At 39.8% G+C, this 58423-nt stretch overlaps 5 protein-coding genes across 6 annotated transcripts; 4 read left to right on the top strand and 1 right to left on the bottom strand.

Annotated features, from left to right (window-relative positions):
• Nucleotides 1–8037: 8037 nt before the first annotated feature.
• Nucleotides 8038–14994, top strand: zfand5a (zinc finger, AN1-type domain 5a). 2 transcript variants are annotated; one of them, XM_079251076.1, is made up of 6 exons: nt 8038–8253; nt 11331–11492; nt 12038–12140; nt 12232–12317; nt 12773–12898; nt 13046–14994. In XM_079251076.1, the coding sequence occupies exons 2-6, from the start codon at nt 11333–11335 to the stop codon at nt 13192–13194; spliced, it is 624 nt and encodes a 207-aa protein (XP_079107202.1). In that variant the 5' UTR covers nt 8038–8253; nt 11331–11332; the 3' UTR covers nt 13195–14994. The 2 variants fall into 2 exon arrangements, with proteins under 2 accessions (XP_079107202.1, XP_079107203.1); XM_079251077.1 differs by having other exon boundaries at nt 8038–8327.
• A 4678-nt stretch (nt 14995–19672) lies between these two features.
• On the top strand, nt 19673–33572 carry snrnp200 (small nuclear ribonucleoprotein 200 (U5)). The gene is made up of 44 exons (XM_079251064.1): nt 19673–19925; nt 20133–20296; nt 20748–20919; nt 21016–21208; nt 21328–21383; nt 21545–21640; nt 21730–21882; nt 21974–22073; nt 22160–22296; nt 23694–23771; nt 23922–24095; nt 24207–24344; nt 24434–24589; nt 24698–24868; nt 24943–25136; nt 25266–25389; nt 25567–25716; nt 25807–26049; nt 26142–26330; nt 26425–26622; nt 26734–26886; nt 26995–27075; nt 27298–27381; nt 27870–27976; nt 28055–28173; nt 28274–28428; nt 28515–28704; nt 28797–28970; nt 29116–29276; nt 29400–29627; nt 29711–29902; nt 30013–30191; nt 30309–30460; nt 30560–30668; nt 30777–30885; nt 30976–31165; nt 31258–31422; nt 31515–31636; nt 31743–31886; nt 31995–32171; nt 32254–32414; nt 32542–32623; nt 32703–32795; nt 32888–33572. The coding sequence occupies exons 1-44, from the start codon at nt 19881–19883 to the stop codon at nt 33035–33037; spliced, it is 6408 nt and encodes a 2135-aa protein (XP_079107190.1). The 5' UTR covers nt 19673–19880; the 3' UTR covers nt 33038–33572.
• Nucleotides 33573–33610: 38 nt separating this feature from the next.
• On the bottom strand, nt 33611–36027 carry ciao1 (cytosolic iron-sulfur assembly component 1). Its single transcript, XM_079251071.1, has 7 exons — nt 35677–36027; nt 35147–35295; nt 34940–35051; nt 34741–34829; nt 34461–34659; nt 34295–34364; nt 33611–34068 (listed from the first exon to the last, which is right to left on the bottom strand). The coding sequence occupies exons 1-7, from the start codon at nt 35813–35815 to the stop codon at nt 33834–33836; spliced, it is 993 nt and encodes a 330-aa protein (XP_079107197.1). The 5' UTR covers nt 35816–36027; the 3' UTR covers nt 33611–33833.
• Nucleotides 36028–36319: 292 nt separating this feature from the next.
• On the top strand, nt 36320–38815 carry tmem127 (transmembrane protein 127). Its single transcript, XM_079251074.1, has 3 exons — nt 36320–37046; nt 37148–37312; nt 37420–38815. Exons 1-3 carry the CDS (start codon nt 36809–36811, stop codon nt 37728–37730), a joined length of 714 nt encoding a protein of 237 aa, XP_079107200.1. The 5' UTR covers nt 36320–36808; the 3' UTR covers nt 37731–38815.
• Nucleotides 38816–39429: 614 nt separating this feature from the next.
• On the top strand, nt 39430–42286 carry gatd3l (glutamine amidotransferase class 1 domain containing 3, like; the record flags this gene model as incomplete). Its single annotated transcript, XM_079251075.1, has 7 exons — nt 39430–39546; nt 39628–39680; nt 39756–39869; nt 40009–40140; nt 40238–40330; nt 41872–42037; nt 42152–42286. 7 exons carry the CDS (start codon nt 39430–39432, stop codon nt 42284–42286), a joined length of 810 nt encoding a protein of 269 aa, XP_079107201.1.
• Between the last annotated feature and the right edge of the window lie 16137 nt (nt 42287–58423).

The following is a 58423-nucleotide window of genomic DNA, read 5'->3' as shown; positions in this document are numbered from 1 at the left end:
GTCCATGCACTGCCATGTGAGTCAGAGTTGTGTTGGGAGGTGTATGTGAATGTTGGTTGAAGGACTGGTACATGATGAGTGAGTTGTATGAGAAGTTTACTTTTTTCTCGCCACCCATCGACCCGAAACAGGGACAATGATAGCCTGGAAACTTTAGAGCCACACAATTTCACTGGCAATCAATTATTCAAAACCGTTATGACTGCCTTTATGCTGCTGCTTGTGCATTTGTGAAAGATGAAGGGTGTGTGCACTTCTAATTATGTGGGTATAAAACAAAAACATGAAAGTGTTGAGGGCAGCAGGTCAAGATAAGGATCATGGCTCTTTGTGACATTGTTTTCATTGTATTATGATTATTGGCAAGGATTCACAGAGGAATGACTGTGAAAAAAACACTTGTGCATATGTCAGTGAAAGTCTATAGTTCATTTTTCCATTTTGACATGAGGGCTACGCCACATTTTACTGGAATTTGATAACTTTCCTATTTAATAGAAATTCACAAGCCAACAACAAATTTCAAAAAAGCTTATGGCAGTCAGAAAAAGAAAGAAAAAAAAACTAAATAAATGTCAGGACACACTTGGTGGAAGAAATCAAACCTAACAAAATAAATTTGCAACTGCTTCTGGTCTAACACATGAAGTGTCCCAGAGCATGCAGCAGGACTGTGTAATTGTTTAGCTGTAAATATGTACATTATCTCTTAAAATTGAAGAAATGTGTGTGCACAAATAAATAAATAAATAAAACAAGACCAAAAACAATATGAAAGGGCCTCATTTAACACAATATTAAAGAAACAAAGAAAAATACATGGTTTTGTGGGAAATATCAATGTATGAGCTTGTCTAAGAAATTTTACTGTTACAACAGAACATCGGATATTTTTTATTTTATCTGATTTCTTTTCAAATTTCCCATATAATAAAACCTAAAAATTTTGCAAAATCCCAAATTTCTTGAAAAATTGAAGTCGATTTGAAGCAAGGAAGAGGAAATAAAAATGACAGCAGCTGATCTGGAATCTGGATTCTGTGATTGGAGCGTTTTCCAAAGTGAAAAAGAATGGAAACAAAGAAATGATCATTACAAAAAGAAAAATGTTTGCCTGCAGATAAAATGTCACAATCTAAAACATGACAGTGAATGATTAAAATATCGATCAATGTGCTATACAAACAAAAAAACAGTATGTAACAGTGATGCAATGAATTGAGCTCAGTCCTTACGACCCTGTAGGTGGTGGTGTTGCTCCATAGTTATATGAGTGTACAAATACACCAGCAAGAGACGCCTTTGCGTTCTTTAAGATGTTTTTGTCATTTATCTTTGTATGACTTGTTTATCATCATATGTCTGTTTATGAGGTCCCATGAGGGGAAAGTCAACAACCATTTTAGACATTACACATAATGTATGTTTCCAGCACCGTGTTTACATGGTGATATCGGTTTGCCTTTGCTAAAGTTAGCCTTAGCTCATCAGGGCCACTTAAGCAGAGAGTACTTTCAAACAACCTGTGAGATTGATCTCACTGTAAATGGAAACATCCCTGCTGTACAGCCTACTGTGTCTATTTGAAACCTTATTGAGAAACGTAAAGCAACAGAAATTAAGTTAAACTTAAACTGGACAAAGTGCATTATAGTTTTCTTAAATAGCTGAGCCATACAAATGTGTGTTGTTTTTTTCAGTTGAGTTGATGGTTTAGTTTGCTGCATTTTCTAGAAACCAGTTGGTCAAGATAATCCACAAAATTCTGTGTGACCAGTTTCACCTAAAACTACTATCTATTGAAGAAAGAGCCCCTGTGCATAATAAATTAAGCTATTGCTTCAGTTGGTAACCTTTCAGAAATTGGATTGTGATGCCTTTTTAAAGGTAAGTAAATACACCAAGAGTATAAGGCATTGAGGGGTGGGGGTTATAATGTGATATAAACTCAGTTATAGCAGTATTACATAAGCTATAAATGATTACTATCATTTCACAAAATCAGAATAAATCATGGGAAGTCCATCTCAGGATCAACACTCTATCAGATTAAATAACCAGTCAATAATAAATAATAATGCTTTAGATTTAAGTGGTATGTTTTTAAACAGTCGTTACAAGGTGCTGAACATTAGTTCAAATTACCCCTTTGAGCACAGTATCTGTTATTTAAGAGTCTGCTCAAAAATTGCACACTCAAAATGAAGTAAGTGTATTTCTCTTAACAAGGTCTCTTCAAATACTCCTGGAGCCACCGTAAGAGGAACATTTATTTATTAGAATGTGTAAATATCAGTATATGTATTACTCGTGAATAATAAATGTACAAATCATTGTACAATATGCAAACATTATCTCTGAAAAGTGCAAGTCTAAAAAAGCGAAGCAGTACAAAACTAGGACGGGTTTTTAACAGAGTTCAGATGAGGTTTTCAAATTGGTCATTTTTGCACAGTTTTCCCAGCTGTTCTCAATGCTCCCCAGTTGGAGGACTTAAAGACTTAAAAGATTAACATCAAGAAAAGCCACTTGACACAAAACAAGATAACAAAACTGAATGGCAGCATTCCAGTCAATAGATTTTTAAAAAAGTTGACCTGTCAACAGTTTAAACTGGAGAAAACCCCAAATAGATAATATGCAAAATGCACACTGAAGAATTCAACTAATAAGCAAATTATTCTTTCAGTCAGGTGCCAAGGCTTACTGTGACTCACCTATTCATTACTGTGATAAAAGAGGAGACAGCATACATTTGCATACAGCAAATCATCTGTCTCTCCCCAGGCTCCCCGTTTCCTGATGCAGGCCAGAGAGGCAGGAAAAGCCGGATAGACTGAGAGGAAGCCTGTCTTGTGAGGTTTATAGGCACCAGACTGTAACTTGCTCAAAATAAATTCCAGGGGTTGATAAAGTATCATTTATCAGGGTTATCTTGAAATAAAATCTGTGACATTAAGGAAAAGTCTTCTAACAAAGGAAATTAATCCACTGCAGGTGGCTAGATTACATTGATTCATCTTAACAGTCAAAAGACAAATGCACAAACGTTGCCTGCCTGCTTGTCTTTCTCTGCCAACAACTAAAACACCTGTGAACTTTGTTAGCATTAACGGTTCATCTGTGAGATGTCTGTTGACAACAACTGTAAAGCAGCAGGGAGTTTTGGCCTTCAGGGTAAAACTTAACTTGTTTTTGTCAGAGAAAAGAAAAAGGTGAGAGGAGAGTGCAGGGTAATCCAGGTGTGATGCAAGAACATTCCAATCCTGAGGGATTGAAAGGAGTCAATTATTGAGATACTTGTCACCAAATCACCATCAATGATGTGTAGTTTGAATACCCTGCAGGTTTTTTTTTCCCCTCAGAAACTAATCAATAATCTGAGATAACTTCAACAGACAGATTTTTTAATGACAATAAAGATGGATATTGCTTCTGAAGCTTCACCTGCATCGAAAGCACAAAAATGTTTTATGTTTTTTTTTTTTTTTTAGATAGCCCCTACACAGCTGGATCTAGCTCTATCTTGATTTTTCCAATCACCAAATTCCTTCTTTCTGCCTCTGGATATTTCTGTGGAAAATACAAAACCAAAAAAAAGGAGAAAGTTGTAAGGAATTTGAAATCTAAATCAAAGGCAAGTGTGAAAATTACATAAAAAGTTTATTTAAAAAAAAAAAAAAAAAAAAAAAAAAAAAAAGCAAGTGTTGCTCAATTCTGTACCAGGCATTTGTTGCCTAGCCACAGTGTGTAGGTGTGAGTAAGACACAAAAAGAGCATGGTGAGTATGCGTGAGTAAAGACAACATCATCAAACAGGGAGGCAGTGCTTTTCAGGCTATGGGTGTTTTTAAGGGCAGGACTTGGCCCCTGCAATTGACAGATTAGTGCAGGAGAGGCGTGGCTTGTCCCTGCAGTCAGAGAAGCACGTGGCTATGCCCGTCTGCACGAGGAAGCAGCAACAAAGCCCAGCCAGTCTGGGTAACAGAACAGAACACAGGACATCTGCTGTACACACATGTACATGCTCTCACTTTCACACGCACACTCACGCACAGGCGTTAACATTTGATCCCTGTGCAGGCACATAGTCACTCACAGTGTTATATTTATCAGCTGGAATAGAACAAATCCACACAGAGCAGCTTGTAAATGAATAAAAGCAACACATTGTTTTATTCCACCATGAAGATATTGTGGTACGAATATGCACTACCTCCCAGCTGGGCTCCCTCAGAACCTTTCCACGAGCACCACATGTGCACACATGCAAACACACGCCATAAATCCAACAATTATCCAGGTACACGTGCAAGCTGAGACTTTTGTTTGAATAAAGCATGGATAAAGGGAAGAGTTTAGATGGAATGAACTAAGGAAGTAGTGAAGGCTCCTCCCTGTTCAGAAGTAACAAGAAACACATTCATGAGAGGTGAAAGGAGTTGTGTTGCTGCACTAGTAGGAGAAAGTGCAGATTGAATTAACTTGGCTGGATTCTTTGTTAATTTTCTTTATTTTTCCCTTTGATATATATATATATATATATATATATATATATATATATATATATATATATATATATATATATATATATATATATATATATATTATATATACATAAATATATATGAGGAGTTATGTTTTGGTGTTTGTTTGTTTTTTCACAACTTGTTTTTCTTCAGTATTTCACTCAAAAAAATGTGCACAATTCACACTAACATGCTCTTCATGAGTTGTGCGAGTAAGAGCCCGCTCACATATACTGTTGTTCCCATTATAGCAGCTGGCTGTAGACAGAGCAGGGAGGGAAACCAAGTTCTGAGGAAATGGTTTTACTCAACTTCAGTGCCGAGCTTATCAAGCCTCACACACAGCTTCTGTAAATGGATAAGCTGCCATCTCTACCACTCGCTCTTTTATCAACAGTGTCTCACTTTACCAAAGCCAGACACAGGCAAGCTGTGCCTCTGTTTGTGCATGCGTGTGTGTGTGTGTGTGTGTGTGTGTGTGTGTGTGTGTGTGTCTCGTTGGACAATATCTGCCTGGTAACTACAGACAGACTGCTCCAGATTCACAGAAGTAATCCCCATACCCTCTTACACATGCACATACACACAGACTAAAACACATGCCCCCACACAAAAAAGGAGGCTGTAAATTGTGCCATCTGTTGTCATAGCAACATTGTCACTTTCAGCCTCTCACGTGTATCAATCATGGCTGGGAGAAAAGAAATGGATGAACCCCTACATTTTACAAACGCACACATATAGTCCAAGCTTTGACAACGAGGGGGATGGGTAATGATACCCAATACTCGACACCTCCCACTCTCTCCTCAGCTGCCCCACCACCCCCCTAAAATCCATGAACCTTCACATACTAACCACACACATGCTCTGTCTTTTCTGCTCTATGCAGGCCTGTGTTAACACAACATTGAGACACAAAGAGCTCAGTGTAAAACACAGTGAAGGTTTCCTTGCCTTCCCTCTCCTTTACTTGCTCACATTAGAAAATGCTTTTGAGCCTATGTCTGTACAATAAAGTAAGTGTTGCTACTGTTGTGTTTGATATATACATAGAGAGCAGTTTACGTCAAAACAAAACAAACCCTGTGATTGTACAAACACAATTACATTTTTTTTCCTTGCAGAGTAACATGTTAGGTGTGACTACAGGCTTTTTTATTTTACTCAGCTGACATGATTTGATTACTGTCCTCTCAATCAGAGAATGACCATTCTTTCCTATAATTGTATGCAAATGTAATCAAGGCTGGTCTTGGTGAAACTAGATAGTCAGGCTGAAAGAAGTTAACATTGACATAATGTGATACAGTATGTGCTGATCAGGCACTTGAAGTAAGACTGTCTCTCTTCCAAAGAGCCTTTTTGAAGCTGTAATATTTCAGAGTAGTGCTATTTAATCAATAATCAATTGGTCTTTTCAAATTATCAATGAATACCACCGTGAGATTCCTAATGCTTTCAAAATATTTTTATTTTTTGGTTTTTCCCTTAAAAAAACATTTGAAAATCGATCAGTAAATCAAAACCTGTGGAAATAGCCAAAAATTACTTAAAAGTAGTTGGTTTGTGCATAGGCTGTTTTGGGAAGATAGTCAGAGAAACTGAAAGCTGGTTATTCGGGCTAAAGTTTCAGGCAGTGAAAACATCACATCAAGTTGTTCATTCTCTTTCTGTTTGTCCCAATATACGAAACCAGTGTTGTCTGTGTAAGCAAAGCACTGTGTATGTGTTACTGTGTATGTGTCTGAGAGACCAGATTCCCCCTTGAAAAAGTACGGTGAAGTCCACAGCAGCATAGCAACTCCCAGTTTCACTTTCATTTAACATTTTTGAATAATTTCTGCATGAAACAGAATGAATCTACAGCCTGAAGATTGTCGAATCCTTCCATGTTTACCCAAATCCTCTATCTTACACAAGGTTCCTTAATATGCACACAACACAGGTGTTGTTTTCTTCTCAACGCTGCCTGTAGCGCCTGGGGAGGGGTATGACACAATGTTTAAAAGGAAGCAGAATCTGTTGAGACTTGTTCAACTTTACAGCTCACAAAACATACTGCAAGTGACTGGTGAGCACATGTTTTCATAGGGGCTATGATCCAGTGCCTGTAGGTGTTCAAAACAGAAGTTAATATGAAATCCTCCCAAAGAAAAAAAGGCAAAAGTGATTTATGTTATGATCTGGGTGTCACAGGTAATATGTGTATACATCTGCTGTGGTAAGATGTACACACAAGATTCAGATATACCAAGACATTAAGTCCAAAGTCCTTGTTAATCATATCTACTATGATATTTTGCCTGGCCAGCAAAGGGGGGAAGGAAAACTATAAACTGTATGAAATTTTTCTTTCCCACTATTTTATTTTTCTCTCATATTCTACTAAATGAAATCCTCTCCCAGTGTCACAGCACAATTTTGCTTTAAAGGTCGGGTCCAGTTAGAACATGTTAGGCATAATTTGTTTGTTGCTAAAAGTTTAATTTTGAACCTCTCGTCATAAATTCCATAAACAATGTTGAGGGCTCCCCCTGACTGCAGTCAGTGGTGGCTACAGAGTGTTTTTTATCAACACAGTACTATTTCACAACTGTTTTCTGATCTGTACATGCTGTGATCTTTTAGTGCTACTCAGCACTTATCTTTTGTAACCTCCCACATGATATGTTTACCCTCCCAACATCAGCATTTTACCATGTTTGTGTATACTTTCTTTTCTGTGCTCCTGCATGTCTATCTTTGCCTGGCCCAGTTTGAGTTAGATGTGAAGAGATTTTTCCATTTTGAGGAATTTTTGCCATTCCTTTATTGAACAAATCTTCCAAGATCTGTTTGCACCTCAGTATCTCAAGTTAACATTTGAGTTAAAATTGATTTTTCAGTACAGCTTATAAGATGGAGTTGAATATGTACTGTGGTTGTGATAAATTAGGACAGGAGTAGAAGTTCATAAGGCTCTTCCTTGGGTCTGTGTATCCGAGTAAAGGTAAACTCATTTTTACTATTAATATGTAACAACTGCCCTCGAATTAGCTGGTATCCGTTTTTTGTGGTATTTTCCAACCCCTGAGGTTTGTTTGTTGTGTCCTCTTGAAAAAAATATTTACTCCCAGGTTGTTGTGGGTGTGGAACAGCAAGTGATCCAGAGTCTCCCATAACAAAAAGTGTCCATATTACTTGAGCTATATATATTGATGTGCTTGTGTGTGTTATGTTGTTCGTTTTCCGTATTCAGCGTTATTCATTACATTATTCATTCATTCTTCATTTAGGTGGATTACTAGTAAATGGATTCGTGTCCTTGTAGGTGGATGACGAATACAGATGTAATAACGCAATCCTGGAATGGCGCATGCGCTCCTCCAACCCAACCTGTCTGGCAGAGACGTACAGAGCCTTGGGGGCTCCGCGGGCAGCCAATGGTGACACGTTGTTTTACCCGTGACATCATCCGCCACTCCTCTTACTAAAGAAGGAAACAAACATCCATCCAGAAGGGACGGGAGACGGAGAGAGGAAGGAGGAAAGGCAGGAGGCCGAGGGAGGGACTGCTAAACCCATTTAAATCCGCCTGACAGAGAGGAGGACGACGACTCGGAGACGCTGCTAGAAAAAAAGGACATTATTGGGACCTGAAACCTTCGAGCTTTTCCTTCTCTCATCAAATAAACCAGCCACTTTTTAAGCCGACTCGCGAGAAACTCATCGATTATTAGCAGGTGATGATCTTGGATTATTGCTTCTTTTGATTTAACAAAGAAGAAGACTTTTTAAACGATGTGAAGTTATTGAGGTAAACAGCAAAGCATTAGGTGTGTTTTTCTGAGAAGATGGTCGGTCATGGCGACCTTTAACGGAAGATTGAAAGGTCAGGTGGTATATACGCTACTTGTATGATAAACGAGCTTTGTGTCTTTCCTCCTTTCAGCTGCCAACACCTCCCTGTCCTCTACCTTACTTGAAATATTACAAACCCTCGAAACTTGACTCCGTCTAATTCAGGAGAAAAACAAGGGAGGGAGCTATGAACTGCTGGTTGCTTACTGTTTTTCTGTTTTCCCCGAGCTGGGGGATGGGGAACCAAAGCCTGTTAATTCCTGTCTAGAAATAGAAAATTCATAAGCCGAATAGACTAATAGACCGAGAGTTGCTCCCAAATTACTATAAATCATTTGCTTAAATGTTACATGGTCTATATATATATTTAAAAATGTGCTGGCTGTAGTTTCAGCATGGGGTTAGACGAGGTTTACTCGTTGTTGAGGACTTTGTGGTTTCACCAAGCCGTTTTTAACTGCTTAAGTGAGATTATATAACCATGGTTGTTCACATTACCTAGTCGAGACTGCACCGAAAATGGGCATTAGTAAGAAAGCTGCGATAAATGCCAGATAGAAAGCAATGTCTAAACAGGAAGCAGGGAGATCGCAGACAAAGGAAGAAAGGAGAAACAAAGGGAGCAGAGACCACACTGTCTAGACTGTAGGTTATTTCACAAAACAAGCCATGTTACCTTCCTGTCAGCTTCTGGTTGTTCCTTTTTTAAACGATGTTGTTTTTTAAGAGCTACCATTTATTGCTCGTCAAAAAAGATACATGTAAATAAGTGTGGGCTTTTTCTGTAGTGCCCTTCAGTGACTCAGGAGTTTTGAGCTCAGCAGGCCCTGAAATATGAGCTAAGCTTGACGCTGATAAACAGGTCTTCCCCTTTTGTTTGCAACAGATTACCTCACATCTGTATTTTTCAATGTCTTGCTGTCCATGGAAGGAAACCAATGAATAGCATTTAAAGCTAGTCAAGGTAACATATTAAATTGCTGTAAGACTTTGGGTTTATGTGAAAGGAAATTGTGGTGATTATAGCAGGTAATCTTCTCCGAGCTGGAAACCCCCTGACTTGCCTTGTTAGTCTGGGTTTACAACACACAGTTTACTTCATTATTGTCATATACAAAGCCTCCTAAGGCACACATTGTAGTTGGATTAAATACATTCAGCTTCCTACTTGTTTTTAAGGGATCTTTGTAAATATTTAGGTAACAAGCCGTTGTTGCCCTGACAGCTGGACTAACTAAAACAGCTGATCCTTGCTGTTTATTGTTCCTCTGTTACTTCTTGTTAGCTGGTGTGGTTATGTTCATTGTGATGTACTTCATGCTTCTTTTGTTTCCATTGTGATTTTTAGTTAAAATGTGCAGCTCAATATACATCTAATTTTCTTCACGATCAACACATCAAGTAAAATTCCCTTTGAAAAACTTGGAAGTTACCAGTCTCAGGCCCCGTCCTCCTGTCTGGTATTTTTCTGCAGTCAGCAGTTGAACATGTGACAGAAATAGCAGCAGTCTTTGTAGGTTTTTACAAAGAAACACTTTGTTGCCACAATGGCGATAGCGTGCAGAGAAAAAGAGAAGGAAACAGGAGTTTGGAGTTAGCTCAACATTTTATGGCACTTGTTAGTAGAGAAACCTCAAGTGAACTGACAGGACACTCTGAAACACCTGCCAGCCTCTCATAGAACATTAAGCTCGCCTGCCATGTTTGTGTCCATGACCAGAATATAGACGAGCTTCACACCAACAAGCAGGCAGCTGCCGTTTTGCAGTTTAACAGGGGCAAAGGTTGTTTACAAGGAAAAATGATACTGTTGCTGTGAATGCTGGTAGTTGTCAGATGTGATCAGATGAGTTGTAAAAAGGCCAGGCCAGGGCTGGCGGACAGGATGCCGCTTACCCAACTAATCTACGTCTTCCTGTCTGCCTGATTGTCATTAATCTAGGTGTTTTTGATCTGTTGCCTCCAAGTCAGTGTCTCCCATTACGCAACGTCCTGATGCATGACGATACAGCAAGACAGCGTCATAGTACTACGTGTTCTGCCAAATTACTCACATACAGTCTAGTTTTCTGGATGTCATTGTGGTGAGTTATGACACAGGAAGTATAGCGATATCTTGTATGACAGGAGGAACGGGGTATGGACAATACTTACTCAAACTTTTAACTCACATTGTTTATCTTCATTTATTATTTCTTCCTGTCAAGAACAGAATATTATTCTATGTGTTGAAAATGTTTTTTTTTTATTAGGTTGCTGCTAATGTCTCAGTGCTTAGATTTCTTGAAATGGAGGTACTTCATGACCAGATACATTAACCCAAAAACTGTTTCAAATCCTGGCTAATTATGTTCATAAATAAGTTAAGTCTGCAGATATAAGGAAATAACTGACTTAAAGTTGATAAGAAATAAATAACTAACAAGGTCTGGTAAGACAAGAACTTTCTGAAGTAGTTATACAATTAAATACAAAAGTGGAATTTGGGTTTAGTTGTGGGAATGAATATTACAAATGCTCAAAGAGCTGTCCCAAAGGTTGAAAGGGTGAAAACATGGAGGATGGACACGGTAAACAAGGCTGTCAGGCAGAATGGAGTCCAGCTTTGCCAAAGGTGCTGAACAAAGTACTGTGAGTGTTGTTTGTTCCATGGACCTCCTGTGGAGAAGTGCTCATTACTGTATTTAGGCAAGGGCAATTGGAAACAGACAGAGGACTTTTTTTTTTTTTTTTTTTTTTTTTTTGTTTGGGTGTTTTGTGTTTTGAATTATTATTATTATTTTCATGTGACTTCTGTTATATGTCGACCTTGCTGTGGACTCTTGTGTGACGTTAACATGTTTATCAGAACATTTTAGCCTCCATGTCTGCTCTGTATTGACATGTGGATGTTGAAACAAATGTCTCTGTGTTCCAGTCTGTCTAATAAGCATTCTCACTCTGTCTCTCGTTCTGTTAGCAATGGCTCAAGAGACAAACCAGAGCCCAGTCCCCATGCTTTGTGCCACAGGCTGCGGTTTCTATGGCAACCCAAGAACCAATGGCATGTGCTCTGTATGCTACAAAGAACACCTGACACGGCAGCAGAGCAGTGACCGCATGAGCCCCCTCAGCCCAATGGGTAAGACCGCACACAAAAACTAAGATTATACTCCTACTTTGACAACACAAAACATGATGCAGTTTAGATTTTAAAGCAAACTAACAAAAAGTACTGCTGTTTAAGAACAGCCAACAGTGTAAAATGGCTTAAGAAAAGGTATAGTTATTTCCATCCAAATCTATCCAGTCCTAAGCCAGTTTATATCGCCTTTGTATTTTGGGCAGGAAAAAGCTTTTTTTCAATACAGTGTTTTATGCTGCTGTTCACACCCACTGGCTACTCCTCAGGTTTAATATTAGATTAGATTAGATGCTTTTGTAAAAAGCAGCACTTGTTTTTTTCATGTTTTTTTTTTTTTGTTTGTTTTTTTTTTTTAAGAAAGGAAAATTCATCACAAAGAGTTTGTTTAGTTTGAAAATATTTTACTGTAAATGACTGAATGTTTTGGGTTTTTTTTTTACACATTATTTAAGGTTTATATGTTATTTATTTTTTTCAGAACCAATGTAATTGACTGAGTTTATACACTTTAATAAATTATAAATGCCATTGTCCTCATTTAGGATCAACTGCTAGTCCTACCTCAGAGGCCTCAGCCATCCAGAGACTAGAAGCCAGTCTAGCTAAGGTTGATGCCTCCCCCACCTCTTCACCAGATATGTCTAGGTCAGTATTGTTCATCACTTACTATTGAGGCTAATTGGTGAGCTTTCCTTTGTTTTGAGTTGTTGACTAAGCTTCCTATTTGTACTTGCAGAACTGTTCAAGGGTCTCTTCCTGTGACTCAACAAATGACAGAGATGAGCATCTCGAGAGAGGACAAGCCTGAAACCCTAGAGCCTGGTAAAACATACATAAATACCCTTACATAATAGACATATTGTAGAAGCAAACACATACAGCTGAAAGCTCACAGACATCTTTGGGTGAGCTTAGCTTTGTGGGACCCACTGCAGCCTCAGTTTATTTTTGATGCTTTGCTGCATACCTGAAACTCAACGGTTGGTTTTACTTACAGCCTCCAAGAAAGAGAGGGTGCCTAAAAATAAACCTGTTTAAAAATACCTCTACACCAGAGGAGACTCTCAGATTTGATCCTACCTTCTTGAGTAGTGTACTGTTTTCTGCCAAGAGAAAAAGGCATACTTTAGAGATAAAAATATAGATATACAAATTGCTGTAATGTTGAAGAGCACTGCTATTTTATGCTCTTATGTAAATTGCAATTTTCTCATGATGGTAAATTAAAGATTGTGTGGCTAATTTGTCATTTCTGATCTTCTCTTTTTGATGTGCAGTTGTAAGCCAGCCTGCTTCTAGCCCTACTCCTGTAGCCTCTTCCAGTGTTGAAGAAACCAAGGGTGACACTCCGAAACCCAAGAAGAACAGGTGCTTCATGTGCCGCAAAAGGGTGGGCCTTACAGGTGAGCAGAGCAGCCTAGAGTAATCTGATGCAAACATTATGCATGATAATTTTACTGGATATAATTTGAAAAAGATGTTACTTTCTTTCTGCCTTTTGAGTTCATCTCACCTGTTCTGCCTTTGACCCTTGAACTTTGTGCTTCTAGGGTTTGACTGTCGCTGTGGTAACCTGTTCTGTGGCATCCACCGATACTCTGACAAGCACAACTGCCCCTATGATTATAAGGCCGAAGCTGCTGCCAAGATCCGTAAAGAGAACCCAGTGGTTGTGGCTGACAAGATCCAGAGAATATAAAGTTAACAATATGGCAGTGTTGGCAATGATGAAACATCTTGACAAAGACTGGAGTATGAGTGTTAACCTTTGGAATGGGCACCGACATGAGTGGCTAACTGAGGATCGAAAAGACTTGATTTACAAAATTGCAACCTCAAAAAACAAGAAGAAAAAAAAAAAAAAACCAAGAAAAAATATGGAACGATCCGTCTGAGGAAGATGCATGAATGATCACTTTTTTTCTGATTCATTAGTTTGTTTTATCCTATTTTCTGTGGTGTGACTTTGCCGCTGTTGAGTCCTTTCTTTCTTTCTTTTTTTTTTTTCTTTTTTTTCTTTTTTCTTAAACAATATATATTGTCTTATTAAGTGCAGACCAGGCTAAATGTCCAGGATATGTTGTGCTCCCCTCACCCATACCCGGCGCCATTTCGTGCCAAACTGCCACTTTACTTAGACTGTGTCAAAAACAGAGGTCTTTGAAAGCATTCAGAGTTGAGAGAAAAACTGTTCAGACAAGGTGTTTCCCTCAACCTTACGTCGTCTTCAATGCTTTGTTGCTACTGGAGTCATTGTCCCATCCCATGCCCCCCCCCCCCCCCCATCCTTGCTAAAGAGTCTTTGTTACTTTGTCTTTCCTAGCTTTACCTACCTCACAGCTGCTGTGTCAAGCAGTGTTGTCTTCCCTTTTAGTTTATTGTCAGCTTTGACCCCAGTAGAACAGTGGATCATCATGACAGTCGAACTCGGTGACCCTCTGATCAGCTTGCCTCTATAGACATTGATTGTTCGGTTGTCATGAGACCATTTCCATTAAACTCAAAGGTATCCTGCTAGTGTAAGACAAATTACTTCACCGTTCGCTAAATTTAAGCATTTGTAATAGATGTAACTTTTCAACAGGGTTCCCCTAACTGGTTCGAGTTGACTTTGTAATCTGATACCTGGTGCAAGTTTGTGTGCACCAGTGTGTGATTTGAGAGGAAGGGCGGCACCCTTTCCTGGTGGGCCTGGTGGGTGAATTTATGCTAAAATGTTGTAGGGGCATAAATGAATGGAATAAGTGCATGAGTTACTCTTCATCTGCATTAGAGTTTCAGATATATCACTCAACTTAGGGTGTTGGATATTTTATTTGCTGAGACAATTATCTGATATGTTTTAACTTTAACTTTTTTTTTCTCTCTTCCATTGTACTGATGTTGGCGCATGAATTCAGTGCATTTATGAAGTTAGTTTTTTCTTTTGGTTTTTTTGTTGTTGTTTTTTAATGCGCTAACACAACATTCATGTGAGCACAGTGTGTGTGTTGATGTGTGAGTGTGTTTCCCTCTCCTCAAATCCTTTTTTTAGCTGTGGAACTACCCGGTTTATCAGCACATGTTTACAGTACAGGAGCATGCCAGAGCTAGACTTATGAAAAATAATAGAAATCAAGATTAGATGTAACTTCTCATCTGTCTAACAGCTATTGGTCTGTGTGTCTGCTACAGAGCACCACTGAAGAGCGCGTGTGCGTGTAATTGTGGGTGTGCACGTGCACATACCTATGCGAAAGTGTGTTTCCATGGCTGCCTGACACATGTATGTTTGTGATTTGTGTTACTTTCCCTGTGAGGATGTTTTTCATCTAAATGATAACTGTATGTATCTTTTGAGGTTGTTTTTTTTTTTTGACTTAGTTATATGCAAATTTGTACAAAAAAAGAGGAAAAAAAACAACAAACTGTGTTGATATTTATGTATTACATATAATCTTGCTATCCAGCATTACAACAGAATAGTATCATGTAAATAAAACTGTACAGAGAGACATAACCAAGCCTCACTCTGTTTTCTTGCACATAGTTGGTTTGTATTGTTGGAGTTTCAGTGTGTTTGCTCTCCAGAAGCAAAAAACCTTTAATGAAGTTGGTTATGTGGAAAAAATTATCTGCCCCTCAGGGAGTTTAGAGAAAGTGTTTCATAGTGCCACAACTCAGGTTTAAAGTGATTTCAGTACTGTATTTATACCTTGTAATGCCTTACCTTGACTAACCTGACTTCTGACTATAAACCTCATCAAGATGCTTGTCTGGGTCACACAGGAAGTATTAGTCCCTGGACCCTGAGAGAATGTGATCTTGTTCTACTTTATCTTGGCACATACACAGCACTCACCGTGTCTGTTGTGGAAACATTGTGTTTTCACACTCCTGTTGGGAGATCCAGCATGGTGTGTATTTGCTGATGGCGTCACAGCAACAGCTGCTCAGACAGCTGAGATGTGCTCGTGGTGTTCCTGTGACAAAAAGCTACAAAGATCACATTGTCTGGACACATGTCTTGCAGATAGTGGAGAATTTTCATTAAGCTGTGTTGTTAAATTAATATTTTAACCCATTTAATAATCATATATGGACACAAGCATGCATATTTCATGTCTGCAATAGTTGCATTTATTAGCTGATGCAGTCACAGACAAGAGAAGAACTGAAACACTGTATGACTGCTGCAGACATCATTTGTTTCTAGTATGTAGCACACAGTGTGTGCAGATTTCAACACACCTCTGCCTGTAATTTGTTGCCACAATGCACGACACCCGTTTATCTGTGCTGCTCTGTCTGGCAGGGTGGGCCCAAGTTTGTATGCAAATAGGCTGGAAGTTTCATGACTGCAGACAGTAAAGAGGAACTGGCTATTATCTCTTAAAAATAGTCATAACCACCTAATAACTTCACTATTTGCATTTTCCTCCTTTTCATGTGTGTTCTCCTTTGTCAGTCTAAAAAATGTACCACTTTACACTGTAAGTGTTGTTCCTACCTATAGTTTTATATCATGCCACTTTAAAAGAAAATCAATTTGCCTCAAAACTAAAAGATATAATTTACATATTAAAGGATGAGACACAGGAGCAATTACCAAAAGCTTTGAATGGTGAAAAATGAACACGCATATAAACAGGAAGCAGTTATACTTGATATGATTTAGGAAACAGAGACGGTCTTCCGTTCAAAGAGTTATGGTTTTGATTTTGACTGGTTCGTTCTATAAAGCCAATGCTGCCATCTGGATGTGAATGCTGGGGAACTACAACAACTATGACACAATTAAAAGGCACTCATCCCTATGCAATCTGAGTCATGCAGGGTCATGTGTATCAAGCCGTGATATCTGTATTTACAGTTGAAATGCAGTACATGCATTCAGAAAAGTGGAGAGGGAGGTTTTCATAATGTTGAGTATTAGTTTGCTGACATCCATTAAAATTTCTCAACTGAGTCCAGACTTTGACAACATATGTGTATAACTGAAAATACAACTGGTGCGTCAGATTGACAAGACAAAAGTGTAAAGTTTGACCGTAGCCAGGTAGTATGAAATATGTCATTAAAATACAGAATTTTACCAACTCCATCAGCAGCAGAAATACTGGCATTGGTTTAGAGATAGGGAGCTTCATTCCTGTCTTGGAGAATTGCTTGTCCAATAACTTTTCCAAATAATGACAAATTTATTATAATATGGTTGTAGGGAAGTGGAACATGTTTGATATCCAAAATTATCCTGATTAGTTAGGGCCTCTGGGTGGGCGATAGTGCTGGTTATGTTGAAAAATTGATCCAAAGTGAAATGCCACTAAGGGACTAGGAAAGTGTATCACTGCATCTTTGAGAAAAGAAAACTGGAACCTTAAAACAGCAAAATGTGAAAAGGTAATTGTTATAAGAATATTCTTCATGTAATATTGTACAGTATTTTTTTTAATATCTTTATAATACATTTTATTACAATCATACCATTATTTTTAACGTCATTACTGCATATGTGTAAACGGAGAGCGCAGACCTCTGTCAGGGAGCCCATTTCCATCTATGTTGTAAAGAATCCCTTTAAGAGATTCCTGTGTCCACAACTCCTTCCTGATCAATTCCAAAATTCAATTAAGTTGGACTAAGACCCATTCTCAGGGGGCGAAAAAAATCACAAAATTCAATCCATTAGTTTTGTGTAAAGTTGCCAACAAAAAGACAGATAGACAGATAAACAGATAAACAATGCAAACACATAAGTTCCTCATGTTGTTTTTGAAGTCCTGTCATCTGTTTTAATGCCTATTTGGGACTGTATTACTTTTGTATAAACAATGACCACCAGGGGGCATCACTTAGACAGCAGGATGTTCCGTTGGTTCCATTCATTTTCTGAACAATTTTATTCCAATTAAATATGTAGGGAAGCTAAAAACTAACCCAGTTGCTACTATGCCAGAAGCATGGCATACCCTGGATATGTGCCCAGTCTATTGCAGGGCTGGCTCTATGGGTTTTTTTTTATTGAAAATAAGCAAATTAGAGGAATGAGGTTTGTTTAACAGAGAAAAACTCTTCTTTGTACATGTGTGGTAGGTTCTTAAATGCTTCAAAAGTAACCAGTACAGCAAAAAATATTCAAATTAGCTCTGGCATTATATAAAACTATAGGTAGGTACAACACTTCCAGTGTAAAACGTTTGATGGCACATTTCTAGAATATTAAAACATGGTTGAATTTGCATTACAGAAAATATTAAGACGGTATAAATAAAACACCACACTACATCCTCCTGATATTTTCTTCAGTATTTTAATCTTCAGACTTTTCCTTTAGTTATAAAATGTAAAAGTATTAATTGATTTCAAAATGCTGAATAATCTGCTAACAGCTAGCACAGCATAAAAAGAAGCAGAATATTCTGTGCATAATGAACAGAAAATTACATACACAGTTGAATTCTTTTAAGGATGTTGAGTAGTTCTATTTAAATTACAGCAACCAAGCAATATGTTCGATGTGTTCATGGAAAAAACAAGCTAAATATAATCCACATTAAAAAGGTAAAACTAATGCAGTTTGATTACTTGTTTACTGTTCATTTGCACTCGCAGCTGAGGCTGTCCTCATACTAAGATAATGACAAACCTCAGTTTTTCCAAAGCTGGAATAATTTCTGCTGTAATATGCTGTAATCAAATGGATACTGAGCAGTTCTGATTGGGTAATGATTACTAATTTTACTCTTTCTGTTAAGGTCACTCTTCCTTACACAAATTCTTCCCTTTCAATTCCCTTTTTAGGTTATCACAGGGTTTTTGGGTTCTTTCGAAAATGTGATTCCTCAGGGTAAAGAAGTTTCATAACTTAAAAGCAACGGGTATTGACAATGGAGAGGTAAATTGGCCCTTTTGTTATATTTACCTTCTGCAGGTCAAGCTGGACTTTGTTGCACCAGCAATGGATACTCATATCAGACATGGGGTGTGACCTGGTGTTCAAGATCGGTGTGAAAGTGAAGGTAAAAGTAACTCAGACTAAGCAAGAGCGTCATGACAGCATTCTCATCTTTTTGTTTCATAGAGAATGGTCAGAAGTTTTTCATCTTGTAGATGTTCAACCTGATTTGTTTCTTGACTCTGACAGTAAGCATGTCACAATAATCCCAGCTCTTACAACAGTACCTATGTCTGAGGTAGATCTGATGTTTAAAGTTAGAGATTATATAATTTAAATCCAGATTAAATATTGGCATTAGACAGAAAACTGTGTTACTTTTTTGTTTTAAAAAATGTACATTGTGGGTTCCAGTTGTAATATCTATATAAACATTTTCAATAAATGCTCAATTAAACACCATTATCTTTTTACAAAAGCTGTTATAAAATATTCATGAGCATATTCCAAAGTGAAGCGGAAATAAGTCCAGTCATCAAAAAACTTAATAAATAAATAAATAAAAAAATTTAAAAAAATTAAAAATTGATGCAGTTAAGCTTATGTTCCCAATCTAACTTGTAGTAAAAAATTAATAAATAAATAAATAAATTTGCCAGACAGACATGGAACACTGATTTAAAGAAATATAAAAAGACAATATCGGACAAGGAGATTAAAATAAAGAGAATAAGGGACAGAACAAGAGATAAGACAAAAGTCAACATCAAATAGAGTCTAACTAGCTGGAGAGAGTTCAGATTAGAAAGTAGGATGCAAAATAAATGCCAATTTAACTGTTGTTATGGGACATGTCAGGAAAAAAGACAAAGGTGAAATTGTAACAAACAGGAAGAAATACAGCAGAAATTTAGTGAAATCCACACTACTACTAAAATTTGTTTTGTAAAATATAGAAAATGTTTATAAAATTGACACTCACCGGTATAAAGTGAGATATGGAAAGCAATTATTCTTTACATATCTATATGTAACAACCATAGACAATATATAAAAATATTTATACGATCTATAGTAACAACGGATGATGATCCTGACTTTTTTTTTTTACTATTTTATGATTACTATTATTATTTTGAGCCATGATTGATGGTCTGTCTCGTTTAAAACTAACTGTTTAGTAAATACCATTCATTTAAAGTGGGGTGGCGTTTTCAAAACCTCCAGGGGGCGCTACTTAGGTTTGTTTCTTTTATGTTCATCTTTTTGACACCGGAAAAGGAAGTGTGCTGCAGCTTGTTGTGCGCTCGTGCTGGCGCATTGTTACGTCGGGGAAACGGATTTTCTTGTAACTCATTTAGATTTTGAAATCAAGACTTATGCCAAAAATATAAATACTTTACCGATGTGCACAGTGTTTTAATAGAAAAAGACAGAGTGGGTTACCTCTGTGGCCCTTTTTTAGAGTCTACGGCCCGTTCACGTAGCGCAGAGAGAAACGCCGCACCATGGCGGATGTTACTGCTCGTAGCTTGCAGTATGAGTACAAAGCGGTAAGTGCTGTTTATGTGTGGAAATGCATTAATGACCTTCACGATATTGGCAGTCTGAATAATTTAAACTTTATAAAACGATGTTGAAGTCAACATTTGTTTAAGAAGATGCCCGACTAAAATAGCTGCTAGCTAGCATGTAGCTAACTGTAGCGACATACCATGTATTATGACAGATCTAATTTTGTTTTTATTTCGCATTTGTAGAACTCTAACTTGGTTTTGCAAGCTGATCGGTCACTGATCGACCGCACACGGAGAGATGAGCCCACTGGAGAGGTTTTGTCCCTGGTGGGGAAGCTGGAGGGGACCAAAATGGGTGACAAGGCTCAGAGGACCAAACCACAGAAACTTGAAGAGAGACGAGAGAAGTCAGTGCATCAGACAGATTTTGTGTTTGTCCAATTAAACATGCTGAATTTAATTTGAGTTAAAGGATTGCTGTGATGTTCTTTTTGCACAGGAATTACAGAAAAAGAAATTAAATCATGTTTCAGTTTTTTTTTTTTAACCAATTATAGCATAACTGCCTCATTGCAGTCATTATGTCACACCAGTGTTGCATAAATGTAAGAATACATTTCAGTTTCCTGGTGGATAAAACAAACAGAATGGTAGAGTTTGCATTTTAATAACAGTATCATGTTGTTTGTTTCTTTTTGTTTGATTTATTTATTTATTTAGAGGCGCTAAGCCTCTGGATCTGCTAACACAGAAATTTAATGTAATGCATGGTCCTTTTTAGTCATTTGAATTTTGTTGTTTTGGCAATTGTTGAGAATACTTAAATCTTTTTCCATTTATCTTGTACTGTCCAAACAGGAGACGAAAAAGAGACGATGACAGACACGACATCAACAAAATGAAAGGCTTTACCCTCCTGTCTGAGGGCATTGATGAAATGGTGGGCATTGTGTATAAGCCTAAAACCAAAGAAACCAGAGAGACCTATGAGGTGTTGCTGAGCTTCATCCATGCTGCTTTGGGAGATCAGGTTAGCAAACTTTACAGTATTTGTAATTAAAATGCAGCTTGTGTTGTGGATTGTTTGCCAACAATTGATATGTCACTTTACTCTTGTTTTCTCCAGCCACGAGATATTCTGTGTGGAGCAGCTGATGAAGTCTTAGCAGTCCTGAAGAATGACAAAATGAGGGATAAAGAAAGGCGTCGTGAAGTAGAGCAGCTTCTTGGACCGTCAGATGATACACGTTATCATGTGTTGGTCAATTTGGGAAAGAAGATCTCAGACTATGGGGGGGATAAGGACTTGCAGAATATGGGTAAGAGACTATGAAAATGCAAATGTTACCAAAAATAACCTGTTTTTGATAGTCTTGTGTTATTTGTTTAGTTTTTATGCAAATGTTTATGTGACACTCATCACATCATTCATCCACAGATGACAACATAGACGAAACGTATGGTGTCAACGTGCAATTTGAATCTGATGAGGAGGTGAGAGTCTGCTGGTTATAAAACACATTACATTTCATGAAAAATAGATATTAGCTTGGCTTGAATTGCAACATTTAGAGTTTGAAGTTTTTGAAACTTGACACTTGTTTGGATGCTTGGTTTATTTAGTTTGTGTCACTGATAATTATCTCATGCTATAGGTGGGGGATGAGGACCAGTATGGGGAAGTGAATGAAGACTCAGAAGATGACAGTGAAGGAGAGGAGGCGGTTGTAACCACCACACTGTCAGCCAATGTAAGGACAAAATTAACATCATGGTCAGCTCATTATTCTGTCATTTTTTTCTTCAGAATCAAAGCTCTAATGAAATACTCTCTACATAGCTCGGTGAAACAGGTGACGTGATGACAGTAAAGAAAAAAGATTTACACCCTCGGGACATTGATGCTTTTTGGCTCCAGCGTCAGCTCAGCCGTTTTTATGACGATGCCATTGTCTCTCAAAAAAAAGCTGATGAAGTCTTAGAGATCCTTAAGGTATGTGTGTCACCTTCGCTGCTTTTGTTTGGAGTAGATACATGTATATTTTTTAAATCCCTTGACCAAGGTTATTGTTGTTGCTCCACAGACTGCCAGTGATGACAGAGAATGTGAGAATCAGCTGGTGTTGCTGTTGGGCTTTAACACGTTCGATTTCATTAAAATCCTCCGTCAGCACCGTCGCATGAGTAAGTCACACTTGATGATTGACTGTTAATTTTTTTTAAAAATTTAACTAAGATGTTTTATTATTTTTGTTTTGCTTCTGACACAGTTCAGTATTGTACCATGCTGGCCAGCGCTCAGAGTGAGGCAGAAAAGGAGCGAATCATAGGAAAGATGGAGTCTGATCAAGAACTGTCAAAGATTCTCTACCAGCTACAGGAGACAGAGAAGGAGGACATAATCAGAGTAAGACATCTTGTTTGTGAAGTTCTGTCACCTGTATTGATGCCTATGTTGTTCCTGTAGATAATTATTGAATTAAACTAAATGAATGAATGAGATTATACATATTACAAGTGTAATGTTTTTCTCTGTATGTAACAGTAAGTTCTTAAATGCTGCACATAAAATAAACAGTAACAGAAGAAATATTCAAGTTGGCTCTGGCATTATAGGCCACTGTAGTTACAACAAAACATTTGATGTCATGCATCTAGATATTTTCGACAAGATGAGATTTGCAAAGTGTACATTATAAAGGCAGTATAATGAAAGAATCGCTTAAAAGAGGCATTCGCAATGGCACTGCTTGGGTTGCTTTAAATGAACCCTGGTCTGCTTCCTCAGATTGTATGGTATGTTTTGAGTGGTGTGGACCCTTATTTACATTCTGGTGCGTACCAAAGATGGAAACCCTGGTCTGCTTGAAAACCAAGGAATTCCATTCGTTTGCAAGTGAACCCTGGTGCAGTTCGCTCGCAGTGTGAAATCAAAAGGACCCAGAGAGACAAATTAGCCAAACATACTGGATAGCTCATTGCATCTTCTGCTGATCATACCGGACAGCTTCTGGTGAAACCGTATGGGGTTTGAACATCAATGTAAATACACAAATCCCAATACTGCATAAATTAATTGTTGCTCCATTCTTGGAGTTAAAGAGAGACAGTTTTAGTTTTGGCCAGTGATAAGACATATTTTCTTCTTTGTTGTCTTCTGTCAGTCGACATTTCTGAAAAGATTATTGAGGTGGCTTTGTCTGCTTGAGTAAAGCACAGTTAAAAGCAAAGCCAGCAACAGCGTGTGGAGTCCCCCAGACTATCCTGGTGTTAATGTAGCCTTTATTCAGTTGTCTTGCACCTCAGTTTTATAATACACAGGTATTTTAATATAATACAAGCAATTTTATGCTAATACTAGCAGCCAGTGGAGCAGATCGTTCAGTGTATAATAAACAGCACATTGATAAAGGCTGTAACACATATTTTGTAGCCTTAACACCCTCATCAATCTATGGCTTATCTGCTGCAATGTTCCATTTACATTACAGTAAGCAAGCAACAATATGTTGACTGAGTTCATAAAGTAAAACAAGCACAATATAAACAACATTAAAAGGCTAAACTAATACAGTTTGATCAAGTTTTGCACTTAAAAAACCGAACAGGAAACAGACTGTTGTCATATTAAGCTAATTTCAAGTGCTAGTTTTTCCAACAGCTGAACTTTGTTCGATTGGTATAAATTCTAGTGTCATGGGGATGCTGTGCAGTTCTGATCAAGCAGTCAGTTGTGATCATTTTTGCAGGTCACCTTTCATTTCATGAGCAACCTTTAAAGCCTTTATCTTTTATGTTACTTAGGAAGAGCGATCCCGCAGGGAGAGGGTGAGGAAGTCTCGTGTGGATGACTTGGAAGCAATGGACATTGACCATGGAGAGGTAAATAGTTTTTTTTTTGTGTGTGTTTATAACACACTTCAGCTGTTAAAATTCACAGAATTTAATGTTTTTCTCTGGAAAAGCCAAAAGTGTGCATATATATTCATTTGGAAATCCTGGTTTTTGCACCATTTTTTTTTCATTTTCCAGTCAGTGGTGCCTCGGCAGGTTCTGGATCTTGAAGACCTGGCTTTCACTCAGGGCAGCCATTTCATGGCCAACAAACGTTGCCAGCTGCCAGACGGCTCTTTTCGCAAACAGCGTAAAGGTTATGAAGAAGTCCACGTACCTGCCCTGAAACCCAAACCTTTTGCTGATGATGAGGTTTGTTATTAGATATCCAGTAGTAGAATATTTCTCATTGGCTCACTGTAAACCTAATAAATAATATGTTCTCAACATATTTCTGTCTTACACAAAATATTGTGTTATCAGGTTCTTGTTGCCATTGACAAGTTGCCCAAGTATGCCCAGGCTGGATTTGAGGGGTTCAAAAATCTAAATCGTATTCAGAGCAAGCTCTTCAAGACAGCAATGGAGACTGATGAGAACTTACTTGTGTGTGCACCTACGGTAAGAAACATGTAATGCAAAAAGCGTTGCCACTGTTGTCCTTATGTGTGTCATTACCTTTAAATGTGAGTCTTTGTTTTGCAAAACAGGGAGCTGGTAAGACCAACGTTGCCCTGATGGCGATGCTGAGAGAAATTGGGAAGCACATAAACATGGATGGAACAATCAATGTGGATGACTTCAAAATTATCTACATTGCACCCATGCGCTCACTTGTACAGGAGATGGTGGGAAGTTTTAGTAAGGTAAGCCATGTCTCTCTACTTAGGAACGTTGCTGAAACACTTAGAAGATAGTTAAAGGTGTTCCAGGTGCAGATTTACCAACTCTGGATTTGATTTTTCTTTTATCAGAGATTGGCAAGTTATGGCATCACAGTGTCTGAGTTGACAGGAGATCACCAGCTCTGCAAAGAGGAGATCAATGCAACTCAAATCATTGTCTGCACCCCCGAAAAATGGGACATCATCACTCGTAAAGGCGGAGAGCGCACTTACACCCAACTAGTGCGCCTCATTATCATTGTAAGTTAAATGGAGTACATGTTAAAATAAATTTGACATCAAACTCTGTGGATAACCAAGTAAATGTTGTTTAGGATGAAATCCACCTGCTACATGATGACCGTGGGCCGGTGCTGGAATCTCTGGTAGCAAGGACTATTCGTAATGTTGAGCTGACGCAGGAAGACGTGCGTCTCCTGGGCCTCAGTGCTACACTGCCCAACTATGAAGATGTCGCTACCTGCCTGCGCGTTGATCCTGCAAAGGGACTCTTCTATTTTGACAACAGGTATGTTGTAAGGAGATTGGCAAAAAAAAAAAAAAAAAAGTTACAGGTGGAGAAGTCTTCGAAGCCTTTTTTGTTGTATCTGTTTGTGTCGCCCTCTTGGGCTACTGAATCCTTTTATTTTGCTTGTAGTTTCCGCCCCGTGCCCCTGGAGCAGACATATGTTGGAATCACAGAGAAAAAGGCCATCAAGCGTTTCCAGATCATGAATGAGATTGTTTATGAAAAGATAATGGAGCATGCTGGGAAGAACCAGGTGAGTTCTGTCTGATTTGTGACCCGTAATTTAATGGAAAGCAAATTTTTGTCTGCACCGATGTAAAATCCTCTTATAGCAAATGTAGTCATTCTATAATACTTGTTGACCATAACTTAGATATGATGAAGTGTGTCCAAATCTGAGAAACTATTAACATTTACTTGTTCCCAACAGGTGCTAGTATTTGTCCACTCCAGGAAGGAAACAGGAAAAACTGCCAGGGCCATAAGGGACATGTGTCTGGAGAAGGACACTCTGGGCCTCTTCCTCAGAGAAGGTTCTGCGTCCACTGAAGTGTTGAGAACTGAGGCAGAGCAATGCAAGGTGAAATATCTTTATAAATGTTAGGAGTTTAAAAAAGTGGTTTTCATAGTTGAGCTCTTGTTTAGAGGGATGGATTGAACTCTTTTGCAGAACCTTGAGCTGAAGGATTTGCTCCCTTATGGCTTCGCCATCCATCATGCTGGCATGACCAGAGTGGACCGTACACTGGTGGAGGATTTGTTTGCTGATCGACACATCCAGGTTCTGGTGTCGACAGCTACTCTGGCTTGGGGTGTCAACTTGCCAGCACATACTGTCATCATCAAAGGAACCCAAGTTTACAGTCCAGAGAAAGGTAGATGGACTGAGCTGGGGGCATTGGACATCTTGCAGGTCAGTCTGACTACTTGTTAGCAACATTGAGGTGTTCTGTAATTTGCACCCCCACATTTGATATACCTCAAATAAATCATTTCTGATTATAGATGCTGGGTCGAGCTGGTCGTCCTCAGTATGATACTAAAGGAGAAGGAATCCTGATCACATCCCACGGAGAGCTGCAGTATTATCTGTCTCTGCTTAACCAGCAGCTGCCCATAGAGAGTCAGATGGTGGGCAAGCTACCAGACATGCTCAATGCAGAGATTGTGCTGGGCAATGTTCAGAACGTAAAGGTTAGTAGCGTTCATGTGCCAGCAAATGAAGCAGAACCAAGATTTTGTTTCTTTTTTCTCTATTTATTAATTTCTTTCTTTTCCTTCTTCACAGGATGCTGTAAACTGGCTCGGCTATACCTATTTGTATGTGCGCATGCTGCGCAATCCCACCCTGTATGGCGTCTCTCATGATGACCGGAGTTCAGACCCTCTGCTGGAGAGACGCAGGATCGACCTGGTCCACACAGCAGCTAGTGTGCTGGACAAGAACAGCCTCATCAAATATGACAAGAGGACCGGCAGCTTCCAGGTATCTGCCGGGAATATGTTCTATTTCTAGTTCTTGCAGATTCATTATAAGTTTACTTTAAAATGTTTATATTTAACTCTTTTTTTTTTTTTTTTTTTTGTCTTCCTGAAGGTTACTGACCTTGGACGTATTGCCAGTCACTTCTACATCACTCATGACTCAATTCAGACTTACAACCAGCTGTTGAAACCCACACTCAGCGAGATTGAACTCTTCAGAGTCTTTTCACTTTCCTCTGAGTTCAGGAACATCACTGTGCGAGAGGTAAGCTGACGTTAGACAAATGTTAGGTTTTAACTTTGGATTTAAATTTACCAGAAATACCATGAGCCTCTCCCATTTAAAATAATTCAGTGAAACTTTGTTATTTAGGAAGAAAAACTGGAGCTTCAGAAGCTACTGGAAAGAGTCCCAATTCCTGTGAAGGAGAGCATCGAGGAGCCCAGTGCCAAGGTAACTTTCAGAAAGGTTTCCCAGACTTAAATTATACAGGACATAAGCGTATAAGATTGTTTAAGATTGTAGAAAAAGCAACATATTTTCTAGTAAAATAAGTTGTTTTCATGTGTGCATGTTTGGTTTTCAGTTTTTAAAGTTCACAGTAATAACAATTATTTTAAAAAAAAAAGGAAATAGATACAATAATACTAAATGTGCTCTTTGTTCTCCTTTTAGATAAACGTGCTGCTCCAGGCCTACATCTCTCAGCTCAAACTTGAAGGCTTTGCTCTTATGGCAGACATGGTGTACGTTACACAGGTACAGCTAAATCTGCTTCTGTTTTTGTTTGGTTTTTTTTTTTAATTTAAAAGCAAAATTGTACAAGTCTATTTAAAATGTCATGGTTTTGGTAACGTTAACGATTTAGACCACAATAAACAAACTTTTTATTTTACTTTTAACAGTGTAGTCACTCGTGCAGCCAACTTGGGTTTTTTTTTTTTTTTTAATCTTTCTATATTTTTCCCAGATAGGTTTGAATTTTTCTTTTTCTTTTTTTTTTTATCATTGAGTTGTACAGACTATAGGTCACATTAGAAGTGGGAAAAGTTTTGAAATTATTCTTGTAGTTTCATGTTTAACCGAACAAAAAACACTATTTTAACAGATATATAATTTTTTTTTTTTTTTTTTCATATGTCTTTATATGCTGCATCAAATGTTTCCCCAGTAGTTTTAATAACCAAAAATGTGTGATCAAACATGAATGAATATAACCAGTAAACTTTTTTTTTTTTTTCCTCCAGAGTGCTGGACGTTTAATGCGGGCCATATTTGAGATTGTGTTAAACCGTGGCTGGGCTCAACTCACAGACAAGACCATGAATCTGTGCAAAATGATTGACAAGAGAATGTAAGCAGACTTTCCTGCTTATCACATGATCATGTGTCATGGCCATCTGCTGATTGTTTGTGTTGCTGTTCTCCTCAGGTGGCAGTCAATGTCTCCACTGCGGCAGTTCAAAAAGCTGCCAGAGGAAGTGATCAAAAAGATTGAGAAGAAAAACTTCCCCTTCGAGCGTCTTTATGACCTCAACCACAATGAGATAGGTCAGTTTTTTGTTTTTTTTTTTCTACTTTGCATAATCAGTCAAGTGTTTCTTCTGCCTGCAGAGTAGTGAGAAGCATGCAATGTGCTTTGCTCGTTCAGGTGAGCTGATCCGAATGCCGAAGATGGGGAAGACTATTCACAAATATGTCCACCAGTTCCCAAGACTGGACCTGGCTGTCCATATCCAGCCCATCACTCGCTCAACACTCAAAGTGGAACTCACGGTCACTCCTGATTTCCAGTGGGATGACAAGGTCAGTAACTGGATAAATGTTGTGGTGCTGCTGAAATGTGCCACTGTTTCCTAGCCTGCTAATACTTTTTACTTTTTCCTGCTTAGATTCACGGGTCTTCAGAAGCTTTTTGGATCCTGGTTGAAGATGTGGACAGTGAGGTCATCCTCCACCACGAGTATTTCCTCCTCAAAGCCAAGTATGCCCAGGATGAGCACCTGGTGACTTTCTTTGTCCCCGTGTTTGAGCCTCTGCCGCCACAGTACTTCATCCGCGTTGTCTCAGACCGATGGCTCTGTAAGCAACTTGAGTGGAACATGTTGCAGAATTCTCACGCTCGCTGCGAATGTACCTGAACTAATTGTTTTTCATTTTATGTTTTCTCTCAGCCTGTGAGACTCAGCTTCCAGTATCCTTCCGTCACCTCATCCTACCAGAGAAATACCCCCCGCCCACCGAGCTGCTGGACCTGCAGCCTCTGCCTGTCACTGCTCTCAGGAACTCTGCCTTTGAGGCACTTTACCAGAACAAGTTCACCATCTTCAACCCCATTCAGACACAAGGTCCGGAATGAAGAAAATGCTTTCGAGGCTTCATATTACATCTTCAGTGTTTTAAACATGTACATTCCCTTCAGAAGCTATCAGCTGTATTTTCTTTACTCAATGTCTCACTTGTTTCTTTTATATATCTTTTGTTTTGTTCCAGTCTTCAATGCCGTCTACAACAGTGATGACAATGTGTTTGTGGGCGCTCCCACTGGCAGTGGAAAGACCATCTGTGCAGAGTTTGCCATTCTGAGAATGCTGCTGCACAACGCAGAAGGCCGCTGCGTCTACATCACCCCGATGGAAGCACTGGCTGAGCAGGTATGAAGCTGAAACACTTCATACCTCAAAAACCAGCATATGTTGTTGCCATGATTGTATCGGGAAGGATACACAGGCCTTATTCTCTTTACCTCAATTCTTAGCATATTTCTTTTCCCTCAGGTGTTTGTGGACTGGCACCAGAAGTTCCAGGACGTCCTGAACAAGAAGGTGGTCCTGCTGACAGGAGAGACCAGCACAGATCTGAAGCTCTTGGGAAAAGGTGACATTATTGTCAGTACCCCTGATAAATGGGACATCCTGTCTCGTCGTTGGAAGCAGAGGAAGAATGTCCAGAACGTCAGTCTTTTCATTGTGGACGAGGCACATCTTATTGGAGGAGAAAATGGAGTAAGAACACAAAACTTCCTACTTCTGCGTTTTATTATAAGGTGGTAAATTTTGTGTTGACCTCAGTGTTTTGTTTTCATTAGCCTGTGTTGGAGGTCATCTGCTCCAGGATGAGATACATCTCCTCGCAGATTGAACGGCCCATCCGCATTGTGGCCCTCAGCTCATCTTTGTCCAATGCCAAAGATGTGGCCCACTGGCTGGGTTGCAGTACCACAGCTACTTTCAACTTCCACCCCAATGTCAGACCTGTACCTCTGGAGCTGCACATCCAGGTCTGTAAAGCATAAGCCAGTTTTAAAAGCTTTGTACACAAAGTTCCTGGCATTTAAATAAGTACAAATGTCATGTTTCTGGGTCCTGTTAACTGTTCTTGTCACTCTAGGGTTTCAATGTAAGTCACACTCAGACTCGCCTGCTGTCAATGGCCAAGCCAGTATATCACGCCATTATGAAGCACTCTCCCTCCAAGCCTGCAGTGGTGTTTGTCCCATCCCGCAGACAAACTCGTCTCACTGCCATTGACATCCTCACATTCTGTGCTGCTGATGTGGTTCCTCAGAGGTCAGTCACTGCTCTAAGGCTTGTCCATAAGTGATAGGGAAGCTTCCAGTCAATAAGGCAATTTATTCTTTCACGCTTATTACATTATCCTGGTAAATATTAAATTTGTTTCTTTAGGTTCTTGCATTGCACTGAGAAAGACCTGGCCCCATTCCTGGAGAAATTAAATGATCCAACACTGAAAGAGACTCTGGCCAACGGTGTAGGATACCTGCATGAAGGCCTGTCTGCAACTGAGCGCAAAATAGTGGAGCAGCTCTTCAACTCGGGTACGTGTAACCTCAGCTCTATACTCCTGATACAGCAGGAAGGTTTAGGACTGGATAATGGTTCAGTTAGGAAAACTCTTTCTGATACTTTGACTACAGGTGCAGTTCAAGTGGTGGTATCTTCACGTTCCCTCTGCTGGGGCATCAACATCTCTGCACACCTTGTCATTGTCATGGACACCCAGTACTACAATGGGAAAATCCACGCGTTAGTCTTTCACAAATGCAACCTTTAATATTCTGAATAAAATTTACTATTTTATTTATGTATATTGTTTTGATTACTTTGTTTTTCCCTTTTTTTTTTTCCCTTCAGATATGTGGACTATCCCATATATGACGTCCTCCAGATGGTGGGCAAGGCAAACAGACCCATACTAGATGATGAGGGACGCTGTGTCATTATGTGTCAGGGCTCAAAGAAGGTTGATAAATATTAGATGTTTCTGTCATGTCTTGCAAATGGTCTATACTTTGTAGAGCAAACATAACAATTATCTGTCTTTTCTTTAAAGGACTTCTTCAAGAAGTTCCTGTACGAGCCACTGCCAGTGGAGTCTCACTTGGATCACTGTCTCCACGACCACTTTAATGCTGAGATCGTCACCAAAACCGTAGAGAACAAGCAAGACGCAGTGGACTACCTGACATGGACATTCCTCTATCGTCGTATGACGCAAAACCCCAACTACTACAACCTTCAGGGTGAGGACAGGCTGTATTGTGTGTGTTTTGTAATAAGTGTGTAACTTGTAGATGTTGAATTTTATGTACTGTGGGTACTTTGATCCCATCAGGCATGTCCCATCGTCACCTGTCTGATCACCTCTCTGAGCTGGTGGAAAACACTTTGCATGACTTGGAGCAGTCCAAATGCATCAGCATCGAGGATGAGATGGATGTCGCGCCGCTCAATTTGGGCATGATTGCAGCCTACTACTACATCAACTACACCACCATCGGTTTGTACCAGTACTTGGCAGATTTTTCTGTTTGTTGGAGAGCTTTGTTTTTCTTTGATGTCACACTTTTTGTTTGCTCTTGTGTTGGACAGAGTTGTTCAGCATGTCCCTGAATGCAAAGACAAAGATCCGTGGGTTAATTGAGATCATCTCTAATGCTGCTGAGTACAAGAATATTCCCATTAGGCACCATGAGGATGCACTTCTAAGACAGGTAAATTGACTTTATGCCTCTTAAATTTTAACATTTAATGGGCCTTTAACAAGTCTGCAAGATTAAAAATGTTTTTTGTTTTTTTCTTCCTTTTTTTGCATCTCAGCTGGCGCAGAAAGTCCCTCACAAACTGAACAACCCTAAATTCAACGATCCCCATGTGAAGACGAACCTGCTGCTGCAAGCGCATCTCTCAAGGATGCAGCTGAGTGCTGAACTACAATCAGACACTGAAGAGATCCTGAGCAAGGTTTGGCTTGATGACTGACTTGTTTTTTTGTTTTGTTTTTTGCCCTCTGTATTCTGGACTTGTCTCTAGTATATATGTATAATATGTGAGGATGTTTGCCATTTGTAGGCGATCCGTCTAATCCAAGCCTGCGTGGATGTGCTGTCCAGTAATGGATGGCTGAGTCCTGCACTGGCTGCTATGGAGCTGGCCCAGATGGTCACCCAGGCCATGTGGTCCAAGGACTCCTACCTGAAACAGCTGCCTTTCTTCACCTCAGAGCACATCAAGCGTTGCACAGATAAGGTAAATGCTCATAAACTTTATCCAGCACCAACACAACAGAGCATGCAGGTTTAACCTGATTGTCATTTTCTGTTTTCACCAGGGTGTGGAGAGCATCTTTGACATCATGGAAATGGAGGATGAAGACAGAACTGCTTTGCTGCAGCTCTCAGATGCCCAAATGGCTGATGTGGCTCGGTTCTGTAATCGCTACCCCAACATCGAGCTGTCATACGAAGTGGCAGAAAAGGACAACATCAAGAGGTACGCTGATACTAAAAATTGGTTCTTTTTCTGAATTGTCATACTTGTGAATTTCACAAGAATTTCAGTGTTGTGAATAAGAATTATTATAAAGAGCCTTTGGACAACATTGCATTTCTCTTTACAGTGGCGGTCCAGTTCTGGTTCAGGTTCAGCTGGAGCGAGAGGAGGAAGTGACTGGTCCTGTCATTGCACCACTCTTTCCCCAGGTTAGCCTTATCATTCTGTGCATCTCCATCACCCCATTCCTCCAATCAGTTCTTGTGTAACTAATTTTCACTGTTGCAGAAACGAGAGGAGGGCTGGTGGGTGGTGATTGGAGATCCGAAGTCTAACAGCCTCATCTCCATCAAGAGACTGACCCTTCAGCAGAAAGCAAAGGTCAGACAGTTGCTACTGTAAACATTAAATGACCAGAAATGTCCTTTTAAATCACCAGATGTATAATTGTTTTTTACGTTCCTCCCATTTAGGTCAAGCTAGACTTTGTTGCCCCAGCGATGGGTGTTCACAACTACACTTTGTACTTCATGAGTGATGCTTACATGGGTTGTGACCAGGAGTACAAGTTCAGCGTGGATGTGAAAGAAGCTGACAGTGAAGGAGAAAGCGACTCAGACTAAGCAAGAACCTCATAACTGATTTCTCTGTTTTTTCTTATTAAAAGTGGGATCATAATTTTTTTTTTTTCCCTCTTCCTGTAGATATTTTACCGGATTTGTTTGACTGTAAGCACGTCACAATCATCTCCACTCCTGTAAAAGCACCAATAAAACGTCATTTTATTTCGTACTTATTTTAGTTTAATAAATCAGTCCAGAATAATAGCAGATAAGATGCTTACCATTGTAATAAATATTACAAAATATGTTTATCATTGGATTTAAGTACATCTACGGAAGGAGCTGAGTTTTAATTTTATGAAATCTAACACTCTACTTGGCCAGACAGAATTTCCTAGCTCATTGTGGATTAAAACCACTCATGAAGCTGACCTGCTGTATAAAGTGTGGAATGGTACAGTTTTAGTCCGGGTCGTGTGTTTGAGTACAACAGAAAATGATCCATTTTGCGTTTTTGAACTCTGATTTCCAAATTGGTCTGAATGTTTTTAGTATGATGTGCTGTCAGAAAGTTTGTCTTTTTCCAATTAAAAAAAGAAACCACACTCGGTTTTATGGTATTTATTCTTTTTATAAACATTTTTAATTGTTAAGCAGTTTCCAAAATGCATATTCAAAAAGCACAAGATGTACTGCAGCAGTTAACACAGCCATGACATGTTCACAATGTGCACAATGTAAAGTCAAGCAGAAATTACCACAGATATCAAATTGCTCTGAACTGTGGTTCGATGCTTATGTTTCCAGTGAGACTTGCAGTAACAAAAATTAAATCAGGCACAAATGGACCAAAGATTCAGTCCTCTTCTTGAAACCTCCAAATGGCAATTTCTCCATTGTCGCTGCAGGAAGCCAGGAGTCCCGCCTCCTTTGGGTTCCAAGCAACGCAGTTGACGTCCTGGCTGTGAGCTTTGGTCACCTGAGCAACCAGCGAGAACACTGGCTCGTCTGGATTTGCTGTGACGTCTTCCTTGAAAACTCGCACTGCATCATCGCCACAGGCAGTTGCAAGGGCACCAGTTAGTCGACACCTGAACGTTAAATGTTTGGTTAATTCGGATAACTGAGCAGCACATCAATAAAGTATGAAATGTTTATTTTAAAAAGCCACATTTTCCTCAAGTTGACCAGATTAAATTTATTTTAGGGAACAACAACATCTTGTTTCATGCCTTTCTGAAATGTTACATTAACTATAACGCTCTGTTATCTCAACTGTGAAATGACAAGAAAGAACGCAATGTGTTAAAGTCTTACCAGACAACATCATACACTGTTCGTCCATGATATCCAGACAGTGTGCAAACACATTTCCAAGACAAATTACCTTTTAACAAAGTAGACAGAAAGCATTTGATAATGAAAAAGTTTTGTGGGGTTTTTTTCCTCCTCAATGCTTCGCATTCATCTCTTCAGAACTCACCTTGACTATCTGTTGGATACTCTTTCCAAATCTTCACAGTGCGATCATCACTGCAAGAGGCCATCCTCTGTCCAGTTGCATCAAAACACAAACTCCAGACAGTGGATGTGTGTCCTTGCAAAGTGGCACGGCACTCCCAGTCATCATCCTCTTCCTTGTACAAGCAAATGTTGTTGTCATAGCTTGCAGATGCCAAGAGCTGTAGAAACACATGGCAAGTACGTGGTTGGATGATGATGTACACTAGACAGATCATCCGTATGCATGGATTATGACCTACCTCTTGGGTTGGGTGCCACACAACATGCTTGACATCTTGTGTGTGAGAGTTAACAACTGTAACACACTCGTACTCGTCTTCTTCATCCACTGCAAAGCAGGAAGCAAGTGGAGTAAGATTTACAAGGCAGATGACTGAGTGATCTGCAACAATAAAACCGAGTGCCTCTGAGCTGGTAACACTGTAGGTTATTACAAACCTTCCCAAACCCAAACACTCTTATCTCTGCTGCATGTGGCCAGCAGATTCCCCGAAGGAGCCCACGCCACACATTTGACCTCATTTTCATGTCCTTCCAACACAGTCAAACTCTAGAAGACAAACCAAGTATCTGGGTAAAATGTACTTGCACAAACCATCTGCAAAGTGTGTAAAATCACAGATTACACAAAAAATATAATCTAACCTCAAAGTCATCTTCCTTCTTTTTCCAGATGCATGTGGTTGCATCAAAGCTTGCAGAAGCCAAATAGTTCCCACAGGGAGACCACGCCACTTTCCTCACAGTGCGCTGGTGTCCATCCTGTAGCACACTTTTGCATATCCAGGAATCACCTAAAAACGGGTCAATATGGTTGTCATAATTTACACACTGCTTTAAATTACACACGGAGATAGGAAACCCTTTAATTTTTTTACTTAATGATGGTTTTGCAATGTATATATTATATATATTAGCACCCCGTTTGGATTCAAACCAACAATAATAATAATATGTAAGCATTTATGGCAATGCACTTAATGCAATGACTTGTAAGTGTAGCCAACTTTTCTAATTATTTTTTAATCTGCCTTTCTCAGTTAAATATTTGAAAATTTTGTTCATGTTAAATTAAAGTCAATATCTATTCCTTCCCATGAAACAGAGCTGAGAACATTTTTGTTGTTTGTATAATTACAATGTAATGTGAAGTGAGAGTGATGTTGACTGCTTGCCTTCGCGTCCCCATATCCGGATGGCTTTGTCACCCCCACACGAGGCCAGCAGCGCCCCATTGGGGCTCCAACTAACAAACCAGCACCGGGAGTCCGGGTGTGCGCTGAGTCTCTGGACCAGGGACAGAGCCTCCTTCATAGCTGCTCCAGTGCAATGTTTTGTGTCTTCAAAGGTCTGCCAATTCTGTCGAAATATCAGGTAGAGGATGCTTCTGTCGAGTTTGAACAAGCTGCCCAGCCGCTATGTTAAACGACTGCAATTTGCTAGAATGAACAGAAACCGAAGCAGGGACTAATGTTTTTGCTTTACAGGACAAAGTGCGGAAGTTTAAAGAATATTCATAGCAGAAATACCGCCATCTTTGCTTATCGGCTGGGGATCACGTGTTACATTGTGGGCTTCCGCTGCTACGTACAGGAGAGAAGGTGATTTATTCACACATTTACTCTTATATTAAAAGAATACATACATTATGTCTGTATAATTCCTTTCTATGTAAAAAGAAATGCTACATTAATAGTTTAGGGGTCAAAATAATCGGAGTGTTTTATCTTTTTAAATTACTGACCGGTAGGTGGCGATACTGGTTACGACACTGACGTTATCCACGAAGAAGAACGTTGCGAACAGGAAGTCAACATTTCCAGGAAACTAGCGTAAGCTGTCTTTTGTTTTCTTTTGTGTTTGTTTTTCTGTACCATATTAATGGTCTTTTTTAGTTAATGTGGCTAGTAACGTTATTTAAAGTGGTGAGTTTTAAACTTATTTTGTAATAGGTTAATTTATTTTCCACAGAATTTGCGACATTTGACGTTTATTGTAAATTAGCCCCTCCAACCAACAACAGAGCTAACGGGCCTGAAGCCTGTCTGCCTATTGTGTACTCATCCGCAAAATTACTCTCGTTATTCAAAACACTTGTTTTACTTTAAAAACATTCAGTATTTTTGTCAACACTGTCGCTGTGACCGCTGTTATTGATTAGACTTCAAGGTAACCTTAGCTGGATCGGCTAACAGTTTAATTGTGCTCCGTGAATTGGCCGATCCCATATTTACAAAAGAGTGCCATCAGCTCAGTGAGAGACGGACAGAGAGAGGCTCACTCAGAAAATAAGGAGATCTGATAACTATGTACGCCCCGCCGGGATCTAACGCTCCTGGAGGCCGGAGGAGGAGAGCTGGCACCTCTTTGCCCAAGCAGCCAGAGAGGAGTTTGGTGTCAGCTTTACCCGGCGCTTTGTCCATCACCGCGTTGTGCACGGCGCTGGCTGAACCAGCTTGGCTCCGGGTTCATGGAGGCACCTGTCCGAGGCAAGAGCTGGGGGTGGCAGATGTCTTGGGCTACATTGATCACTCCCTTCTGGATGGTAAGGACTAGTACGAAACAAGCTTGTTCTTACCCATAAAAGAGATTTATCTGGTCATTCCCAGAGGGAAATTGCAATCAAACCTTGTGATGTTTCCACAGATTATTGTGTTAACCCACAAACTATCCTGTTGCTGAGGGTAATTGCTGCCTTCTGTTTCCTGGGCATCCTCTGCAGTCTTACTGCTTTTCTGTTGGATGTGTTTGGACCCAAACACCCTGCTTTAAAGATCACACGTAGATATGCTTTTGCACATATACTTACAGGTACTGATGTGTCAAATTTTCTTTGTATAGTTATTTTTTCTTTCTCTGTTAGGTAGTTACTTCATAGCTATTTCTGTTGCTTAACTACTTTTTCTGTCTCTTCTTAGTGTTGCAGTGTGCCACGGTTATAGGCTTTTGCTACTGGGCCTCAGAGTTGATCTTGTCACTACAGCAGCAGCACAAAAAGTATCATGGCTCGCTCATATACGTCACCTTTGCCATCAGCTTCTACCTGGTAGCAGGTGCTGGGGGAGCATCCATCCTTGCCACAGCAGCAAACCTCTTGCGTCACTACCCCACTGAAGAAGAAGAGCAGGCCTTAGAGCTGCTCTCAGAGATGGAGGACAGCAGCGAGACGTTTCCTGTTGATTATGACATTGCCAATCAGTTTCAGCCACCACCCGCCTACACACCCTAATGCCATCAGACTTCCCTTGGTGACACTTTTTTTTCCTCTCTCAGCACAGCTATTTGCTTGATGTAAGAACCACACTCTTTGTCAAATGGGTATCTTTCAAATATTCTTGGCAGTGAAAACAGTGTGTGCATCGATAGTGCACAGATTCTTTGAATGACAGTGCTTGGATGCATGAAAGCTTTCTTTAGTGGTGTCAGAAATTTAGGAGATATTTCTTACTTTCACCACTGAAGTGGTTAGTGATGTGCATGTAAATGGCTTATAGGATCTGGTCCTTACATGTAAAGATAATTAAAATGCAAAAAGCCCTTAAAAGGGCTCAAAACAATAGATTGATGGAACAACCACAGCCCGATCAGTGCAACTGTAAAATCAGGGCTGTTGGCATATTGTCAGTGTTTGCCGCAGTTGAACTTGAATCGGGATTTGTTAAAAAGCAGTCATTTAATTTGATGTGCTTGCCATGTGTATAATTTTTTTTCTTTCTTGATACATCATAGATGCAGAAATACATGTACACTGACAAGATTGTTTTAGGTGTGTTTTATACAAAGTAACAAATTGATTTTATTTATTGAATGTGCTGTCTTTTTTTTTCTTTTATTCTTTTGCCATTTTACTGTTAAAGACTTCCCTGTTCAGTTATAGCTTTCTTTGTTCACATATGTTCTTGGAAAAAAGGACATTTTTTAAAAAAAATTGAGGCAGTTCTTTGGGGTTTAGAATGGATCACAGCATGTGTTGTGCATTGAGGGCCACCTGCCACAGAGAAACAGCGATATTGAGCAACAGACCTCACAGCATAAGTTGGTTGTGTATGTTTATTGCATTTGATTTTTAAAAAGAACCCTTACTTTGTACTTTGTGCTTACCATATGTGTGCAATTTAAGTCCATGTTTCCATGTATGACTTTTGGTTTTGTGTGCAGATTTTTAAGATTCAGTCAGAACCTTACCTGGACATCTTTCTTTAGGGTCCATCTAAGGCTGGACTTTGAGACTGGTGTGGTGATTCTAGTTTGCTGTACACTATTCTGTTCAAGGCATTCTCTACGTTTTGCTCCTCACTTTGACTGTATTTTCATCACCAGTATGTAAATATTGATTGTTTATACATAAAATCGTCATAATAAAATAAATGCCATATTTTGCCTCCTGCTATTCACCTGTTACTTAGGATTGTGTGTTCTCCTTCCTCTTGAACATTTGTCAACAGTTTTCCACTAAATGCAGCCAGTAGTTTTATTCTAGCGGTGACTTTCCATCTGCCCTGGGTATTTCTGGGTTCACTGTCTAGACGCAACATGGTATTACAGAGAGTAAGAGCCTTACAACTTAATGAACTTTAAAGGGCATATGGTATGTCACTATGTCTCCATAAAAGTAGTACACACTCACTCTTTTTAAATACAGATTAAGAGCCAAATTCTAAATAAGTGAATATTGGCTGAAGCTGAAGTGTTGTATTGTTGCCAAATTGTTTCATCAGAAGAATTAACAAGGTATTAGGGAAGGGTTTCAAGTCAAGGTGTGGAAAGACAATGGAGCTTACGTGGTAACGTCATTTGGCCACACTGATGGTATATATATGGGCATCGTCCGTGAGATCAATGTCAGGACCATTAGAAGTCTTTACAGGCTGTGTGGCAAACTGTGAAGTCACATTTTCTTCCTGAAACACTGAGACTGAAGCCAAATCATGCTGGCAACCAGGACTTTACTGTCAAAGCAAACACTGGCTGTTCTTTCTCGCCAGCCTGCCTGCTTTGTTCACCATGGTGACTATGGCAACTGGGGAAATACCAATGTTGCTCTGGTAAGTGAAACAGAAATTTGTGATCAGTGAGAAAAGTTTGATCAGCCTGTGATATGTGGTAATCTGTCTTGTCTTTTACAGGTTTTCTCAGGATGTGGATGGTGGGATGGAACTGATGTCCACGAGGGTGTGTAGTGAGTATCAAGAATATTACACTATTGTGTGAAGTATCATGAGACAAAGATGGTAAATGAAAACTCGTCTTTCAGCACCATGTACCACTTGAGCCGAAATGGTGCTCGCTTTCAGATGTTTGCTCCAAATCAACAGCAGATGCATGTGATGGATCACATAAAAAAACAACCTACCTCTGGTGAGAACCGGTAGGAACCATTGATATGCTTTCACACTAATTGGGGGGATAAGATGGGACTTGTGACTAATTTAACTTTACATGTTTAGATACCTAACTTGACTCACTCCACAAGGTAGTATTTCTGATTATATTTGGCCGTTGAACAGGAACATGATGATGGAGTCAGCTCGCTTCAGTCATGGTCAGGGAAAGATGCAAATGCAGGACCTGTCCATGCTGGATGTTAACAACTTTGATGCTGTCATCTTTCCTGGAGGGCATGGGATCACCAAGAATCTGTGAGGAAAAACTGAAATATGAGATGAGCAAAATGAGATGCAGTCTGGTTTGATTTAAGATATCACTAATACAAGTGTGTAAATTTTGACCCTATAGATCCACTTTTATGAAGGATGGAAAAGACTGCAAGCTGCATAATGATGTGGAAAGGGTGCTTAAAGAATTCCATCGTTCACGCAAACCTATTGGGTATGTATCATACAGTCACTACTCAGATTAAAAGAAAACTGAAAATGCAAGAAAATTAACACCAAACACATTAACACCAAAGCATTAGACCAAATTGCAGGCTGTTCGATTGTACCAATTATTTTAAGTAGATAAGTCAAACCACAAAAACATGAGAGATTTAAAAAAATCCTTGTAGTGAAATTAGGACACAGACTGAGATGTTTATTCATAAGTGAGGCATCACCAATGTAGAGCTTTTTTTTTTTTTTTTTATCTTGTAGTTGCTGCTGTTAATCAGCAATAGTTTAATCTTTTTTTTTTTCTTTTTTTTTTACCTGTTTTATATTGTGTTTCTGGAGAAAAAAAAATGCTTTTACCTCATATTCTATCCCTTAAGTTTGTTAAGCCTATTAACAAAGCTTATTCCTGCTTAACAAAGTCTCAAAATGCAAGCAAAGCTTCTCAGAAATCTTTTCTTTATGCATGGAAGTCTGATTTGTAATTCACTAGAGAAATAAAAAGTGGGTTTTTTTTTTAAAAGTGCTGCATGAACCACGGGAAAGTTTGTTTTTCTCAAGAGATTTAAGATTAGGCTGTGTGGTGAAAGTCTTCAGTTTAAATTGCCACTGACCACAACTGACAGCAGGAAGTCCATGTGCAATAAAAATAGTCTTTACACTCTTAAGCTTACATTGGACTTCAAGAAAGCAGCCTTTCCAGGCAAATCCTATAAAGGAGGCAGATCTAAACAAAGGCTCCAACACATATGGTCCAACACAATGCAGTCTGGTATGACTGGTCTAGATAGGATGAGGTAATGAGCAGGCCACTGAGCAGATTGATGAGAAGGTCATGTAAGAGGACATTAGGTATAAAGTGAAGAACGGATGATTCCAGGTGGTAGGAAATGTGAGATTAAAGGAATTACAGGAGCTAGAAACTGAGAAGGAGCAGATGAAGTAGCGGTCACCAGGTCAAATAGTATGTTGAACTCTGCCTTACTTACAAAGGTAAGTGTTCCTTAAACACCAGGAAGGATTTTGAGCCACTGAAGTTTATTTGTTTATTTATTTATTCATTTATTTTTCCATTCTTAAATCAAAACCAGGAAATAATTATTCCAAAGTTTCAACTGTGAATTATAAGATAAGTAGAAGAAAGAAGGATTTTGAGCCACTGAAGTTTTTTTTTCTTTTTTTTGTTTGTTTATTTGTTTGTTTATTATTCTTAAATCAAAACCAGACAATAATAATAATTCCAAAGTTTCATCTGTGAATTATAAGATAAGTAATGGCTAAATTCCTTTCACAATAGCTGCTGTAAATATATTTAATCTGAAAATCTAATTAAATGGACTCTTCATTATTTGTTTTCAGATCTTTTATTAAAACCTGCTTTGTTTCTTTGGTTTTTGTAGTTTTAGGAACCCACTTACATCATGTTTAGAGTGCTTTGGATTAAAAATATTTCACATCAGTTGCTGTATCATGTCTCCTTTTTTAATCTGTCCTGTTGGACACTGTTAAGAGCCTCAAGTTGATTCCTTGCTCCTGTTTCAGACTATCCAGCATGGCCCCTATGCTGGCCTGCCGTGTGCTGCCCAGCATTGAGGTTACCATGGGCTATGAGCGAGATGAGAACACCCGCTGGGGGAACTGGCCTCACACAAACATGGTGCAGGCTGTGAAAAGCATGGGTGCTCGCCACAATGTCCGCGAGCCATACATATCCTTTCAGAAGTGCATTTTCACTGAGGTGTGAGTTCAAGTAATTTGTTATGTGCTTATCTGACTGTTAATCTACATCATCTACCGTTTTGACCTTAACCCCTCTTTTCACGAAGCCTATGTGGATGAGAAGAACAAAGTGGTCAGCACTCCGTCCTTCATGTGGGAGACAGATTACCACTATCACTATATATTTGATGGGATTGGAAATATGGTCAAACATGTCATGCGTATGTCGACCAAGTGAGGTCACATTTCAAGCTTGGAAAGGAAACCCAGAATGTTGATGGTGACATAAAAAGTTCGCCTCTGTATTGCAATGGATCCTTTCCTGATATAATATATAGAATAGAGATGCTTTAATTAAAAGGCAAAATATTGTGTGTGATTCATGTTTACTGTAGGAAAACGTGAGATCAATGCTGTAGTGAGATTATCTGTGAATGAGTTCATCAAAATATTGGAAGCCAGTGGCTCATTTTCTGTCTACTTCAGTTCATGATTTCTTGATTGTTTGTTGTAATCATAACACACCAATGAAAATAGTTGCTGGTTATCTTATGACCAACTTTTTCTTTTGGATTGCAGAGTTTGAACTGTGAAAGGCACCGAACCATTTCAATTTGCTAAGATGGTTAAAAATAATAACCAAGTCTTTAGATGTAAGAAAAACTAAATACAGTTGATCTAAACTTTATATGCAAAGACAGTCTGATTCTCAAACTTTCAATAGAAGGGAAACATAGTCTATTGATAAATAAAATTTCTGAAATAAACTTAAAAGCAAGTGACTTTTATTGCACATTTTGCACAATGTTGATCTCATAACTCAAGCCAGGAAGACAGGGAATTATTTTTCTTCAGGAAGAGAGGCTCTCAGATCAGATGTGGTATGTTGAAATTAGGGACAAGGAAATCATGTACTGTCACTTTTTGGTATACAGTAGCAGATCAGAGTTTACAAAACACTTGAATTACAAAAATCCAGTAAAGCAAGTGAGGGTGCAACATTAGAAATAGTAACTGAATTAATTTGAATTGCTCTCTTCATGTCATCTCATAATATTTCCCATTTAATTAATGTTAGACCTTTCACTTGGTAACAACTAAAAACACATTAACTTTGCTTTGTTTCCTTTGCATCATTATCTACCTGCAGGACATTACACGAACAGTACACTTAGCTTAAATTTACCGCCATAATTTAGGACTGCTTCATCAATGATGGCAAGTTGTCCTTGCAGAGCTGCATCAAAATATGGTCCTAACTATGAAACTACCACCATCTTCCACAGATAAGATAGATTATACTTATGCTGTGACATTACATTTTATTTTTTCCAGACATCTACACACTATTGCACATCTTGCTCTCTGAGCAGAATTTGTTTTCATCCAAAGGATAAAAAATAACTTAAAGAAAAAGAGTTTTGCAATATTTACAACATAACGACGATAAACAACTGTATAATTCTTCACACAATTTTTTGTGTCCTGATACTTACCAACATACAACCATGCTGGGAAGCTCAGTTTGAAAGATCTCTGCAGGTCAATCAGCCCCACAAAAATCACCTGATGTAAATTCAGATTAACTGCTAATCCAAGATACAGTTTTATGTGTATTCTGCAATGTAATATTCAATCTTTTACCTCTCTAATAAATTGAACTCATATTAATCTTTAATTTAAAGCTAAGTTTAATTAAATCTTTCATTTAAACATGATTTATATCCTTTAAATGTCTAAAAATCTTGTTTTATTTATATGCATAAATTACAAATATTCTATTATATCACTTGAATAAAAGATCAATTACATTTATAAATTTATAGTCCTAAAAAACAATAAATTAATACTCTAAAGTCAGGTTCATTCAGTATATAACAATTTATTCATTACAAACATATAAAAATGACAAAAACAACCAGGTGGCGAGATATAAAAATTTCCACTTTGTACAAAGCATCCAAAGCTGTCGTTAGAAACACTACTCACTCCACATTGGGTTTTTCTGGAAAAAAACAACTATTGTCTCAAAAAATAGCTACAAAGATCCTTAAAATCTGTTTCTTAGGTGAGTTACAAAAACCAGCTTCTGTTATGTATCAGTAGAAAAAAAACAGAAAAACATGTACAGCAGGCTAAAGGTCACAAAATTCATTTCGGACTTGTAACTCCAATACGGAATCAGAAGTCAGTGTTCACAGTGTTGCCTTCACATCAGATGTGATGTGAAATGTAAACGTTGCATATCATCATATTAATAAATATACAGAAATACTCACATTGGGTTTAAAAAAAAAAAAAAAGAGTTCAATCATTTGTAATCCTCTTGACTACTTATCCTTAAATATAGCTTGTCAGACTGACCCCTTAAACTATCCGGTTACTCCTTTTAGTGAACTCATAAAATTTAAAAAAAAAAATTAAGGCAAATGTAATTTCCCCCATATTTCTTATCAAGTTTTTTCAGCGTGGGTTTCTGATCACAGAGTTAAGTTTTGATGATTCAGGTGGAGTAAAGTAGCTTTCTTTCACTGAATGAAATGAAAAGAATGAATGTTCTATACAACAACACAATTCATTCACATTAAACCACATATAAACATTTGTACACTTTAAACAGATACGGAGAAGCGAATGGGACCGAGCAGTTTATGAAACGGGAAACTATTCCAGGCAACCTGGAGCAGGTAAACACCAGCATCCAATGAACATATTCCTCTTGTTAAACTCTTGTTTGAAAAATTAAAATGCAAGAAAAGTTTTGTATCAACGATGAATTACTTTACCTAATAACGTGACTTCACAGTACAGACATTTAAATTTGAAGTCATATTCAGAGGACAATGGAGAACACTTCAAGCACCATTTGATTGGTATCACAGGCACCATGACGGATGCAGACGGATTAACAAACAAATACAACCTTGTATGCAGACCTACATAATCATCAGTAGCATCTTGTATTATTACTGTAGGGGAGTCTTGGATGCTAAATGCATTAACTAAAACCCAGCCATTATAGTGTGGCATGTTTCTGCTTTTATAAAGCCGTTCTTTCTCAGCCCTTTACTGTGAATTTCTCTTGGTGTCCATAAGTTTTTCATGTCTGTGTGCCTGATTGTCGAGATTTAAAAACAAAATTCCCAATGTACAGCGGCACCTTTTTCTTAGAAAAATGAAGATAAATAACTCCTTCTTTGCTTCTTTATGTAAAGTACGAGGAGTACTGGTATCACATTTGTTGGCATATAACAACTTCTGTAACAGAACGTATAAACATAAAGGTTTCCAGTGTCCTGGACCACAGTGCTGCCATCCAATCAACTTTAATGCTATTTGGTGTCACTCTTAGATGTATCTGTGAAAGAGAATAAAAAAAGAGCACACCACCATTAGAAAACATTCAATAAATGACTACGTTAAATCATTTTAAATACAAACTGAACTGCTAAGGTTTTAGCATGCATCAATTCACAGCATGCACAGTAGCAAGCAGGAAAAAGGATTCAAGCAAGTGAGCAGTGAATAGGTGGAAAAAAGGAGGGAAAGAGGGCGAGCAGAGTAACGGACCGGGTTCAGCTGCTACAGCAGTGCTGAGCTGGAGTCAGAGTCTGAATCGTGACCGGGGGGGAGGCAGGGCTCACGGGAACAGACGGACTCCTGAGCCCGTCTGTACTCTTGGTACTCCAGGCGGAGAGCGTTGAAGCGCGCTTCACTTAGGGAGCGGCTGTACGTGCAGCGAGGAGGGTTGAAAACTGGTGGGCTGACTGGGGGAGACAGGCCTGGGGCGGCATCAGGGACAGGAAAGGCATGGATGGGAATATTATGGAATGGGCTTACAAAAATCACAGCACTAGGGCAATAAGACAAACACATGCAGCACTATCACATCAAGCTTAATAGTCACCATGAAACATGCAACATTTTAAAATATGTTTTTAAAAAAAATATCACAGAAACACACAAAGGACATTTAAAGAAATCATCACCTTTCTGTTGCTGATCCTGGAGGCCACAAGTCTGGTCATGTCGAATTTCCCCCCTGCCTCTCCGAAAACCTGCCTGTGACTGACCAAACTTTGTAGCCTCCAGGACCTCCGGGTCCACACAGACATCAACAGAGTCCCACTCGTAACTCTCATCTACTGATGTGTTCCTTCTAATGAAATATACAGAACAAGAGGTTATTTAACATGACAGGAAGAAAAGCATCAGGATAAAAGTTATTTTGGCAACATAAATACATCCATCTTTAGAGCGGATACACCAGTGTGTTTGTCATTCCAGGTGTGGGAGGCGTTTCACCTTTTCACTCTCCTCTCAGGCAGCTCCATCTCAGCTCTGTACCGCTCATTTTCCTCTGTGGTTTCTGGGGAGCTAAGCAGTGTGGGAGTGATGGACAGGGACTGTCGGAACAGACCAGCGCTCCCTCTACCGCTGCTCTGGCTGGCATAACTGGCCCTACCCCCCTCCCTGATCTCAGTGTCCCCACCCCTCCCCATCCTGTCTGGCTGCCTGTAAGTCTCTCCCTCTCTTGGTGGAAATGGAGCATAGTAAGGGGAGGGCCAGCTGATGCCTCTGGGTAGGTATGACCTCGGAGGACCTCTTCTGGAGTCTATGTGTCTCAAGCTTTCTACTCTGGACCCTGACCAGTGCTGGTACTGGGGTACAGGAATTGAGGTGTGCATGGGGACATACTGATGCTGGGCAGATCTCAGGGTTTCTTGGTAAGAGGGAGACCACCTGGAAGACTCCGGGAGAACAGCGGCTTGCCGACGTGGATCTGACGCTTCCAACACCGGAGAGATTGAGGTTTGTCTGGGTGGGTACATAGAGGGAGTGAGGTAGGAAGGACCAGCCAATGATCTGTGTTCATGAAGAGGCCTCTCCAAGCTCCCCATGCTGGGTCGCCTGAGTGGAATATATTCTCTCCAGGATGGTCCTGGTCTAGGGAGGGAAGATGGCATTCTGCCTAAACTGTAGGACTTCACTCTGACGTCTGGGTTTGGAAACTCATCCCAGTAGCATTTCTCAGAAATATATGTTCTGGGGCTCTCAAAGTGCTCCCACCTCTGTGAGCCTAAGCTGATAGATTTCTTAAGGAAAGGCCGAGGCTGTCCCATGCCTGAGAGAGTCCTGCAGGGACCTATGCTTAAGGATTTCTTAAGAAATGGTACAGGGGCTTGACTTATCCGTGACACAATATTATTAGTCCTGCTTCCCTGAGAGGCTTGTCTTTGGGGTTGCTCGGATGAAAACTCCCTACTGTCTGCAAAACTCTGAGAATGTTTTGACATTATATCTGCCATGCCTTTAGCTGCGCTAAACAAGGAGTGAGCTGATTTTGATCCGAGTCTGGATTCAGGCCTATCTGCTCGAATTCTTGTTTTCTCATCATAAAGCTGCCTACTTGTTTTTTCCAGGCCAGGTGAAGATGACCTTGTGTCATCAGGGAATCTTACTCTGGTTTCTGTGTGTGGGGGGTGTCGACTGCCTGGTTTATTACTGGCATTAAAGCTGCTCCCTGCACCGCCTGAATTAGCTTGTCGGTTTGAGCTAGTTTCTGGGGTTTCTTGAACATGAACCTCCCAGTTTTTTGGAACTACGTCCGGCTTTGCAACAACAGATATTGCTGGTTTTAGTTCTGAGCTTTGTCCAGTAGTATCTGAGACTTGAGGTTCTTCTACAGGCTCATCCACACTCATTTCAATGAAGCCTGGAAGGCTCAGGTACTCAAGAATTGCACTTGTCTGTAAAGGGGACATTTTGGGAGATTGAGCTTCAGGTTTAGTCTTAAAAGAGTCTGACATTCTGGGCACAGAAAACTGAGACTGGTCACTCTCAACCTCTTCTACTAAGGTTAAAGTAGAGATCGGGCTAGGACTATTAGAGAGAAGACATCTGTCACTTCTCCTGGAGCGTGCTCGGACACCTTCTCTCTCCAACTCGGAGTAAAAAGCTGAACTGCGTTGGTCATTGCAGCCTTGGGTGTCTCTGTCTTTGGCCTTTTCTCTTCCTTCAGGATGTTCATAAGGTAAGGTAGAATAACTAGATGGACTGGGATCCCTTGTGGTTGAGCAACCTACTTCACTTCTGTCAGTCTGATTAAATGATGAAGATGCTGAACTCGCAGGCTTGTCGGAAGGGGCGGAGGAGCTCTTGACAGCTGAATCCCAAAGCTGAAGGCCTGCATAAGCATCCAAATCTCGAGACTTCGAAGCAACAGCTCCGTCCTGTGTTTTGTCCCTCAAGCTCTGCTCAGTGTTGGATTTTATGTATATATCTGGATTTTTCTGTGGAGTGGATGACCCGGCTCTGTCTGGTGTCTTCAGACCGGTGGCAGAGGTTTCTGATGTGACATCAGGGGAGAGCATGGGGAGAGACGTGTTCTGTGTCACTGGAGAACGGGAAGAATCCACAATAAGAGAATCCTCTGTTTCCCTACAAGCGTGAGGATGTGACACAGGTGATGGTGTCTCACGAGGGCTCTGAACAGGAAGGAGGTTGGTTACAGATGTAACGGGGCTAATGTCCCACTGTATGCGAGATGCAGGGAGTCGGTCCAGGGGACTGCTGGTGTTGCCAAAGTAGCATGCCCTCCTGTAGTCAGAAACCCGACTTGTTACACCCGAAGGCCTTGTTTTCTGTCTGATAGTCACATCTTGTAGTTTCCACACGGGCTCTTCCTCTGACTTGGACGCATCTCTTTGAGGGCTTTCTCTTTTATCAGACTGAGACTCTTCTCTGCCTCGACTGAAAAGTCTTTGATCATCGACATGATTTCTTAACTCCCTCTCAATTTCTTCCCTCTCTTTTGCGAGCTGGGCACACTTCTCGACACTTTCCCTTTCCAGCTCGTTCTCAAGCTGTGACACCAGGGTGCTGTCATCAGTCAGCCTACTCTCCATAGGCTGGTACCCTGCATTAAGGGATCTTTCTCTGTCTCTATCAAGAAGCTTCGTTCTCCTCCCCAAATTCGGCAACAGATCTTCGGAGTGGCCGGGCTTGCGATACCTCTTCAAAGAATCGTTGGGTTTTTTCTCACTGCTATCTGAATAAAAGCTGGCTCTTTCCAAAAGAGTCTCAGAACCTTGTTCATCATCCGAGTAAAAGCAGCCATGGCGGGAGAAGTTTCTGGCCATGGCCCGAACTCTCCCAGGAGAAAGAGGAGGCCTGCTCAACTCTGGTACATCTACAGTGAGAGGAGATTCCTTCCTCTCATCCTTCTCTGAGCTCAAAATGCTTGACTTAGGAGAATCCCTCAACGATGTCCTGTTGCTCCCTGAGCCGCTCACACCACCGTTGCTTTGTAGTGGATCCTTCTTCAGTTTTTTCTTAATGGAAGGATTCAAACCTTCGGGCAGTGGCTGGACAATGAAACGTCCATCTGGACCTCTGGAAATGGACTCAAGAGCAGTTGGTGAGGGCGACTGAGAGCCTAGGTGGCTTTCAAAGAGCGTGTAATGAGGCGGTGGAGAAGAGTTAGACAAGAGTTGTTTTCGCTGGTCATGGTATTCCCCACGGCTGCCTTTGTCAAAGGAGGACCGATCAGACTGCGAGGAGGAGTTGTTGGGAAAGAAGGGAAGAGGTGGGCAGAGCTTAAACTTGAGGACACTGTCAGGGCTGCGAGGAGGTGAGCGAGCTCTGAGGATGACAGAAAAAAAAAAAAAAAAGCTTTCACCATGTGCAATAATTCAGCATCAATGATAGATGCTCTAAATGACATGTCTGGAAGAATGTTTCAATTCAAAATGTACATACAATAAAACTTCTATTCACAACAGAACCATGAAAAAGCAGCGCATATTGTGCACGAATAAAGGATCAAAACATCCTGACACTTACTCTTGAGATGGGCTTTTCTGGAAGGCAGTTGGCAGGTCTACAAATATGGGAGAGAAGCAATGAAAGATCAAGAAGGTGACATTTTCTAACAATGTAATTAACTTAGTGATCTTGCAAAAAGATTTTTTAACAATAATTACGTAGTCATTGAGGAACACAATGTATGTTATACCGTGTCTTTTCTTTCTGCGTCTACGCTGTCTCCTGTTACTCATGTAACATGCTGTTACTAAGGAAAGGATGATGGCCAAAAACAGAAAGCACACCCCTCCTAACACACCAGCCAGCAGTGGTTCCGGGATGACTTCTAGGAAACTTGGTTGTAGGGGATAAATTTCCAGTCCTGTAATCACAGCAAGTTCAATTCCATTTCCAAGAAAAAGTAATAACTTTGTAAATATCTATTAAAGTTGGGGTAAGTAATGTTGGGGAGCTAGAAAGATGTGAAGGAGGCGCCCTGTCTTGGCTCCTCCCCCTCTGGTTTTGCTCCTTGCGTTATCCAAGGTTTTTGTTCTTACCTCCGCCAAGGAGGTTATGTTTTTACCGGCATTTACCTGTTTGTGTTCAAGATAATTCAAAAAGTTATGGATGGATTTTAATGAAATTTTCAAGAGTTGTTGGAAATGTGAAAAGGAAGAACAGATTTAATTTTGGTGTTAATCCAGATCACTGTTTGGATCCAGGAATTTTTTAAAGGCCTTGGCGCAGGTTTGCTCTCTCCGAGTGCTTTTCTAGTTTGCAGCTTTTTCCACCAACGATTTTCTCTTTCTCGACTGTTTAGCAGGAGGAGGCAAATAACCTGAGCCGGGTCGGGAAATCCTTCCTGCATTTTCTCAGCCATGAAGAAGCTTACGAAATATAAGAAATTAACAACTTCAATTCGGCCTGAATGTTTGGTTTGGTCAGAGTTTTTACAGATTTACAGTAAACTGAGGGCTCTAACTATATTTATTATTATTAGACTACTATCAGCATGGGGAACCACATTACCCAGAGTATAAAAAAAGAGAAAAAAAAAATGTCTCCGAGCAAGATTACCTACCCCAGCTTTAATACCAACATGTAGCTAATTTAATTTAAACTAAAACCATACCTGCTGTGGATACACTCACAGTCTCACTCGGTTCACTGAGTACTTTGTTGCTACGAGACATCAGCCTTAGATCATATGTGGAATCCTGAAAAACATTGCATGCATTGTATTTTATAAGTAGTACTCCTGCAATAAGGTGCTTTTATAGTTTAGAGTAAGCAATAATATTATTGTTACCCGTAACAGCCCTTGCACAAAAAGTTCACTCTGATTGGCAGTAATGTTGCTGCTGATGATAACCCACTGGCCCTGATCCCGGCGGGCCTGCAGGACAAAACCTGTCAGCGGAGAGAGCGGAGCCTCAGGAGGCAGCCACTGCAGGAGAACCCCTCTTCGAGTCCGGTTGGCTAACAGAAATGTTGGCGGATCCAGAGTCGGAAGAGAGGTGACAGATGAAGGTACCTCTGTTGGCAAAGCTGAAAATACAAACAGGAATTTATAATTACAGAAATTGTTTCAACAGCACAAAAATGCCCAACATATCATGAGTTCAGATGCACAAACCTTTTGTTCGCACTGATACAATTTCACTAAACGGTCCTGAGCCAAGTTTATTCTGAGGTAGGACACTGAACTGATAGCCAGTGCCAGCAAGTAACCCAGACACAAGCAGGTAGTTTTTGGATGTTGGGACAGGTAAAGACGCCCATTCATGTTTCCCTCTGGATGTCTGCTTGACCCTAAAACACGCAAAGACAAGTCTTGACTGCTGCTGGATGCAAGGAAATGTGTCATACACAATGTTCTTTTTTGTAATGATACCTACCATACAGTGAACTTCTGGGTGAATCCACCATCAAAGCCTGGGACCCAGGACACATTGGCCTGGTTCATCTCTGTGGTGACAGTCACTGAGGACACAACATGAGGACTTGTGCCTGAAGATTGGAAAAAATACGTTGTAAGTCTAAAGGTATATGCTACATTTAAGTATTATGTGTCGTTTTAACTGTTTGCTGATACATTTTGCTCTGAAGACTAACCCACTTACCCAACACCATGATCACAGTGCCTGCACTGACAGTTGCTACACGATTAGTAGCCAGACACTCCCAACCGCCATGATGATCTTTGCTTAGCGGCTGCAGCAGGAGGGAGCCATTGGACAACACGGTGTACGGTGAACGGGGAGTAGAGCCAATCTGTTGAAGAACAACAAGAAGCTGAAGTAAAGGATCAGATATGTCTGATTCTTTATCAAAGTGGAAAATGTCCTTTACCTTGCTCCAGGTGATATTGGGAGCAGGGTCTCCACTGGCTTTGCAAGGGATGATTAACTCTCGGCCGACCTCCTGGAGATACTCAGGCAGAGGAGGCACTTGAAATGATGGTGGGTCCTAGAACAGATAATGGAGCTTCTTTACCTCTGTACAGCTGCACTCACTCAAAGAAAAGCATTTTTACTGTATGGTGTAGTCAAGAAGAGGGGCCTTACTTGCAGAATGACTTTAGTGGGCTCAGACTGGCCCATGGTGCCATAACTGTTATAGGGAGTACAGGTGTACATGCCTACAGCATTGTCATTTGATGTTGCTATAAAAACAGACCCCTCTGAGTTCACCATCCAACCTGGGAACTATCAAGCAAAAAAAACACACATACACACTTAAAAATAGGCCAACAACAATTTCAAGTTCTTTGTACAAATTCCCATAAACATACATTTTAACTCCAGAGCACATATCTTACATTGTCAAGATTCAAATTATTCCCATCTTTGGTCCAGTTGACATATAGCACAGGGGGATCAGCCTGAACGGGGCAGATAATTACCCCTCCCATGCCCGCAGGCAAATATGTTTCCCGAGGCATTCGTCCGACGCGTGCAGGATCTAAAAGGACAGAGTAAAAATTAATAAGAAGAATTTAAAAAAAAAAAAAAAAAAACCTGATAGAGTTTCTTATAAAAGACCTACTGACAGACACAATTATTCTCCATAACCGTGACCGGTTGTTTAAAAAAATAAGGGGATTACAGACTAACGTTTCACTTTTAGATGTGCAGAAGCAGAAGGTGGGGTCAGTATCCCATTGGTTGGAATACAAGTGTAGTTGCCAGCATCTTCTGGGATGAGATTAGGGATCAGAAGCGTTCCATCCACCAAAATTTTCACTCTAGATTTAAGGGACCTAAAGTCAAAAGACAGAAACCATAATGCATTTTAAACTCTATTAGTTTCAGGAAGAAATATATCATGCATTTATAAAGTTTGTACTTTAATCTGAACAACGATCTCCTTTGTTGCAGCTTCACAGCGTGCTCATGATCAAATTATATAATTGTCTTATAAATAATCTAATTAGAGCTGATTGCATTAGCGGCATGCTTTGGAAAAACACCTAATTGTTTCCTTTACATTTTGCTGTTACTATTCTGTTTGCGTAAGTGGAAAATGTGATATTTTAACTATGTTTAAGTAGGTTTTTTTAATGACATGGACTCACTCAATGTGGTAAACATTCTGTCCTTGTTTCATCCACTCGTAGGTGAGGTTTGAAGGGTAGGCATCGGCCTGACATTGCAGAACTGCATCTTGAGACATGTTGAGAGTGGTGTCCTCTGGGGAAATGATGATGATTGGTGGACCTTTTTGGAGTGAAAGCATAAAGGAGAAAGAGTGTAGTCATTGCAGAGCAGGGAACAGTCTGTAGGTGGCAGTAAAGACATTCACATGTAACTGTGATTCCCAGACTTTTTCTCAAACTCTATGTCTCAAGACTACAAATCTCTCTTGATCTAACATAAAAAGTTGTATGTTGTTACTAGATGTCAGCACATTTGCTTAACACAAGATATGCAAAGATTCTATCTCTACCTGATGGTTGAAAGCTCAACACTGACCTTGGACCTGCAGCTGTGTGGAGTGGGTCAGGTTCCCCTCAGAGTTGGACACGTGACATTTATACACTCCTGAAATATTTCTTGTGACAGAGGCCAAAGACAAGGTTCCATTGAGCACCTAAAATGGGCGAGGGCAAAGGGTATGATTATTAAAGACAAGGAGAAAAAGTGGATAAAGATCAGGTGGCAGTCATGAGGACAACAAAGCAGTTTGCTTCAAAGAAACATCAAAGCTACGGTTGCAGAAGAAAATGCTAATTATAAAGTAGCTAATTAGGACACTGCAAATACCATCTGTTAATCCTCCTCACTTTTATTTTTTCATGTTTCTCAACTGGACTCTCATCTTTATGCCAGACAACAGTTGGTCGGGGGTTGCCATGGGCGCCACAGCTGAGAGTCAGCGAGTCTCCGAGCAGAACCTCCACAAAAGTTGGTGGTGTTTTTATAAACACAGGTGGAGCTAGAAAAAAGCCAGAAATGAATGTCATTGTTTTATATATATATATAATCAAATTGAAAAAAAAAATAAATGCATTTTCACACAAGAAGTTCTTAAAAGTTGCAGGAAATCATTTAAACTTATAAATGTTTGGTGGAATTTGCTGCAATGTATTAACTATTGTTCACGCTGATACATTAGAGCTGGTCGGAAATAGTTTGATATTTTGGGCAATGTATGGAGATATACAGAAAGCTGTCACGTTGGTATTAAAACTGTCCATGATTAAATAACTGTCGATACCTGAAGAAGGACCAACCTTTGAAACAGTTATTGGGATACTGCAAACAAAAATAATTTCCTTTTAACTCTATAAACTGGAAAGTATTGTTTTGCATTTAAAGCACACCCAAAAGTACCAGGGGAACTCATCTTTGAGACTATCTGTGTTAAGAAAACTTGCACTTAATGGTTATCGTTGCATGATGTTTTTTTAAATTTCAAATTCATTATTAATTATTCAGAAATAAATAATTCCGAATTAAAGTATTCTCCTTTGTGTTTACATGGAAATAGTAGTTCCAAATTGAGGTTTACATGTCAAACACATTTGTTCGCCGTTACTTAATTCCGCTTTAGGTCCAGGCGTTGGTATAGTTTCTGATTGAACAGGAGGCAGACGTGATGTACTTACGTTATAGAATTAACAAATGGGAATAAACCAGCAACCTACTTTGGAATTAAGTTTAATTTACAATACTCATTTTAATTCAGAATTAAGTGTTTACATGGTCATTTATCATCTCCTTCAAGCGGATTCAACTTTCATTCCAAATTAAAGAGGAATTAAAACTCTCATGTAAGTGTGGCCATTGAAATAGAAAGACCTTGAAGAAATATGTCACCATTGTCAGTAAACAATGTTCTGTGTCAAGTCTCAAAGGAGGCATACTGAACTTTTAGAGGTAACATATTCAAAGGATATTCAATATATGTATGATGTAATACTATTGTGTATTAAAAAATAGTGTCATCTGTAACCTGATGCTGCATATCTAGGCCTCTCTTTCACTGTAGTACAATCATATCAAATCCCTACTTTGCGCTCCCAGAGAAACCTCCGACTCTGCTTCAGCATATACAGTGTCCACTACGTGCATCTGTGTGGGCGTGAGATTTAGAGTTAAGAAGTAAGTGAGGTAAGTGCTTTGGACATTTAACCTTAATCTTTGGTCACAACCCACACATGCACTGTCCTGTTCTTCTCAGCATGCCAGGCACAAAGGCAAGATGTGATCAGCTTGTGCACAGTGTGTCACAGAAACAGCTCATACACAGCATCAAGGCTCCAAAAATTCAGCTTGCTCGGGCCTTTAGAGTCCTAGCCAGGCCCCATGCTGTAGCTGTTCTAAATAAAGACAGAGGCAGCAATGAGGGACAAAAGGAGCCGCTTCCAAGTTCCCAAATCCCTGCAGTGCTGCACCTGTGATGGATAGGAAGGTCCATGTGCCATTTTGGAAGTCGTCGGTTTTGCTGTCCAGGAGAAGGATGCGACATTCAAACCAGCCCTCATCCTCCAGGGTCAGGCGTTCTACCAGCAGTGAGGCGCCCCGGGTCAGAGACACACGCCCTGTGGGAAGAAGGGTGAGGGTGGGAGGGCAAAAAGAAAAAGAGGGTCAGCACGCACACACGCATGCACACACAGGCAGACAGACAGAGTCAGCATATGCAGGAAGAGGGCTTATCCTGCAGAGGACACAGGCATCTGGTGTCACAAAGGCCACAGTCAAAGTCACAGACAGTGTCAAACAAAAAAAATCTGCTTCAGTTTTAATGTGTAAAAAAAACCACAAAAAAACCCCCCAAAAAAACCAGATAAAAATAATAAAGATTTATGACAATACTGAACCAGAACAAAGAAAAAAATCTGCATCTTTTTGAGACAATATATGTTCAATGATTAAACTACGTTCATAAATATTTTGAAGATGGCAGAAATGCCTCTTGCATTTATCTCAGGACATGACAGTATATTGCTTTCCATTTTCCAATTAGTTTTAAAACATAAAACTACTTTTAGATTATGTTTATCTTAAAATCATTTTGCATGACAGTAAAAGTGATCAAGAGTATCAGTACATGTTTTGGTCACATGAAGGGGTCCTGGCTTACACGATGAGAAAAAAGTAGTCCTGAGGTGGAGTGCAAACGCATGACTCACTAAAGTGATGGTTAGAACGATATGTAAGATGACATATGGGTATGGTGTCCTGTTATTTAGGGTTTAGGTGGTGAAGCAAAGGGGTGGAATAAGCATACCGTACATTCTCGATGCTGTTTCATTAAACCACTACAGCTACATCAGTGTGTAGCTATTTTGTTTATTAAGTAAAAGATAAAGAAAAATTAATCAAAGCAGATGAACACAGACAGGCACACATATTCTAACACACACCCAATTCCCGCTCCCACTCCTCCGCTGTACTTCTTACAACTCCTTGTCAGGCTTTGAAACTTGATCTGCTAGTTGCCTGGTGACTGCAGCCTGTTTTTCAGGGTACACCCCCTCCTTTTATTCTGCCTCTCAATGAACTCCTTTTTTTGGCCTTCAATCTGAGGGCTTTAAACGACAGGAGGATGCAGGCGGTGAGGGGGGGGGGGGGGACACACACGTTGCTCATTCCAGAGCATGCCAAAGCAGTTTGAAAGTAAACACGGAAATGTGGAGAAGTTCCCAGCATCCTACTGCTCTTGTTAGCTATTAACAAGTTATTTAGATGAATTGTGTCACATTCAATCATTGCTGCAAAGCACTGGCATAACACATTACTGCAAATAAATTCATTGTCATTTAGTTTTAAAAGTAAAAGCAGACAATATTTCCTTCTATATACAGTGCAACAACAAGAGTCCTCAAATGTGCTGCAGCCTTGAGGCAACATTATCACAATTCTCAATGTTCTCTCTATTCACTGCAGTTTCCCTCCAGTGAGTGATGTCTGACATGAAGCCTGAAAGCTATAAAATTCAAACAACTCTGTTTATGGCTTGGAGATAGGGTGAAACACACCCTGGTAGGCAAGAAAGACAACAATAGCTAACAATTAACCCTGCATTCCTGGCTGGGGCTGTTGCTGTGCTTAATACTTAGGTTTAATGATTGACTGGCCTCCTAAACGATGGACAAGCATTTGATGGGAGGTGCTCATTTAGAGGTTCCATAAAACAAATGCCTCTGCTTTCAGGTCAGCATCTTTCATACAACTGGGCAGAGCCGGGAGAGGGGAAATGTGCAGACAGATGATAACAGGTATAAGGCTAACTTTAGGCATTTTCCTTCTGTCCTAGCACAAAGGGATCCTCCCAGAACTGCACACTTCCTATGGATCCTGCTCTAATCAGACATGGAATTGATCACCCAGTGTTAATTGTAAGGTAAAACCCTTGAATTTACGACGCTCTTTTTCATGTAAACAAGCGGGTAAACATCCTGGGATGTTGGGAAATCACTGTGGCTAACTGATTCTATGAAATGCAGCCTATAGAAATCCCACCAATCCCTTTGGGTCCAGAAGCACGTGGGTGAGGATACATGTTGATTTTCAAAATTCAGTGAGAGCCCTGCCCCCGGAGTCTACACAGGGGAATTCTGGTTTCACTGTCGAACACTTAACCCTTTCCCGTAGCCTCTCTCTTGTCCATCACTACAAAGAAATTGCAGCCCCCCTTTCCTCTTGCTCTCAGGTTACCATAGTGACGAGACCAAGAATATCCTGGGTTGTAGGTTTAGATTTGAATCCAGTTGCTGTAGAAACATGGCATGGCTAAACACGGGTAGAGGCGGGTTGATTATGCATAGGGAGTTGGGGTTGGGTCTTTACTGTCAAAGATTTGAAAAATTACAAGCCGTGGAAAACATGTTTGGATAAAAAAAATTAAAAAAAACACATCCAAAAGCACAAGAGGTAGAAGGGGGAGATGGGGAGAGTGACAAATGAAATGAAAGGCAGAAAAAGAGGACTTTTCTTTTCTGCTTGTGGAAAGACAAAACAGCCAGGCTGTGTGACAAATGTTGCTTTATCTGAATTTGAATGTTGCATCTTGGGACCGAAATCTCAGCTGGCACTTGGCAGGTGTTCTGCCCTATAGATGG

Source organism: Telmatherina bonti (genome assembly GCF_933228915.1).
Source record: "Telmatherina bonti genome assembly, chromosome: 13".
NCBI classification, from domain to species: Eukaryota; Metazoa; Chordata; class Actinopteri; order Atheriniformes; family Telmatherinidae; genus Telmatherina; species Telmatherina bonti.
Note: the sequence above shows the minus strand (reverse complement) of the source record. Positions and strands in the feature narration are given on the sequence as shown.

Excerpts from the sequence above, each read along its gene's own strand:
- zfand5a (XM_079251076.1), top strand. The coding sequence starts at position 11,333 with ATGGCTCAAGAGACAAACCAGAGCCCAGTCCCCATGCTTTGTGCCACA. Across the intron at positions 12,141-12,231 it reads TCTTCACCAGATATGTCTAG|AACTGTTCAAGGGTCTCTTC; the intron begins GTCAGTATTGTT and ends TTGTACTTGCAG. Across the intron at positions 12,318-12,772 it reads GCCTGAAACCCTAGAGCCTG|TTGTAAGCCAGCCTGCTTCT; the intron begins GTAAAACATACA and ends TTTGATGTGCAG.
- snrnp200 (XM_079251064.1), top strand. The coding sequence starts at position 19,881 with ATGGCGGATGTTACTGCTCGTAGCTTGCAGTATGAGTACAAAGCG. Across the intron at positions 24,345-24,433 it reads TACTTGTGTGTGCACCTACG|GGAGCTGGTAAGACCAACGT; the intron begins GTAAGAAACATG and ends TTTGCAAAACAG. Across the intron at positions 25,137-25,265 it reads CTCTTCTATTTTGACAACAG|TTTCCGCCCCGTGCCCCTGG; the intron begins GTATGTTGTAAG and ends TTTTGCTTGTAG.
- ciao1 (XM_079251071.1), bottom strand. The coding sequence starts at position 35,815 with ATGAAGGAGGCTCTGTCCCTGGTCCAGAGACTCAGCGCACACCCGGAC. Across the intron at positions 34,830-34,939 it reads GAGTGTTTGGGTTTGGGAAG|TGGATGAAGAAGACGAGTAC; the intron begins GTTTGTAATAAC and ends CCTGCTTTGCAG. Across the intron at positions 34,365-34,460 it reads GTATCCAACAGATAGTCAAG|GTAATTTGTCTTGGAAATGT; the intron begins GTGAGTTCTGAA and ends CTTTGTTAAAAG.
- tmem127 (XM_079251074.1), top strand. The coding sequence starts at position 36,809 with ATGTACGCCCCGCCGGGATCTAACGCTCCTGGAGGCCGGAGGAGGAGA. Across the intron at positions 37,047-37,147 it reads TGATCACTCCCTTCTGGATG|ATTATTGTGTTAACCCACAA; the intron begins GTAAGGACTAGT and ends ATGTTTCCACAG. Across the intron at positions 37,313-37,419 it reads TTTTGCACATATACTTACAG|TGTTGCAGTGTGCCACGGTT; the intron begins GTACTGATGTGT and ends GTCTCTTCTTAG.